Source organism: Hyperolius riggenbachi, chromosome 10 (genome assembly GCF_040937935.1).
Source record: "Hyperolius riggenbachi isolate aHypRig1 chromosome 10, aHypRig1.pri, whole genome shotgun sequence".
NCBI lineage: Eukaryota > Metazoa > Chordata > Amphibia > Anura > Hyperoliidae > Hyperolius > Hyperolius riggenbachi.
Window position 1 is genome coordinate 234,262,078 of NC_090655.1, and position 72,089 is coordinate 234,334,166.

The 72,089-nt window shown below is 47.3% G+C and overlaps 3 protein-coding genes across 6 annotated transcripts; 2 read left to right on the top strand and 1 right to left on the bottom strand.

Moving 5' to 3' along the window:
- The first annotated feature begins 2,461 nt into the window (after positions 1–2,461).
- On the top strand, positions 2,462–2,854 carry LOC137536921 (oocyte zinc finger protein XlCOF6.1-like). Its single transcript, XM_068259095.1, has one exon. It carries the CDS (start codon positions 2,462–2,464, stop codon positions 2,852–2,854), a length of 393 nt encoding a protein of 130 aa, XP_068115196.1.
- A 20,156-nt stretch (positions 2,855–23,010) lies between these two features.
- On the top strand, positions 23,011–53,045 carry LOC137534858 (oocyte zinc finger protein XlCOF6.1-like). Of its 4 annotated transcripts, none has more exons than XM_068256531.1 (5): positions 23,011–23,071; positions 46,587–46,707; positions 46,837–46,934; positions 47,044–47,327; positions 52,094–53,045. In XM_068256531.1, exons 4-5 carry the CDS (start codon positions 47,279–47,281, stop codon positions 52,897–52,899), a joined length of 855 nt encoding a protein of 284 aa, XP_068112632.1. In that variant the 5' UTR covers positions 23,011–23,071; positions 46,587–46,707; positions 46,837–46,934; positions 47,044–47,278; the 3' UTR covers positions 52,900–53,045. The 4 variants fall into 4 exon arrangements, with proteins under 4 accessions (XP_068112632.1, XP_068112631.1, XP_068112633.1 ...); XM_068256532.1 differs by lacking the exon at positions 23,011–23,071 and adding an exon at positions 44,189–44,228; XM_068256533.1 differs by lacking the exon at positions 23,011–23,071 and adding an exon at positions 44,203–44,250.
- Positions 53,046–67,506: 14,461 nt separating this feature from the next.
- LOC137536922 (histone H3) lies at positions 67,507–67,932 on the bottom strand. The gene has a single exon (XM_068259096.1). The coding sequence runs from the start codon at positions 67,930–67,932 to the stop codon at positions 67,522–67,524; it is 411 nt and encodes a 136-aa protein (XP_068115197.1). The 3' UTR covers positions 67,507–67,521.
- Positions 67,933–72,089: the final 4,157 nt, after the last annotated feature.

Sequence of the window (72,089 nt, forward strand, 5' to 3'; positions counted from 1 at the left end):
TACGGCTAACAGCCCTGAGTTCAATCGTGGCGCCTGGAGCGAAAAGCTCGCTGACTGAGGGTAGGCTGCCCGCTGGGGTCGACACTGACGCGGCAGACCTTCTGAGGGTGGCCTTAATGTTGCTCCCTGTCCTCTTGCCCTTGCTGCCCCTCCCCCGGCTGCCGGTGCCAACAAACATAGTACAACTTATACGTGATGATGATGTCACAGATGTGGGGTACTTTTACTTTAATGAATTCGGGGTTGGACTTTAAATCAAATCAGCACGGAGTGACAGACCGCAGAGTAGAGGACAGACAGTGCACACTATCTGTCTAACTGTCACACTGACAATGCTCAGCAAAGCAGCACTGCAGTAATCTGTAGTAAGCTAACACAGTACTACTCTCTCTAACAACTAACTGCACTAACTATATAATACAATACAATACAATAGCACAGTAATCCTATTCCCTAACCTATACCGTCCTGCTGACCTGCACAGCACACACAGACAGGACCTAACTGAGTGAATGCAATAAAACAATTACACTAGCTAGCTAAAAAAACAATAGAACAATAGTGTAGTGAAGGTGTTTAGCACTCAAAGCTTTAGGTTTATCACTGTATACAGGCAGCACTTGCTAAGCCAACAGCACAGGAGCAAGTCTGTCAGTGACCAGCCAGCCAGCCACACAAGCAAGGATGATCTGTCCCATCATGCCAGCCCTCCTTATTACACAGGGGGCTGGCCAGGGTTCCCTTCTGTGATTGGGTGCCAGGGCTTAGGCTGGGAGGCCTTTGATTGGCTTAAGGAGGTCAGGTGGGGCTGGCCAGAGTTCCCCTTTGTGATTTGTTGGCTGGGAACCCTCTGATTGGCTCAATGACATCATCTCCCTTGTTACAGTACCCGAATCCGGATTATGCGGCCAGATATCCGCATAGAGCTATCCGGATCTGGCCCCAGGTATCCGGAATCTGGATCCGACCGGATAGCAGAAAAATGGTCAGGTACCCGGAGCCGGATGAGCATCCCTGCTTTGCACACACAAGCTAAGTCACACAGGGGAGAAGCCTCATTCATGTCCTGAGTGTGGGAAATATTTTCTTTTTAATTCTCGACTTGTTGCACATTTGAGATCTCACACGGGAAAACCGTATTCATGTTCAGAGTGTGGGAAACGTTTTGGATGCATCTCAAATCTTTATGCCCATCAGAGGACTCATACTGGTCACAGCCCTTACGCGTGCTCTGAATGTGGGAAATGTTTTGGACAAAGGTCACAACTTGTCATACATCAGTGATTTCATTTGTACAAGAAAAGAGTCCATCTGGGCATACAATAACTATCCTCAGTCGCCAAATATATAATATAAAATATAATACTTTATTAATAAGGACTTATCACAATATGCTTAAAATCAATTAAAACCATCTAGTGTACAGGTAGATCACTGCGGATCATATACAAAGTACATAATACAAATATCATTGTCATATCTGCATAGAGCTGGTGACTCAAAAACCGCTGGCTAAATCATTTGACATACCTTCTATTTCATCTTAAGTAAACATGCATTAGCCACAATAGTGAGGGTTTTAAGTCTTACCCAGAACTGCAAAGGTTGATCCGCTATCTCCCCGTGTCCCCTTCACGCGTTCCGTGACCCAGTCACTTCTCCAGTACATAATATTTGTATTATGCACTTTGTATTATGTACTTTGTATATGATCCGCAGTGATCTACCTGTGCACTAGATGGTTTTAATTGATTTTAAGCATATTGGGATAAGTCCTTAATAAAGTATTATATTTTATATTATATATTTGGCGACTGAGGATGGTTATTGTATGCCCAGATGGACTCTTTTCTTGTACAAATGAGGTTTAACAGGTCCATGGCAATTGCCCTCTACCTGGGCGTTTTGCTCTCTATTTGTTGTGTTATACATCAGAGATTTCACACAGGGGAAAGGCCGTACTCCTGTTCTGAGTGTGGGAAATGTTTTAAACAACTATCTAGCCTTAAAAAACACTCATATGACAGTAAAGCAGTACTCTTGTCCTAAGTGTGGGAAATAATTCAAGTCAAAAACAGGGCTTTCAATTCATAAGTTGTCTCAAGGTGGTGGGAGACTCTTTTCCTGTGATGAGTGGTAAATCATTTGTGTGTAAATCAGTACTAAAAATACATAAAAAATCTCATACACGAGAGAAATCATATTCCTGTTCAGAGTGTGGGAAGTGTTTTGGAAGTAAAATAAGTTTTCACATACATCAGAAATCTCATACTGATAACCTCTCCGATTCCTGTAATCAGGGTGAGAGCCGGTTCGAAGACAATTCAAGACTTGTTGGACATCAGATATCTCATGTCACGTGGGTGAGAAACCTTACTCTTGCTCTGAGTGTGGGAAATGTTTTGGGCAAAAGTGTAATCTTATCACACACTAAAGATCTCACATAGGTGAAAAGCCATATATGTGTGCTGAGTGTTGTAAATGCTTTGCAAAGAAACAATCCCTTGTCTCACATCAGAAAGCTCTCACGGGTGAAAAGCCCTATGCCTGCACTGAGTGTGGGAAATCTTTTGTGAAGAAACCATTCCTTACCACACATCTGAGGTCTCATACGGGGAAGAAGCCTTTTGTCTGTCCTGAGTGTGGGAAATGTTTCAGGCAGAAACCCCATTTGCAAAGACATCAGAGATGTCACACAGAGGATAAGGCATTTTCGTGCACCATCTGTGGGAAATGCTTTTGCTGCAAATCACAACTCACCTTACATCATAGAATGCATACTGGAGAAAAGCTTTTACCTGTCCTGAGTGTGGGAAATGGTTCAGATACAAACCACATCTTAACAGATATCTGAAACGTATTGATGAGGGACACAGATGTGTGTCCCAGAACAGATGACGTATCTGGATAGCATGCCGAAAGGTGTTCTTGGATAGAGATGTAGCGAACCTTTTGCCGGCGAACGGTTCCAGGCGAACTTTGGGGGTTCGCGTTTGCCTGGACCAAGCGAACTTTTGCGGAAGTTCGATTCGCCCCATAATGTACTATGAGGGTCAACTTTGACCCTCTGCATCACAGTCAGCAGGCACATTGTAGCCATTCAGGCTACACTAAGCCCTGGAGCCCCACCCCCCCTTACATAAGGCAGGTTTGCCGGCCATTACACCCACTCGTGTGCCTGCTAGAGACAGACTAGGGACAGCTGCTGCAGACTTGTTCTCCTAGGGAAAGATTAGTTAGGCTCTTGGCTTGCTCCTGGCTGATTGTTATTGCTAAAATAGCACCCCTCAACAGCTCTTTTGAGAGCTCTAATGTTTTCCTGATGTGTTTTTTTTTTTTTTTGTGTGTGTGTGTGTGTGTGTTGCTCACTGAATTATACAGCCCTATCTGTTGCATCTGGACCTTGGTTACATAGTTACATAGTTCTTTTGGTTGAAAAAAGACATACGTCCATCGAGTTCAACCAGTATAAAGTACAACACCAGCCTGCTCCCTCACATATCCTTGTTGATCCAGAGGAAGGCGAAAACAGGAAAATTGAATACTTACCTTCCAGTAATTTTCCTTTCCTGGAACAGAAGATGGCGGCATACTGATGGGTTAGCCCCGCCCCTGACCCCGATTGGACAGTTCATAATATAAATTAAAAGAGCCCGCCCCCCCTGCCATTCTCATGAAAATCAGTCCTCGAATGGACGAGAGGGTGGGTTCGTATGCCGCCATCTTCTGTTCCAGGAAAGGAAAATTACCGGAAGGTAAGTATTCAATTTTCCTGTTTCCTGGAAAGAAATGGCGGCATACTGATGGGATATACAAAATCAGCCAGAGAGGGAGGGAAAATGCATAAACAAACATTTTATTTTTTAACAGTAGACAAAACTGCTTCACCAAATTTCAATGAGGTTAGTGCTGCTGGATTAACATGATAATGCTTCAAGAAAGTATGCTGTGAGGACCAGCTTGCTGCCTTGCAAATAGTGTCCATAGAGACTTTAGCAAAGCATGCCCAGGAGGCTGCCATGCCCCTTGTAGAGTGAGCACGGATCTCTGAAGGTATCTGTAAAGCTTTCAATTTATAAGAGAGTTGTATTACTTTCACTAGCCAGTTGGCCAAAGTCCTTGATGTAACAGGTTTACCCCTATTAGGGCCCACAATGTTCACGAACAAATGGTCAGATGACCTGAAGGAGCTTGTAGCGTCTAAATAAGCTCTAATACTCCTGCCTACGTCTAAAGGATGATGCTCCTGTTCTGACAAGAATGTTGGCAAAGTTAACTCCTGATTGATATGAAATGCAGATGAGACCTTTGGAATGTGCTGAAGTACTGGCCTAAGCACCACCCTGTCAGGAAAGAATTGCAGGAAATTTTCCGCACAACTTAGAGCCTGCAGATCAGATACCCTTTTTGCAGAAGCAATTGCAATCAAAAAGACAGTCTTCAACGTCCGATTCAAAAGAGAAGCACTTTCTATCGGATGAAAAGGATCCTCTGATAATACCTCCAGAACCACACAGAGATCCCACTGCGGGAAGAATGGCTTTCTAGGTGGCCTTAATTTTTGCACCGCCTGCACAAACTGGATGACCAGAGGATTTTCTGCCCATTTATGATTGGTTAATGCTGATAGGGCTGATACCTGAACTTTTATGGCTGAAAGACTTAACTGCAAGTCTACCCCTGTTTGAAGGAATGCCAGTATATTCTGAACTTTCGGCTGAAGAAATTCAAATTTATTAACTCTCGCAAAGTTCTCAAATTTTCCCCAAATTCTATGATATGTTGAATTTGTAGAAACTTTCCTGGCTTTCAGTAGTGTAGAAGTGACTTTGTCAGAGCATCCCAATGCTAAGAACTTTTGCTTCTCAATTTCCAGGCCGTCAAATTGAGATTGTTGACATTCGGGTATAGCAGAGGACCCTGGCAGAGAAGATCCGGAATTTGAGGAAGATTGATCGGTTGCTCCAGACTCAACTCTAACAAGAGAGTGAACCAAGGTCTCCGAGGCCAGTATGGCACAATAAGGATGATCGTGCATGGTTCCAGCAAGAGCCTCTGTAGTAGCCTCAGGATTAGTGGAAATGGAGGGAACGCATATCCCAGTTGAAAGTCCCATTGTGTCGTCAGACAGTCCGTGCCCTCTGCTGTCGGATGGAAATATCGGGAGAAGAATCTCGGCAATTTCGAATTCCCTGCTGAAGCACATAGGTCTATCTGGGGAATACCCCATCTTTGCATGATCATGCTGAATACCTCGTTGTTCAATGTCCACTCGTGCGGACTGGCAAACTGTCTGCTCAGCTGGTCCGCTAACTGATTCTGAGGACCTGGAAGGTGAATAGCTGAAAGATGATCCAGGTGTATTTGAGCCCATCTCATTATGTGAGAGGATTCTTCGAGGAGAGACTGGCTTCTCGTACCCCCCTGCCTCCTTATGTAGGCGACTGCTGAAACATTGTCTATTTGAAGTAATACCGCCTTCCCCCTTATCAGGTGTTGGAAAGCCTTTAACGCCAGAAAGGCTGCTCTGAGTTCCAATATATTGGAGGGGACTTGTGCACACGGAAGCCTCCATCTCTGCTGTACCTGAGAGCTCTGACAATGGGCTCCCCAACCTGCTTGACTTGCGTCTGTCGTAATCACCACTGGTAGCGGAGGCTGAATCTGATGACAAGATCTTAAGTTCTTCTCCTGCATCCACCACTGTAGTGAAACCTTGACCTTGACAGGGACCCAGAGTTTCTGTGACAGGTTTCTCTTGTTCCAGCGACTGAGGAAGAATATTTGCAGAGTTCGCAAATTCCAGTGCGCCCACCTGACCATTGGGATTGCTGAGGACAAAGTCCCCAGCAAACTCAGACACGTTCTTGCTGATATGTGATTGCTGCATATCACTGCTGCAACTTTTTGCTGTATTGCTATAACTTTCTGGTTGGGAAGACAAACTTTGTTTTGTGTTGTTATAAACCTGGCCCCCAGGAAGACCATGTCCTGTGATGGCACTAACTGACTTTTTGCAAAGTTTATTAGCCATCCTAGTCTTTGCAGTTCCGTCAGCAACAGTCTCTGATGATTCAACAGAACTTCCCGGTCTTGACTGACTAACAGTATATCGTCCAGATAGTGGAAGACCCTTAGGCCCCTCCTCCTTAGAGAGGCAACTACTGGAAGAAGAACCTTCATGAAAGTTCTGGGAGCGGTTGAGAGGCCGAACGGTAGACTCTGAAATTGCCAATGCTTCCCGTCCACTGAAAACCTGAGATATTTCTGGAAGCTTTGTCTGATTGGGATATGCAGATAAGCGTCCGAGAGGTCCAGTGTTGTCATCCAATCGTTTTGTCTGATGACCTTTATTATCGTCTGTAACGACTCCATCCTGAAATGACGGAGCTTTATGTGGCTGTTCAGGAACTTGAGGTCTAAGACCGGTCGCCATCCTCCTGACGACTTCTTGACCAAGAATAAGGGAGAATAAATTCCTGTAAATTCTTTTTGATGAGGTACTGGAATTATGGCATTGCTTTCGGCTAGGGAGTTCACATATTCCAACAGGAACTGCCTTTTCTGTCTGCCCTGGGGTAAGTTTGTCTGAACAAATCTTGTCTTGAGCATAGGCTTGCTGAATTTCCATGAATGCCCTTTGCGAATAGTTCCGTGAACCCAGGAATCTTCGATTGACTCCACCCAGACGGTCCAGAAGGTGCGTAGCCTTGCTCCCACCTGAGCCGTCTGAGTGGACGCACCTTCAGAACTGCTTTGCATTTTGCGGAGGTCCGGAATTCGTTTTGGATTTTCCGGATCTAAGAAAGGACGCCTGAGTACCCTTCCAGTCCTTATTAAACTTCCTGCCGGGCTTATAGGAACGAGCCTGCTGAAATCTGGAAGAGTCTTGCCTTGTATTTGACTGTTGTCGAGACTGCTTTGGCTTTCTATCTTGTGGTAACAGCCCCGATCTTCCTCCTGTAACCTTGGCAATTGCACTATCCATCTCTGGACCAAAGAGATGTTTGCCGTCGAACGGAATCCTGCACCAGTTGTTCCTGGAGGACTGGTCGGCTGACCAAGGTTTAAGCCAAAGAGCTCTCTTTGCCGTCACATTACATAGCATTGCTCTGGAGGCAGATCTTATTGTATCTATCGCCGCCTCTCCCACAAAATCACTTGCCAATTTAAGTTCATCCAGGGCTTTGATGATCTCATTCCTATCAGTCCCTGAACTGAGGGCTGTCTCAATGTTATCTACCCAAACTTTAATGGCCTTAGCAAGAGAAGTGAGGGCTACGGCCGGCCTACATGCTGCCCCTGAGTGTAAAAAAGCTTTCTTGATATCGGTATCTATTTTCCTATCAAGTGGATTACTAAAGGAGACTGCGTCATCCATTGGCAGAGTGACGTGACGGGCCAGTCTCATGATTGAGGCATCTACTATAGGTGCAGAGTCCATAATTTTCGCATCCTCACTCCCCAATGGATACAGTTTTGTAAACCTATTAGATAATGATGTTTTCTGCTCAACCTTACTCCATTCCTTGATGAATATCTCCTTAATAACTTTCATAAGAGGGAAATTAACCACCCTGGCGTTCTATTAAGATCGCCAGGGCGGCTGCGGGAGGGTTTTTTTTAAATAAAAAAAAAACTATTTCATGCAGCCAACTGAAAGTTGGCTGCATGAAAGCCCACTAGATGGCGCTCCGGAGGCGTTCTTCTGATCGCCTCCGGCGGCCAAAAGTAACACGGAAGGCCGCAATGAGCGGCCTTCCGTGTTTTGCTTACTTCGTCGCCATGGCGACGAGCGGAGTGACGTCATGGACGTCAGCCGACGTCCTGACGTCAGCCGCCTCCGATCCAGCCCTTAGCGCTGGCCGGAACTATTTGTTCCGGCTGCGCAGGGCTCAGGCGGCTGGGGGGACCCTCTTTCGCCGCTGCTCGCGGCGGATCGCCGCAGAGCGGCGGCGATCAGGTAGCACACGCGGCTGGCAAAGTGCCGGCTGCGTGTGCTGCTTTTTATTTCGTAAAAATCGGCCCAGCAGGGCCTGAGCGGCAGCCATCGGCGGGGATGGACGAGCTGAGCTCGTCCATACCGCTAAGATGGTTAATGGGCTGATTATCCAGATGCGGATAATGTTTGTCTGGCTCCTGTGGAGTCTCCGAATCTTCCTCCCAGCCTATAGCGGCCTTTATTGCAGATACAAAAGCTGGCACAAGGGCAAAGTCAAAGCCCATAGGAGTCTGACTCTGAGAGGAAGAGGCCTCCTCAGCAGGCATCTGAGAGGCTGAAGGAGGAGGCTGGTTAACCGCCATCTTCTCAAAGGTCTCTTGCACGGCCTGCTGGATGAAGGACATGACTTGTTGATTTTCAGAGTCTTTATCCCTCCCCAGCTCACTAAAGCAGGTTTCACAGACCATTTTGTCCGGCAAGGGAGGCTGACCACAGGACCAACATAGGTTTTTATCCGGTTGGGTGTATCTTTGCTCCCTAGGTTGCGGTCTAGGAGATCTGCTCCTACTATAAGATGCATAGGAACGTCTCTTGTGCCTGTAGCTATGGTAGTCATAGCCTGGAGAACGTCTCCTGTGAGGAGATCTCCCTCTCTCGGACCTGTAACCGTATCGTGGAGAGCGGCTCCTGTAGGATCTGTAATGATCACTGGTGTAGTAGCGATTTGTAGAATGCTTCCTACTTGGAGAACGTCTTTTTGACGATCGCTTAGTAGGGGACTTCCTGTCATCCCTGTGGCTTTTCTCAGACTTGCTCTGAGGGGACTTCCTTCTCGATGAACTTGCATCGTAAGAAGTATTCCTCTTGGATCTCTCTCTTGATCTTGACCGAGATCTTGTTCTCCTTGAGGACTGGTGACTTTTAGACACCTCACGCCTCTTCTCTCCTTTTCTCGGACTGCGGAGACACAAAAAGATATGTTTCCACTAAGAAAAAAGTCCGATTTTAAAAAAGGAGAAACATCACTCTTATTTTTTTCCCAAAATACTCTGTGCTGGTATTTAAAATTAGTAAAACACCACAGTGTTCCAAAACCATTTGAGACATGCAGGGAAACCTCCCTATTACCTGTCCTGAGACCCAGAAGCTATCTCAACGGGATCCTGATCCATCTAAACATATACAATAAACTATCATGAGTCAAGATATATAAAAACAATTAGTTTCCATATTACCTGGTTTGAGCCAAAAAATACCTCTATTCCTCCAAGCTTGACCACCAGTCTGATGATAAGATACAGATGAGAGCGATACCGCAGCTCCAAGCAGTGCTGCACCCGCTCTGAGGTCCAGACCACGACTGCCGCTCTGTTGACTTCCGCGTTGACTCTTATCCAATGAAGTCTCGCTTCACGCGAGACTTCGCTGTGCCGTGCGACCAGAGAGGAAGCCGGAAGCCGGAACAGCCACAATAGCGGCGGCTAGCAAACTCCGCGCCGCCGCCGCCACCAGCACAGAGGCAGCTACCAGAGGGGGAAATCTGGCGCATATCTAAGCCCCATTTAGAGGCCGCAATGCCCGCCGCCGAACGGGTGAGTGAAGACCCGTTCTTACGCCCAGAAAAGGTAACTCTATAAACAAAAAGAAAAAACAGGCGCAATAAAAATTAAAATACATCAAAAGAAAAAAACGAACTGTCCATTCGAGGACAGAAAAAAAGAGAATGGCAGGGGGGGGGCGGGCTCTTTTAATTTATATTATGAACTGTCCAATCGGGGTCAGGGGCGGGGCTAACCCATCAGTATGCCGCCATTTCTTTCCAGGAAAAACCCTTACAAGGCATGGTCCAATTAGCCCCTAAAGGGAAAAATTCCTTCCCGACTCCAGATGGCAATCAGATGAAATCCCTGGATCAACATCATTGGGCATTACCTAGTAATTGTAGCCATGGAAGTCTTTCAACGCAAGGAAAGCATCTAAGCCCCCTTTAAATGCAGGTATAGAGTTTGCCATAACGACTTCCTGTGGCAATGCATTCCACATCTTAATCACTCTAACTGTAAAGAACCCTTTCCTAAATAAATGGCTAAAACGTTTTTCCTCCATGCGCAGATCATGTCCTCTAGTCCTTTGAGAAGGCCTAGGGACAAAAAGCTCATCCGCCAAGCTATTATATTGCCCTTTGATGTATTTATACATGTTAATTAGATCCCCTCTAAGGCGTCTTTTCTCTAGACTAAATAAACCCAGTTTATCTAACCTTTCTTGATAAGTGAGACCTTCCATCCCACGTATCAATTGTGTTGCTCGTCTCTGCACCTGCTCTAAAACTGCAATATCTTTTTTGTAATGTGGTGCCCAGAACTGAATTCCATATTCCAGATATGGCCTTAGTAGAGAGTTAAACAGGGGCAATATTATGCTAGCATCTCGAGTTTTTATTTCCCTTTTAATGCATCCCAAAATTTTGTTAGCTTTAGCTGCAGCTGCTTGGCATTGAGTACGATTATTTAACTTGTTGTCAATGAGTACTCCTAAGTCCTTCTCCAAGTTTGATGTCCCCAACTGTATGCCATTTATTTTGTATGGTGCTAGTCCATTAGTACGTCCAAAATGGTAATTGTTATTACTGTGCCAGCCAGGCCCTTCCTAACTATCTATACTGGGACACCTACCTATGCCTACCTAACTACTGGGGCACCTACTTACCTATACGGGAACACCTACCTACCTACCTATACTAGGGGACCTACCTATGCCTACCTACCTATACTGGGTTTCCTACCTATGCCTAGCTAACTACTGGGTCTCCTACCTATGTCTAGCTAACTACTAAGGCACCTACCTATGCCTACCTACCTATACTGGGACTTCTACCTATGCCTACCTGCCTATACTGGGACTCCTACCTATGCCTAGCTAACTACTGGGACACCTACCTATGCCTAGCTAACTACTGGGACACCTACCTATGCCTACCTACCTATACTGGGACTCCTACCTATGCCTACCTACCTATACTGGGTCTCCTACCTATGCCTAGCTAACTACTGGGACACCTACCTATGCCTACCTACATACAAGAAGATAATAAGGTCGTTGCTTCATTGTGGACAGACCAAATTTGATCAGCTGGACAGTCACTGTTGTTCTATCATTGAGCTACCACAGCCCGGCGACCATATGGGCTTGAAAACCGCCACGGCCTACACTCTCGCCATGGTGCGCACCAGTCCAGCATGGCCGTCACTACACAAACAGCTGTTTGCGGTGCGTTACACAGTGAGTTTGGTGTGTCAGTGTGAAGCAGAGCTCTAATTACACTCCCTGATTGATGTATACACATGCAAGATGTTTTTAAAGGGAAGGTTCAGGGAGGGTGGGTAAAAAATCAAAATCAATTTCCACTTACCTGGGGCTTCCTCCAGCCCGTGGCAGGCAGGAGGTGCCCTCGCCGCCGCTCCGCAGGCTCCCGGTGGTCTCCGATGGCGCGCCCGACCTGGCCAGGCCGGCTGCCAGGTCGGGCTCTTCTGCGCTCCAAGGCCCGGAACTTCTGCGTCCCACGCCGGCGCGCTGACGTCATTGGACGTCCTCGGGGCTCTACTGCGCCTTTTAAACCAAGTACCCCTTATTGCTTCTCCATCTCGGCAATGTACCCCCCGCAAATGTGTGCGCAAGCGTACATGCTTGGGTGAATGAGGGTGCTGGCTGAGGGTGCTGGATGTGGAGAGGTAGATGAGGGTGCTAGGTAGGGAGAACCTGGTGAGGGTGCTGGCTGAGGGTGATGGGTGGTGAGAGACAGGTGAGGGTGCTGTCTGAGGGTGGCAGAGGGTGATATGTGGTGAGGGTGCTGTCTGAGGGTGGCAGAGAGTGATAGGTGGTGAGGGACTGGTAAGGGGGCTAGCTGAGGCTGCCAGAGGGTGAAGGGTGGAGGAGACAGGTGAGGATGCTGGCAGAGGGTGAGGGGCAGGTGAGGGTGTTGGCTGGGTTTGGCAGAGGATGAAGGGTGGGTGGCAGAGGACAGGTGAGGGTGCTGGCAGAGTGTGGTGGGCAGTGACTGACAGGTGAGGATGCTAGCTGAGGCTGGCAGAGGGGGATGGGTGGTGAGGGACAGGCAAGGGTGCTGGCTGAGACTGGCAGAGTGAGCACACACAAAGTCAACACACACAAAGTCAACACACACACACACGCACACACACAGCACACACTCAGCACATACAAGCAGTACACACACAGACAAAGCGCGCACAAACACACCGAGTCAGCACAAAAGAGCAGTACAAACAGTCAGCAAACATTACACAGTCAGCACACATAAGGAGTACACACAGTCAGCACACACAAGCAGTACACACACAGCATACACAAGCAGAACACACACACACACACACACACACACACACACACACACACACACACACACACACACACACACACACACACACACACACACACACACACACACACACACACACACACACACACACACACACACACACACACACACACACACGCAGAAAACACACACGCAAACACAGTCAGCATACACAAGCTGAACACACACACAAGCAATACAGTCCTAAAACATTACACAGTCAGCACACATAAGCAGTACACACACAGCACACACAAGCAGAACACACACACACAGTCAGCACACACAAGCAATACAGTCATAAAACATTACAGTCAGCACACATAATCAGTACACACACAGTCAGCACACACAAAGCACACATAAGCAGCACACACACAGCACACACAAGCAGCACACACACAGCACACACAAGCTAAACACACACACACAGTCAGCACACAAGCAATACAAACAGTCATAAAACATTACACAGTCAGCACACATAAGCAGTACACACACAGTCAGCCCACACAAGCAGTACACACACAAGCAGTACACACACACAGCACACACAAGCAGCACACACACAGCATACACAATCAGAACACACACAAACAGGGATGCTCATCCGGGTACCCGGGTATACCCGGGTATCCGACCATTTTTCCGCAATCCGGGTCGGATCCGGATACCTGGGCCACTATCCGGATAGCACTATCCGGATTCTATCCGGATAGCTAGCTGCATAATCCGGATACCCGTGGGTATCCGTCCAGATATCCGGATCTGGATAGTGTAACTAGTAAGGGGATGATTTCATTCAGGCAATCAAAAGGCTCCCAGCAGAAGCCCTAGCAACCAATCACTCAGGGGAACCCTGGCCAGCCCCGCCTAACCTCATTGAGCCAATCAGAGGCCTCCCAGCCTAAGTCCTGGCACCCAATCACAGAACGGAACCCTGGCCAGCCCCCCTGTATAGTAGAGATGGGAAGTTCGGATCTTTTCAATGATCCTGATGATTCGAATCGGATCATTGAAAAGATCCGGATCTTTGATCCGAATCTCGGATCATTTTAATACCGAAGCATTGGGGGGGGGGGGGAGGGGGGAATGAACAGCAGGACAGGTCTGTGGACAGGAGAAGGGGAGGGGGGTGGACACACAGAGAAGGGGAGAAGATGGACAGAGGGCAGGGAGTGGACAAAGAAGGGACGAGCAGAGAGCAGAAATGTTTGCTTGCACACAATACCCACATGCTGCAATCATATGCTTTACATATAGGGTGACCATGCGTCCTCTTTTCCCCGGACAGGTCCTCTTTTTCAGACCTGTCCGGGGCATCCGGCCGTTTTTTTGAAATGCCCGGGGAAGAGCGCACGCAGAGGCGGTCAGCATATAGGGGAGGCAAGCCCCCCGCTTGGGGCCTTACACTGCGGGGGGGCCTCGCTCTGCTGTTGCTGGCGGCGGGCGGACATCGGGCGGCAGGTGTGCGGGCACCTGGCGGAACAGCGAGAGAGAGATTTTCCCACTTACCTTCCTCGATCCTGCCAGCTACTATCTACTTCCTGTCCCGGCATCTGTCGGTATGGTAACAGCGCCCCCTGTGATGACGTAACCGCCTGTCATCACAGGGGGAGCTCTTACCAATGCGACGCGCGCCGGGAGAGGCTGAAGATAGAAGTTCTCTGCAGGATCCAGGCAGGTAAGTGGAAACTTCTCTCCCCGCCGCTCCGCACACCCTCCTGGCCTAGGCATCTACCTATCTAACCTACACTGAGGGCATATACCTATCTAACCTACACTGAGGGCATATACCTATCTAAGCTACACTGGGGGCATATACCTATCTAAGCTACACTGGGGGCATATACCTATCTAAGCTACACTGGGGGCATATACCTATCTAAGCTACACTGGGGGCATATACCTATCTAAGCTGTACTGGGGGCATATACCTATCTAATCTGTACTGGGGCATATACCTATCTAAGCTACACTGGGGGCATATACCTATCTAACCTACACTGAGGGCATATACCTATCTAACCTACACTGAGGGCATATACCTATCTAACCTACACTGGGGGCATATACCTATCTAAGCTACACTGGGGGCATATACCTATCTAAGCTGTACTGGGGGCATATACCTATCTAATCTGTACTGGGGCATATACCTATCTAAGCTACACTGGGGCATATACCTATCTAAGCTACACTGGGGCATATACCTATCTAAGCTACACTGGGGCATATACCTATCTAAGCTACACTGGGGCATATACCTATCTAAGCTACACTGGGGGCATATACCTATCTAAGCTACACTGGGGGCATATACCTATCTAAGCTACACTGGGGGCATATACCTATCTAAGCTACACTGAGGGCATATACCTATCTAAGCTACATTGGAGGCATATACCTATCTAAGCTACACTGGGGGCATATACCTATCTAAGCTACACTGGCGGCATATACCTATCTAAGCTACAATGGCGGCATATACCTATCTAAGCTACACTGGGGGCATATACCTATCTAAGCTACACTGGGGGCATATACCTATCTAAGCTACACTGGGGGCATATACCTATCTAAGCTACATTGGAGGAATATACCTATCTAAGCTACACTGGGGGCATATACCTATCTAAGCTACATTGGAGGCATATACCTATCTAAGCTACACTGGGGGCATATACCTATCTAAGCTACACTGGCGGCATATACCTATCTAAGCTACACTGGCGGCATATACCTATCTAAGCTACATTGGAGGAATATACCTATCTAAGCTACACTGGGGGCATATACCTATCTAAGCTACATTGGAGGCATATACCTATCTAAGCTACATTGTGGGCATATACCTATCTAAGCTACACTGGGGGCATATACCTATCTAAGCTACACTGGCGGCATATACCTATCTAAGCTACACTGGCGGCATATACCTATCTAAGCTACATTGGAGGAATATACCTATCTAAGCTACACTGGGGGCATATACCTATCTAAGCTGTACTGGGGGCATATACCTATCTAATCTGTACTGGGGCATATACCTATCTAAGCTACACTGGGGGCATATACCTATCTAACCTACACTGAGGGCATATACCTATCTAACCTACACTGAGGGCATATACCTATCTAACCTACACTGGGGGCATATACCTATCTAAGCTACACTGGGGGCATATACCTATCTAAGCTGTACTGGGGGCATATACCTATCTAATCTGTACTGGGGCATATACCTATCTAAGCTACACTGGGGCATATACCTATCTAAGCTACACTGGGGCATGTACCTATCTAAGCTACACTGGGGCATATACCTATCTAAGCTGCACTGGGGGCATATACCTATCTAAGCTACACTGGGGGCATATACCTATCTAAGCTACACTGGGGGCATATACCTATCTAAGCTACACTGAGGGCATATACCTATCTAAGCTGTACTGGGGGCATATACCTATCTAAGCTACACTGGCGGCATATACCTATCTAAGCTACACTGGCGGCATATACCTATCTAAGCTACACTGGGGGCATATACCTATCTAAGCTACATTGGAGGAATATACCTATCTAAGCTACACTGGGGGCATATACCTATCTAAGCTACACTGGGGGCATATACCTATCTAAGCTACACTGGCGGCATATACCTATCTAAGCTACACTGGCGGCATATACCTATCTAAGCTACACTGGCGGCATATACCTATCTAAGCTACACTGGGGGCATATACCTATCTAAGCTACATTGGAGGAATATACCTATCTAAGCTACACTGGGGGCATATACCTATCTAAGCTACATTGGAGGCATATACCTATCTAAGCTACACTGGGGGCATATACCTATCTAACCTACACTGAGGACATATACCTATCTAAGCTATACTGGGGGCATATACCTATCTAATCTGTACTGGGGCATATACCTATCTAAGCTATACTGTGCGCATATACCTATCTAAGCTATACTGTGGGCATATACCTATCTAAGCCTCACTGGGGGCATATACCTATCTAAGCTATACTGGGGGAATATACCTATCTAATATATTCTGGGGGCATATACCTATCTAATGTATACTGGGAGCATATACCTATCTAAGCTATACTGGGGGAATATACCTATCTAATATATTCTAGGGGCATATACCTATCTAAGCTATACTGGGGCCATATTCCTATATAACCTATACTGCGGACATATACCTATCTAAGCTATACTGGGGCCATATTCCTATCTAACCTATACTGCGGACATATACCTTGTCCGCACATTTGTGGGGAAATCTGCTGCCAATCTCATTGCACTTTGTGGAGAAATCTTCTGCGAATCTGATTGCATTTTGTGGTTGGCCGGCCCTCCACCATGTGGTCTGGAAAAAAAAAACGGCCCTCCATGCCCGCGAAGTTGGACAGCACACTGCTAAGGTCTTGTATATTTGGCCCCACCCATGACCACGCCCACATGCTGTTGTGATCGTCCTCTTTTTTTGAAATTCAAAATATGGTCACCCTATTTACATATATTTCACCTATATGCTCATCTGTGTTGCACAGTGAAAGAAAGCATTCCCAGAAGATAAGTGCAGCTGTTTAGTGCCGAGTGCAGGAGGATCATTTTGCCCTGCAATCATAGTGCCTGCAAAGTTACTGAGCTGTGCTGAGCTGAGCCAAAAGCTTCCAATGTGATCACTGTGCACAACTACGGAACAGACAGCCTGTAATGAGCAGCACATTATAGCCAGTATGTGTGCTCTACACATATCTGGCAGTGGCACCCATGTCCCCTCTACCTGTCCCTGCAAGGCTGGCTCCCCTGAGTCCCCTCCAACAGAGCGATCCATCTCTGCTCTGCTTCCAGGACCCCGCTGCCCGCTGAGAGGGGGCGTGTCGCTCCTGGCCCGCCCCTTTTGCGATCCGAATCACTCATTTTAATGATTCGGATGATTTGACTCACAAAATAGATTCGGATCAAAGATCCGAATCGTTCATGATCCGGACAACACTACTGTATAGCAAGAAGGGCTGGCATGATGAGACTAGAGATGGGAAGTTCGGATCTTTTCAATGATCCGGATGATTCGAATCGGATCATTGAAGAGATCCGGATCTTTGATCCGAATCTCGGATCATTTTACTACCGAAGCATTGGAGGGTGAAATGACTAGCAGGACAGGAGAAGGGGAGGGAGGTGGACACACAGAGAAGGGGAGAAGATGGACAGAGGGCAGGGAGTGGACAGAGAAGGGAGGAGGGACGAGCAGAGAGCAGAAATGTTTGTTTGCACACAATACCCACATGCTGCAATCATGCTTTACATGTATTTCACCTATATACTCATCTGTGTACTTTGCATGCAAACGTCGCACAGTGAAAGAAAGCATTCCCAGAAGTAAAGTGCAGCTGTTTAGGAGGATCATATTGCGCTGCAATCACAATGTCTGCAAAGTTACTGAGCTGTGCTGAGCCAAAAGCTTCCAATGTGTTCACTGTGCACAACTACGGAACAGACAGCCTATAATCAGCAGCACGTTATAGCCAGTATGTGTGTTCTACACATATCTGGCAGTGGCGCCCATGTCCCCTCTCTCTCATCTACCTGTCTCCCTGCAAGGCTGCCTCCCATCCAACAGAGCGATCCATCCCAGCTCTGCTTCCAGGACCCCGCTGCCCGCTGAGAGGGGGCGTGTCGCTTCTGGCCCCGCCCCTTTTGCGATCCGAATCACTCATTTTGATGATTCGGATGATTCGACTCACAAAATAGATTCAGATCAAAGATCCGAATCGTTCATGATCCGGACAACACTAGATGAGACAGATCTTCCTTGCTTGTGAGGCTGGTTGGTCACTGACAGACTTGCTCCAGTGCTGGCTTAGCAAGTGCTGTATACAATGATAAACCTAAAGCTTTGAGTGCTAAACACCTTCACTACACTATTGTTCTATTGTGTTTTTAGCTAGCTAGCTTGTAATTGTTTGCTTTCATTCACTCAGTTAGGTCCAGCCTGTGTCTGTGTAAGCCAGCAGGACAGTATAGGGAATAGGAGGATTACTGTGTTATTGTATTGTAGTTAGTACTGCAGTTAGTTGTTATGGCAGCGGCCTGGCGGGTACACGCGGTGCGTTCCTGCACTCGATTTCCTGCTCGATTCCCGTTGACTCGATTATTTCCGACATGTCCGATTTGCGTTTCGATGGATCGTTAGGTCAATTCGCATGTAAAGTATGCCAAATCGACCTAACGATCCATCGAAACGCAAATCGGACATGTCGGAAATAATCGAGTCGACGGGAATCGAGCGGGAAATCGAGTGCAGGAACGCACCGCGTGTACCCGCCAGGCCGCCACCATAACACAGTGTGCACTATCTGTCCTCTACTCTGCGGTTTGTCACTCCGTGCTGATTTGATGTAAAGTCCAACCCCGATTTATTAAAGTAAGAGTACCCCACATCATCTGGTGACATCATTACGTATAAGTTGGACTATGTCTGCTGGCACTGGCAGCCGGGGGAGGGGCAGCAAGGGCAAGAGGACAGGGAGCAACATTACAGCCACCCTCAGGTCTGCCGTGTCAGTGTTGACCCCAGCGGGCAGCCTACCCTCAGTCAGCGAGCTTTTCGCTCCAGGTGCCGCGATTGAACTCAGGGCTGTTAGCCGCAAGGAGTTTGAGGAGGATGTTCTGGGTTTTGAGGAGGGGGGGTATGATGTTGATGATGGGATGAAGGACCGTGACTGTAAGCTCTGACTCTGAGGAGGAGGATGCGTCGGTGGGTTTGGCACGGAGGATCAGCATTGCAGACAGTGGCCGTGGAATACGGGACCCACCACATCCTTCTGCCGCTACCACCAGCCGCACCACTCAACCCCCAACCGCCACAGGGAGAAAAGCCGCAGCATCCCATTCAGGCCGCAGGAGAATCTTCACCTCCCCAATCTGGCCTCCACGGTGCCACAGTCCACTGCTGCTGATACCGCCACCTATATTCAATCCAAAACACAATTGCGGTGTCATTTTTTGGGAGGTGTCTGGGCTGAAAACTGTCATGTCCCAGTTGTGCGATTGGACTTTGGACACAATGTGGGCTGCACGACCGCTGTCTGGAACCTAGTCCCGATGTTAATTGACAGCTTTTTTTTTTTTCTTTCATTTTATGTCCACCAAATAATTAATTAGTATTTCCCTTTAAAAAAAACATGATGCTACACGCATCATTTACCCTAAAAACCATTTGAAAGCTATTTAAAGGGCACTTCCGGGTTTTCTATCCGGATACCCGAATAGGTCGGGTACCCACGGGTAATTTGGTCGGATATCCGGATCGGATCCGGATATCCGCAAGGTCGGATCCGGATACCCGGATCCGGATATCTGGGTACCCGGATCCGAATCCGGGCGGGTAATAAAAAGCACTACCGGAGCATCCCTGCACACAAATAAGCAGCAGCTTCAACTCACACTGCTGTCACTCTGTCTGTCTCCGTTATTGCAGCACGTGGTAATGTGTATCTCTCTCCTCTTCTCTTCTCCTCCTCCACATTCCTGAGGTGGGGTCACTGGTGGACGAGCTCATTCTGCCTGGTAGGGGTGCTGCTATAGTTCCTGTCTCCTCTGATTGAACTTTATGTGATCTAATCACTAAGGTATAGCACTGGACATTGCACAGAGCTGGAGGGGAGCTGTAAAAAGCAGCGCTGAGCAGGAGATAAATAGATTTTTTTGGCATGGGTTACAAGCCACTGTGCGTACCCCCTGCAATGGTCTGGCGTACCCCCAGGGGTACGCGTACCGCATGTTGAGAAGCCCTGTTGTAAAGGACACATGCAAACAAATAACACTTACTTGCCCAGTCTCAAACTATTCTGAAGCAAGTGCTGTTGAGCAAAGCTTATATAGGTAAACAGCTGACAAATGCTAACATCACGAGCGTAAACCTCTACTCGCTCAAATTAATGCGCACTATCACTTTAGCGCGTGTAAATTTTTACGCGAACAATGATGTATGTAATTCATGTAGCACTACAGCACTATTCAATAGCACTGTTTAGTGAATCAACCCCTATATTTGGCTCTTTGTGGCCCTACTCCGTGTTCTGTTTTGCAAGTCTTTTGGGGTTGTTGTTATCCTTCATTGGTGAATAACTGAATGGTCCTCTTGGTTTCGAAATCATGGCTCTGGAACAACAGGCAATACCAGGGCTGTGGAGTCACAGTTGGAGTCGAGGAGTCAGAGTGGGAGCAATTTTGGGTACCTGAAGTTGGAGTCTGTGGTTTCAAAAACTGAGGAGTCGGAGTCGGGAGTCAGAGTTGGATGATTTTTGTGCTAAATCCACAGCCCTGGTAAGTATTAGACTGAGCCATTTTGGGTACCCAGAGTCAGAGTCTGTGGTTTCATAAACTGAGGAGGCGGAGTCAGAGTTGGATTATTTTTGTATCGACTCCACAGCCCTGGGCAATACAGAAATGATGTCCATCATGCTACACATTTAGGTAAATAGTTAAACTTAAAATCCTAAACAGTCATTAGGCCCCGTTCACATCTAAAATCGCAAAACACTAGCGGAAAAATCACTGGAATGCTGCATGTATCGCGTTTGCGATTATCGCCAATCGCAAAATGCCTGCGATCACGGCAGTGAGAATACTGCCATAGCAAACCATGTGCTAAGCGGTTTTAAAAACCGCTAGTGGTTTGCGGTGAGAGGGAATCACGCGATTCCTGCTCAAGTGTGAATGGACCCTTACTGGCCATGCAACCCTCATTCTATAACTTTCCCACACACTTCTACATAGCCCTTCTCGCTCCAACACCCACAATCATACCAACCCCCATATACTGTCATTCTTCTTTATGCATCATGGTTCCTTCAAACTGCCCACCTCAAACAGCTAATACCTAAATCAATAACTATCAGTTTATCTACTATATATTACCTCCTGAATACTATAATTTCACCCTGCTAGACCTGCCTGGGTCACCCATGACCATGAGCCCTCCTCCTATAGACTTTGCCTGCTAGATCTTCCCTGGTTACCTATCATTCCTACCCTGCTAGAATTGCCTTTGTCATGTCACCAATTATTTGTGCCTTACCTGCCCCCGTCATCCATCTTTCTTGCCTTGCTAGACATGCCTCTCCCCAATCAGCCATCATGTTACCTCTGCTAGACCTTCCCTAGTCATCCATCTTTCCTGCCCTGCTAGACATACCTTCCCCGAGTCACCTATCATTCTACCTCTGCTAGACCTGCCCCAGTCATCCATCGTTCCTGCCCTGCTAGACATACCTTCCCGAGTCTCCTATCATTCTACCTCTGCTAGACCTGCCCGGCTCAGCCATCATTCTGGTCCTGCCAAACCTGTCCCCCCCCCACCCGCAGTCACTCATTCCAGCTCTGCTAGCCACGCTCCCCCAGTCACCCATCATACCTGCCCTGCTAGACCTGTCCACCAGTCATATATAATTCTAGACCTGCCCCAAGTCAACCATCATTCCTGCCCTGTTAGACATGCCTTCCTCCAGTCATCCAGCATTCTACCTCTTCTAAACCTGCCCTGGTTATCCATTATTCTGGTTCTGTTAGACATGCCCTGCCAGTCACCCATTATTCCTGCCCCCCAGTCACTTATGATTCCTGCCCCCAGTCACCTATCATTCCTGCCCTGCTAGACCTGTTCCCCAGTCACCTATGATTCCTGCCCCCAGCCTCCCATCATTTCTGCCCTTCCATACATGGCCTGGTTGCTCCCAGTTCCTGCCCTGCTAGCAGTTTGGCAGATAAGCCAGAGTTTTTATCCAATTAAGCTTTTGCAGCTCAAAATCCTGTTTTGAAAATGTAACCATATTTAAGCAGCCAGACTATGTGACTTACCAGGGTTCTCTGTTGGTGAGTCTGTACCACAGCTTGCACAACACAAGGGGGTGGAGCATGGAATGTACTATCTGAGACGGTCACAGCCTGAAGCTCTGGAATTCTGGAAATGACTAACCGGATACTTTGATAGAAAAAAGCTCTGCCTCTGAACAGAACTGGCGCAGTGGCCCCTAGAGAAGCATATGGAGCCAGGGATAGTACAGTAATACCACAGTATTGTACAGTGGAGGATTGTTATGCCCTTGTATGGGGATGGCGTATCTGTATTGCCACTATACCCATCAGCACAGTTCATGCAAATATCTCTGGAGTTTGTGACTTTTATTAGTATTATTATTTATAAAGCATCAACATATTCCGTGGTGCCGTACAAAGTGAGAAACAAACAAGGGGTACATCATAATACAGGCAATGGTGTACACCAATATACAAAACTGGCAACAAAATACAGAATTGGTGATTACAGTGACAAAAGTAACATTATGAGTACAAATAAAATGTATAAAATTGTAACACATAAAAGTGTTATTATTATTATCATTTTAGAATAGGTAACAACATTAATTTTAGTAATTTCATTTATTTTTGTTTTGGACGTCATGGAGGACTCCTCTCTACACCAAATATCCCTGGTGACACAATGTAGATACAGTATGAGCTTCTTTATTGACCAAAATGTCATCCAACGTAACCTGCCGTTCTTATATTCTCCACAACTTGTTATTGTCATTGGAATGCAGACACAGGAAGTGAACGAGGGCTGAGTGAGGAGGGTGGAGCCTACAGACAGGAAGTTGGGGGTCACAGGAGAACTGGGAGAGGAAGTACAGAGGAGACATTGCAGGAACTGGCAGCAAAAGAGGTAATATGATATAACTGAATACAGCTGTAAATCATACATGTATACAATGGGATAATTATAGAGCGATTTACTATACAGATGTGTTCTCATTGCGGGTATAGGGCTTATTAGCTTGGCTGCATAACTGTATCTGGGCACAATAGCTGATGCACTGTAACAAGGGATGCTATAAAGCACTACCATTGGAATACTATAACTGGCAGCCTTAGGAATGGAGTACTATAACTTGAGGTAGTGTAACTGAGGTTCTATAAGCTGTGGCACTAGACTCAATGTACACCATAATTAGAGTACTATACCTGAGGTACAATACCTGAGGCACTGTAACTTGGGACACTCACCCTTGTATCTGGCCATTGTGTCCCACATCATTTCAATGCTTCTGCCTTTGAAGGAAGGAGTAATAGAATATAACAAAGAACGCAACAGCCTGAGGTGAATTTACTCCCCCACCACAGTCCACAGATGTAAAGCTTCTGTCTCTGTGTATCTTTCTCAGCCCAGCTCTTCCAGGTTTCTTCCTTGGGTGACAATTTACGGAACAATACTGTACAGACACATCTCTAGCCTTGAGGTCAGTGTGGATTGTTAAAAGCATTGAGATCGGTCATGCTCGGGCATCGAGGGTTGTTAAATGACTTACGAGCCCAAATAGCGAAAAAAAAGATAAGTACCTTAATCAGTTTTAAATGCACGGAGGACGCCGTCCGCGCCCTCCGTGCAGTTCCGCCAGGTCCCCGCAGTCTGATCGCCCCCCGTGCCGCTCCCGACCCCACGGACGGGGTCGGGTTCCCTTCCTCTCCCAAGATGGCCACCGGAGCCGGCCACGGCTGCGCAGTCCGCATACGCGTTAGTGCGGCTGCACAGCTCTAGGGCCTCCCCCTTCGATCCACGCTACTGTGCGTGGATCGGGGGGGGGGGGAGAGCCCTAGAGCTGCGCAGCCGCACTAACGCATATGCGGACTGCGCAGCCGCGGCCGGCTCCGGCGGCCATCTTAGGAGAGGAAGAGGAGCCCGACCCCGTCCGTGGGGTCGGGAGCGGCACGGGGGGCGATCAGACTGCGGGGACCTGGCGGAACTGCACGGAGGGCGCGGACGGCGTCCTCCGTGCATTTAAAACTGATTAAGGTACTTATCTTTTTTTCGCTATTTGGGCTCGTAAGTCCTTTAAGAATCTGACAGGAAGGATCATTATTCATACCCGAGCAATATCGATCAGCGATGATACAGTCGTTACAGGTAGTTTCAGATGACGTTTTTTGCATGTGTGTACGTAGCTTTATTTTTCTCTCTGTTTTTTACCTCTTTCCTCACTATACTGATTTATTATTATTATTTATTGTATTCATAAAGCGCCAACATATTACGCAGCACTGAACATTAATTTAGGTTACAGACAATATTTAGGGTGACATACAGCAATATGCCAATACAGGAATACAAGAAAACCAGATCACACAGCACAGTATGAGTACAAGGTAAGTCTTAGTCAGTCATTGGATGGAGCATGGAGATTAGGCAAGTGAGATTCACTCAAGTGCATAGCATGGGTGCACAGTAATGGAGGTGCATCGGGTAGGACACAAAAGGAGGAGGACCCTGCCCAAAGGCTTACAATCTAGAAGGAGAGGTAGAGACACGAAAGGTAGGGACCAGAGTTCCGTTGTGGGTTTAGAGCAATTGTGAGGGGTGGTAGGCCAGAGAGAAAAGGTGAGTTTTGAGGGCCTTCTTGAAGATGTTGAAGGAGGGGGCTGCCCTAATGGGTGGAGGTAGAGCGTTCCAAAGTGTTGGAGCAGCTCTTGAGAAGTCCTGGAGGCGTGCATGGGACTGTGTGATGCAGGGGGCGGTCAGGTGAAGTTCATTGGAGGAAAGGAGTGAGCGGCTAGGTGTGTACCTCTGAGTAAGATCAGAAATGTAGGTTGGACAGGTTTTGTGGACAGATTTGTAGGTCAGACACAATAGGCTTGATTCACAAAGCAGTGCTAACAGTTAGCACCCTGGTGAAAAGCCCCTTATCACGCCTAAATTCAGTTTAGGCATGATAAGTTTAGGCATGATAACTATAGCACCAACTGGGTTAGCACTGCAGTGCACAGCTGATCAAAAGTTTTGCGCTAGCAAAGTCAGGTGCGCAAAACGTCGCATAGAGTTTAATGGCGCTGCTTTGCACGTGGGACTTTGCAATCTAAACTTATCACGCCTAAACTTATCACGCCTAAACTGAGTTTAGGCATGATAAAATGGTTATCACGCCTAAAGTCTCTAACTGGATTAGCACTGCTTTGTGAATCGAGCCCAATATCTTGAATCTGATTCTGGACTGGATAGGAAGCCAGTGGAGGGATTCACGGAGGGGAGTCGCTCTGGTGGAGCGATGGGAGGAGTGGATAATTCTGGCTGCCACATTCATGATGGACTGCAGTGGGGCTATTCTGGTCATAGGGAGACCAGACAGAAGGGCATTGCAGTAGTCGAGGTGGGAAATTATGAGGGCGATCTCCTCCTACCTATCCAATCGCTCCTTCACCACTTCCTTCAATGGCTCCTCCTCAACTCCTGCCCCCCTTTCAGTTGGGGTCCCCCAGGGCTCTGTTCTAGGCCCCCTTCTTTTCTCCATATACACTTCCTCAATTGGCAAGCTTATCTCCTCCCTGGGCTTCAATTACCACCTTTATGCAGATGACACTCAGATTTACCTCCATACCCCCGATCTCTCAGCCACCACCATAAACAAGGTCTCCTCGTGTCTCTCAGCAATTTCCTCCTGGATGTCAGCTAGGTTCCTAAAGCTTAACCTAGACAAAACTGAGCTCCTGATCCTTCCACCCCATGCTGCTGCACCCATCCCAGGTCTCCACCTCACAATCGACAACACAACCATTCTCCCTACCTCCCAGGCCCGCTGCCTGGGTGTCACCTTGGACTCTGACCTCTCCTTCATCCCACACATCCAAAACATCACAAGAGCCTGCAATTTCCACCTCCGTAATATCTCCAAGATCCGCCCATTCTTAACCCCGGACACGACCAAACTGCTCATCCATGCCCTCATCATCTCCCGCCTTGATTACTGTAACTCACTCCTTTCTGGCCTCCCCCTGAAACGCACTGCCCCCCTTCAATCAGTGATGAACGCGGCTGCAAGACTCATCCATTCTTCGCACCGCTCTGCATCCACATCTCCCCTTTGTGAATCCCTGCACTGGCTCCCTATCCGTCTCAGGATAAGTTTTAAGATTCTATGCCTGGCGTATAAATCTGTGCACAAAACATGCCCTACCTACATCTCGCAGCTTGTTCACAAGTATACACCAGGTCGCCCCCTCCGTTCCTCCAACGACCTTCGCCTCACCACCCCGCGCATTTCACACTCCCATGCCCGCCTGCAGGATTTCTCAAGAGCTGCCCCCACCCTCTGGAATGCCCTTCCACCACCCATCAGACTTGCTCCCTCTTTCAACACATTCAAGCAAGCCCTCAAAACCCACCTCTTTATGATGGCCTACCCACCTCCTACCACACAGTAACTCTCTAAGGAATATTTAACAGCCCCCCCTAGTGTTTCCACCCCTCCCTTTAGATTGTAAGCCTCTGGCAGGGTCCTCCACTCCCTAGTGTAATCTACAGGATCATGTGCTCCTGTCCTATGACAGCCTGTACTTGTATTACTGGGCCTACCTAACCAGCCCATATTGCATGATCATGTATTTTGTACAATTTGTATGTATAACTTTGTTCTATGTGTATAACCCTATGTATGTCATCATTGTATATATTTATTGTCCAGCGCTGCGTAATATGTTGGCGCTTTATAAATACAATAAATAATAATAATAATAATAATGGATGAGGAGTTTGGTGGTGGCAGAGGTCAGAAAAGGGTGAATTTTACAGATGTTACGAAGGTGGAAGTTGCAGGACTTTGTGAGGTTTTGGATGTGGGCAGTGAAGGAGAGTGCGGAGTCCAGGGTGACAACCAGACAGCGGGCTTGAGTGGTAGGGCGAATGGTTGTGTGGTTAACAGTGACATGCACATCTGGGAGATTCATGGATGGCCCGGGGTGGGAAGATCATAAACTCCGTTTTGTCTAGATTTAGTTTCAGGAACCTAGCGGACATTCAGGAGGAGATGGCTGATAGGCAGGAGGAGACCTTTTCCATGTTAGTGGTCGATATGTCAGGGGTGTGGAGGTAGATTTGGGTGTCATCTGCATACAGATGTTTTGCCTAAGCAAATAGGGTTTTTAAACCCTCTAACTTCGCTCACCATTCAAAGATGGGAATAAACAAAATTGCTGCAAAACATGTATATAAAGCTCAAAGACATAGTTTATTTAGTTCTACAATCCTGTTACAATATTATCTAAGCCTGCAGAATCATAGTTAGTTTGAGTAATTAGAAGTATGCATCAACATGTTACCAAGCTGTTGTAGACATCACCCATGGAGGATCGGGGGACCTCAGCGACCTCGGAAGGGGAAACAACTGGAACATAAACGAACAGCACGTCTGCTGATCATCTGGAAAGATCCCAAAGTCAAAGTGTCTTCCCCCTGCCTTTAACGGACAGAATCGTCATAACCGCGCAAGCGCATAAGCAGCTAATCAGAACATGTTTCTATTCCGCGCAAGCGCAGAAAGAACACATGCTGCTGATGCTGCCTCAGCGCGTGATCACAACATGATCTTATTCCGCGCAAGCGCAGAAAGACCATATGTTGCTATTTTAGAGCGTGATCAGAACATGCTCTCACTGCGCGCAGGCGCAGAAAGACCACATGTTGCCAATCAAGCGACAAAACATGTTTTTCTTCTACCCAAGGGCAAGAAGAACATGTTGCTTTGTGAATGTTGCTTTGTGGATAAAGAATGTGAGCAAATGTAAGAAATGTAACTTATTGCACAGCAATTCATTGTTCTTACTCTGCACAAGGACAGACAAAATACAGCAACGTCTCCAGTTGCTGTGTTAAACCAATTTAACCCATCCAGTACTGGACAGAGTATAATACACATTTAACATATATACGTGAACATTAATCCCATATATCCATACATAAAGACAGGCATGTCACTAACGTATCACAACAGATGATAGTTAAAACCCATGGAGGAGATAACCTTGCCAATGGAGGATGTGTATAGGGAGAAGAGTAGGGAACCAAGGACCAAGCCTTGGGGGACTACCAGAGAGAGGTGGTTGGGGGTGGACGAGGACTCATTGAAGGAGGTTGTGAAGGAGCGGTTGGAGAGGTAGGATGAAAGGCCAAGGAGGAGGAGAATGGAGTATTTACCTTCGGCTTTAGGTAAGGCAAGGTCATTGACCACTTTGGTGAGGGCAGTTTCGGTTGAGTGGGCGGGCCAAAATCCAGATTGCAGTGGGTCTAGCAGTGAGTTGGCATTGAGGTACTGGGACAGGCGTTTGTGAAGTTTTGAGGCAAAGGGGAGGAGGGAGATAGGGTGGTAGTTGGAGGGTAGCGAGGGGTCGAGGGAGGGTTTCTTGAGCAGGGGCAGTACTGTGGCCTGCTTGAAGTCTGAGGGTAGGGTGCCTGTGGATAGGGAGAGGTTAAACAGTGTAGTGAGGACTGGGGCCAAATCCGTGAAGTGAGGCTGAAGTGAGGCTGAAGTAAATCAGAAGGGATGGGGTCAAGGGGGGAGGTAGTGGTATGGGAAGTCTGCAGTAGCTGGTTGACTTCCTCAGTGGGAGTAGGAGTGAAGGAGGTGAGGGGAGGATAGGGTGGAGGAGGAGTTGGTTGGGAGGGGGTGGGTGGTGAGGATTGAAGATTGGATATTTCCTGACGGATGGAGACAATTTTGTTGGTGAAGTGGTTGGCTAAATCTGTGGCAGTGAGGGAGGAAACGGAGGGTGGAGTGGAGGGATGGGATTAAGCAGGGAGCTGAAAGTGGCAAAAAGACGCCGGGGATTGGAAGATTGTGCTTCGATAAGTTTGCTAAAGTATTCCTGCTTTGCATGAGCAAGGGCAGTGTGGAACTGCAGCAGGTTAGTCTTGTACTGTAGGAAATCCTGGTTAAGTCGAGTTTTCCTCCATTTCCGTTAGGTGGCACGTGTTTCCCTCTGGAGGTTGGGAGTATGGGTAGTGCTCCAGGGCTGGGGGTTAGGTGGGGCGGTTGCGGCGTAATATTGGTGGAGCAGCTTTCTCTAGGGCTGATGAGAGAGTTGGTCGATACTGAGCTGCAGCAAGATTAGGACAGGTTAGGGTGGGGAGAGTGGAGGAGAGGGCATGGAGGGGGTCAGCAAGAATGCTAGAGTTGAGCTTGCGTAGGTCACGCTGCCATCGACCAGGTGGGTGGGCGGGTAGGTTGGAGGTGCCTTCCGTGAGGAAGTTAAAGGTGAGAAGGTGATGTTCTGAGGGTGGAAATGGTGCGATGTCGAGGTCTGCAATGGTGGTGGATTTAGTGAATATAAGGTCGAGAATGTGACCTGCAGTGTGGGTTGGGGCGCTGATGTGTTGTACTAAGCCAAGTGAGTTGGCTATGGTGAGTAGCCGGGTTGCGACAGAGTCGCGGGATTCATCGATGGGAATATTGAAATCCCCGAGGATGATAGTGGGGAGGTCATAGGAGAGGATGTGTGGGAGCCAGGAGCCAAAGTTGTCTAGTAATTGTGGTGTGGAGCCCAGAGGGTGGTATAAGACCGCAACAATGCCTGGGAGGGGATTGTAGAGGCGGATAGTGTGGGCCTCAAATGATGTGAATTGTAGGGAGGGAGGTGGAGTGAGGACACAGAAGGTGCAGGATGGGGAGAGGAGCAGACCCACCCCTCCCCCGGTCCTGTTGTCTGGTCAGGGGTGTGACTGAGGTGAAGCCCCCCGTAGGAGAGGGCAGTGGCAGAGTCAGAGGGGGTGAGCCATGTCTCAGTGAGTGCGATGATGATGAAGGATTTGGAGAGGAAGAGGTCATGGACCGCTGTAAGTTTATTGCGGAAGGATCTGGAATTCCAAAGACCACAGGGTAGGGGGAGCGTGTGTTTGTGGGTGGGATGGATGGAAATAAGGTTGGGGCGAGGATGGATGTTGAGGTTATTTGTAGATAGAGGGCTGTAAAGTGTGTGAAGCAGGTCAGCAGGGGATGCTTGTTTGGCAGCAGGCTGTGACCCGAGGTTAGGCGAAATATCACCAGCTGCAAGTAAGAGCAGGAGGGAGAGAGTAAGAAAATGTGAATGGGATTTAAATGTTTGTGAGGTTTTTAAGCTGCTGGGGGGAGAGAGATTTCAGGAGAGCTAACCGTTCATGAGAAGCTGAATAGGGTGAGGAAAGCAGAGCAGGTGAAATCGTTATGGAGTGTGAAACACTGGGAGAATGTATGCAGCAATGCAACTTGTAGATGTTTGCAGACAGGCAGAACGTAAGAAAAGTGCAGTAATCATGGTAAGTATCTTTGATAATCACCAGGAAATTTCCAACCACTAAACAGTTTATATGGGTATGCACTGAAAACCAATTCTCTACATATCTCACATGTGTCCAATCAGGCACACTTTCTGAAATAGATTGAAAAACATAGACATGAATGGAGATATTTTTATGAGTGCAATTTGTTAGTTTAGGTTCTGCACGTTAAGCTAACGTATAAAAGGAAGACATCACAAGTAAGGAATGATCTTCAGCTTATGGAGAAAGGAGACATAATGAGGACAATTAAAAAAGAAGAAGAAGACGAGACATACGCGAGGAGTGATCAGCAGTCTATGGAGAAGGGTGACTTAATTAAGAATATTAAAGTTGAAGAAGAAGAAGCATACGTGAGGGGTGATGATCAGCAGTGTGTGGTGGAGGATGAGATGATGAGGACAATTAAAGAGGAAGATTGCTCTCTGGAAATTAGTCAAGGTAACCACTAGGCAAAGAAGAAATTTTATGTTTTCAGCAAACCTAATTTTGGGGGGTATAATGCTTTTTCTAGTTATTTAATGATCTGATCTGAGCAAAATAAGTATACATACAAAAGGTCCATCTACATTCCTCAGTGTAACATTATATTACCAACAAATGAGGAGGAGATACTGCACACCATATGAAAGGCCCATCTCCATTCCTCAGTATAACATCATAGTACCAACACATGGGGAGGAGATACTGTACACTATATGAAAGGCCCATCTCCATTCCCCAGTATAACATCATATTACCAACAAATGAGGAGGAGATACTGTACACCATATGAAAGGCCCATCTCCATTCCTCAGTATAACATCATAGAACCAACACATGGGGAGGAGATACTGTACACCATATGGAAGGCCCATCTCCATTCCCCAGTATAACATCATAGTACCAACAAATGAGGAGGCGATACTGTACACCATATGGAAGGTCCATCTCCATTCCTCAGTATAACATCATAGAACCAACACATGGGGAGGAGATACTGTACACCATATGAAAGGTCCATCTCCATTCCTCAGTATAACATCATAGAACCAACACATGGGGAGGAGATACTGTACACCATATGAAAGGTCCATCTCCATTCCTCAGCATAACATCATAGGTCCAACAAATGAGGGGGAGATACTGTACACCATATGAATGGCCCATCTCCATTCCTCAGTATAACATCATAGGTCCAACAAATGAGGGGGAGATAGTGTACACCATATGAATGGCCCATCTCTATTCCTCAGTATGACATCATAGTACCAACAAATGAGGAGGATATACTGTACGCCATATGAAAGGTCCATCTCCATTCCTCAGTATAACATCATAGAACCAACACATGGGGAGGAGATACTGTACACCATATGAAAGGTCCATCTCCATTCCTCAGTATAACATCATAGAACCAATACATGGGGAGGAGATACTGTACACCATACGAAAGGTCCATCTCCATTCCTCGGCATAACACCATAGATCCAACAAATGAGGGGGAGATACTGTACACCATATGAATGGCCCATCTCTATTCCTCAGTATAACATCATAGTACCAACAAATGAGGAGGAGATACTGTACACCATATGAAAGGCCCATGTCCATTCCTCAGTATAACATCATAGTACCAACAAATGAGGGGGAGATACTGTACACCATATGAAAGGCCCATCTCCATTCCCCAGTATAACATCATAGTACCAACAAATGAAGTGGAGATACTGTACACCATTTGAAAGATCCATCTCCATTCCTCAGCATAACATCATAGAACCAACACATGGGGAGGAGATACTGTACACCATACGAAAGGTCCATCTCCATTCCTCAGTATAACATCATAGAACCAACACATGGGGAGGAGATACTGTACACCATATGAAAGGTCCATCTCCATTCCTCAGTATAACATCATAGAACCAACACATGGGGAGGAGATACTGTACACCATACGAAAGGTCCATCTCCATTCCTCGGCATAACACCATAGATCCAACAAATGAGGGGGAGATACTGTACACCATATGAATGGCCCATTTCTATTCCTCTGTATAACATCATAGTACCAACAAATGAGGAGGAGATACTGTACACCATATGAATGGCCCATCACTTTTCCTCAGTATAATATCATAGTAGCAAAAAATGAGGAATAGAATACTGTACACCATATGAAAGGTCCCTTTCCATTCCTCAGTATAACATCATAGTACCAACAAATGAGGGGGAGATACTGTACACCATATGAAAGGTCCATCTCCATTCCCCAGTATAACATCATAGCACCAACAAATGAGGAGGATATACTGTACACCATATGAAAGGTCCATCCCTATTCCTCAGTATAACATCATAGTACCAACAAATGAGGAGGAGATACTGTACACCATATGAAAGGTCCATCCCTATTCCTCAGTATAACATCATAGTACCAACAAATGAGGAGGAGATACTGTACACCATATGAAAGGCCTATTTCCATTCCTCAGTATAACATCATAGTACCAACAGATGAGGAGGAGATACTGTACACCATATGAGAGGCCCATCCCCATTCATCAGTTTAACATCATAATACCAGAAAATGAGGATAAGATACTGTACACCATATGAAAGGCCCATCTCCATTCCTCAGTATAACATCATAGTACCAACAAATGAGGAGGAGATACTGTACACCATATGAAAGGTCCATTCCTCAGTATAACATCATAGTACCAACAAATGAGGAGGGGATACTGTACACCATATGAAAGGCCCGTCTCCATTCCTCAGTATAACATCATAGCACCAACAAATGAGGAGATACTGTACAGTGTGTACACCATATGAAAGGCCCATCTCCATTCCTCAGTATAACATCATAGTACCAACAAATAAGGAGGAGATACTGGCCCATCTTTATTACTAAGTATAGCATCATAGTACCAAATGACTGGCCTATCTACAGTCTTCATCCTATATAATAATATGCAAGTGTCCCTGCATCCTGCTTTGTCCCTGTGTCAGTGCTTTTTTGCACTGCGCATGTGCAGGGGGAGATGCAGAGACACTGAAGGCTTGCAGGGGAGGACGGAGCCAGAAGCGGCGGGTGCGAGCGTGATGGGCGTGTGCGGGCATGCGCGCTAATATGAGCAATGACAGACCTAGCCCATTTTTAAACGGGCTAAGGTCACTAGTTGTAATATAATAGACCCAACAAATGAGGTTAAATTACTATGCACCGTATGATAGCTCTATCTACAGTCACCATTGTCCAATAAATGAAGCATTGATACTTTTTTTTTCTAATTCTCACCACTACATTTTGTAAAAATAAAAATATCTGACTGTAAGCATTAACATTTGTTTCAGCCTTAAAGATGTATTCTCCAGCAGGAGTACAAGATGCTGGGATTAAGTCGGAGGGATATTATATTTTGCCTCCAGATAAGAAGACAAGAGGAGATAAGAGCTTTGCACAATTTTCTTCAGGCGTGAACCACCCTATGCAAAATGTTCAGCTCCTAATGTGCAATGGAAATAGATCAGCAGATGCACCTGATCTGGAGCAATCTTCTAGTACTAAAATATATTTTTTTCCTAATAGACTTAACATGAATATGCCTTGTTTTTTTGCACTTCCCAATAATCGAAATTTTGTGGAACCGCCAGTTCTATGTTTTGAGTGTGGAAAATTTTTCAAGAATAATGATCATCTCATGAGACACCAGAAGGACCACGCTAGTGAGAGTCCCGTCTTCTGCTGTCGGTGTGAGATATCCTTCAGGTCATTTGAAGAGCTCATCCTACACCAAAGAGATCACTTACTAACAAAGTCATTTCCATGTCCAGAGTGCCCTAAATCCTTCAGATCAAACTATTGCTTGAGAGTACACCTGAGAATTCACACCGGGGAAAAGCCGTTTCCATGTTCCGAGTGTGAAAAGACCTTCAGAAGAAAAGGGGAACTCATCCTGCACCAAAGAATCCACACTGGAGAGAAGCCCTATGTTTGCATGGAGTGTGGGAATTCTTTTATGGAAAAAAGGATCCTTGATATGCATTTTAAGGTCCACACTGGTGATATACCCTTCTCATGTGTAGAGTGTGGGATGGGATTTAGTCGGAGAGTAAACCTTCTTAAACACCAGAAGAGCCACCACTCAGTGTGAGGGAGTGAGGGGCCTTTTGCCGTTCTAGAGAGTAGGAAATGTTGTAACTGAAGATGAAACCTTCAGCACCAAAAGAACCACACAGGGGGAGGGACCTCTTAACTGCCTTGCTTTCTGCTGTTGGTGGGAGGGAAGGGGGGGGGGGGTGATGCTTTCATTACTGTTTCACTTTTAAATTACTATTTTGTGTATCAATCATTGTGAGAAAAAAACGTAAAACATTAAAAACACTGTAGATTGTATTCTAGTGTCTGTTTAATTTTTAGTTACAGTTTACCTGTAAAGGTGCTCAGATCTCCTATTCCTTTTGTTTGTAATAGTGCTACATTATACAACTGTTAGGGAGAGGCCACATTTGTGTCCAGGTAAAATGCTGGTGGTTTTACGTGGAATTTTTCCATATTTTGTGTGCATTTTTGTGCATGCGTCTGCCACCACACACTACCGGCGTCTGCTAGCAGTTTATGGGAATTGTACACGCCCTGCAATTTTATGCGACAGGGAATCCATTTTTTTAAAATGCACACAAATTGTGGCCAAAAGTTGCGACTGAACGCGCATGTTTCCATTGAAAAGCATTGTGTGTGTGTGATTTCACATTGCACAAAATTGAACATGCTTTTTAACAAGTGTGGCCCCAGCCTTAGGGTCCTTTCACATTTGTTCAGCTGCCTTGCAGAATAATCCCGAACTCACTGTCCATATAATTCTATGGGCCTGTTCACAGATCTGCATTGTAACGGATTGCATTTTTCTAACTCGTTGCATGCAGGCTTTGAATGAAGGAGCATGGTATAATGTGTGCAGTGTGCAGTTCACACACATTATTACACCTGCATCATGCAAAGCACAACGGGGTTGATTAACCACCCTGGCGTTCTATTAAGATCGCCAGGGCGGCTGCGGGAGGGTTTTTTTTAAATTTAAAAAAAACTATTTCATGCAGCCAACTGAAAGTTGGCTGCATGAAAGCCCACTAGAGGGCGCTCCGGAGGCGTTCTTCCGATCGCCTCCGGCGCCCAGAATAAACAAGGAAGGCCGCAATGAGCGGCCTTCCTTGTTTTGTTTAGATCGTCGCCATAGCGACGAGCGGAGTGACGTCATGGACGTCAGCCGACGTCCTGACGTCAGCCGCCTCCGATCCAGCCCTTAGCGCTGGCCGGAACTTTTTGTTCCGGCTACGCTGGGCTCAGGCGGCTGGGGGGACCCTCTTTCGCCGCTGCTCGCGGCGAATCGCCGCAGAGCGGCGGCGATCGGGCAGCACACGCGGCTGGCAAAGTGCCGGCTGCGTGTGCTGCTCTTTATTTGAACAAAATCGGCCCAGCAGGGCCTGAGCGGCAGCCATCGGCGGTGATGGACGAGCTGAGCTCGTCCATACCGCTAAGATGGTTAATTATAACAAATAGTGTGCCTTATCAGAGTAAGGCATCTCTCGGTGTTACAAAACCCTACAGCATAGAGCCAAATTAATCCATGCCATGCACTGATGAGGATCAAACAATCCGAAACAGTCTGTATGCATGTTGGATTATTATGGCTCTGTACAAATTAACAACCTGACACATCATTGCATTCCAGCGGTTCTGGAGGTGTGTTTAGCTTCTAAGGGTACAATGGTTAATTTGCATATATTCAGCAGTGTTGCTCTGGGAGACATCTCAAGCTCACTCCAACCTGAATTATCGCAAATTCTTTTTGTTTTAAGAAAGCAAACTTTAGTTTTTTCTTATCAGAGTAACACATGCCTTATCAGAGTTACCATGCTTTATCAGAGTAGCATAGCGAGCACTACAAACGTATGGCTGCTAATTGCCAATGATGAGAGCTCCACTCGTCCTGCCCTGAGCCCCTGCAAGTCCAATCACTTTAAAGGATTGATTGGCCCAATAGGCTGCCTGTCAAGTTTCCTGTCAAGTGACAGGCAGCCTATTGGGCCAATCTTAGTGCGGGATAATGTCCTTAAAAGTGATTGGACCTGCAGGAGCTCAGGGCAGGACGAGTTGCCAATTACCAGGCATAAGTTCGTAGCGCTCGCTATGCTACTCTTTCTTTTGCCATATTGCCTGTCTCTTTCTAATGTCATAAGGAGCTTGTTGAATACGTCAGCAAGAAGCTTTTACGGCTGGAAGAGGTGAGGGGGCTAAAGGGGGTGACTCACAAAGCTTTTCTGTTGAATTATATCTCTTTACTTATTAACTCTCACTTTCTCTCCTTAAATAACTTAAGTCATGATTTATCTCTCCAGAAGCTTGATTCATGAAAGTTTACCACGTTAAACCAGTGAGCTATAATATGGTAGAGGCCGCGCTGCATACCATTACGTGGCACTTCAAAGGCGTATGTGGAGCTTAAGCGCTCTCTACGCTGACCGTAGAATGCGCTCACTGGTTTAACCCACGCTACTTAGCATGGTAATCGTTCATGAATCAAGCTCCTTATCTTAAAGGGAGGGTTCACGGGAAACAAAAAATACTAATCCACTTACCTGGGGCTTCCTCCAGCCCGTGGCAGGCAGGCAGGACTTGCCCTCGATGCCGCTCCACAGGCTCCATGTCGTCTCCGGTGGCGCACCCGTCATCGGGCATCCTCCAAGCTGTACTGCGCAAGCGCAGAACTACTGCGCTTGCGCAGTACAGCCTGGAGGACGTCCGATGATGGCGTGAGACGCACGTTGGAGCGCAGAAGAGCCCGACCTGGAAGCCGGCCTGGCCAGGTCGGCTGCACCACCGGAGATGCCCGGGAGCCTGCAGAGCGGCGTCGAGGGCACGTCCTGCCTGCCACGGGCTGGAGGAAGCCCCAGGTAAGTGGATTAGTTTTTTTTTTTTTAATGTACCGTGGATCTTCCCTTTAAACACTTCAGGACAAGAGCAATTTTCACATATCAGCATTGCTCCCATTCATTCGCTAATAACTTTATTTCTACTTATCACACCTAAATGATTTATACATAGTTTTTTTTTCCCCGGGACAAACTAGGCTTTTAGTGTGTGAAAATCTTTTTAGTAATTACCTTATTTTCTATGCATTTTAAAGGGAAAATAAAAAAAAATAGAAAAAAACATGCTATTTCTCCATTTACATCCATTATAACTTAACAATAAACAGTGCTAACTAGTAAACCTTTTGATGGCCGCTGGACGCGGTGGCAGTCCCAGGACCGCCTAAAAACAGTCAGCATGCAGTCCTGGGGGCGTGTTTTGCAGGAGATCACGCGCGCCGATGCGTGCACATCTCTGCTTAAATGACAGAGCTATGCTCCCAGCGGCAATCAGGAGACTTAGACAGCGAAACTGCCGTCTATTTACTGTATACAGCACTGCGATCAGCAGCAGCGCTGTACTGGGGACAGCCGTGTGACATGGCTGTTCCCCTGGGTGGCAAGACAGCGATCCGACGGTGTAGGCTGAAGCCTATCAAAGCCGATCATGCTGATTGGCTGTTGGGGGGAGGGAGGGTAAAAAAAAAATAGCAAAATTAATTCAAAAAATAAAGACATAAATATTTATATAAAAATAAATAAACATTGAGAGTGCAATCAAAGCCCACCAAAAGAGAGCTCTGTTGGTGGGCATGTGTGTTGAGTTGTACGGCCCTGCAGCGAGGCCTTAACCACTTGAGGACCACAGTCTTTTCGCCCCTTAAGGACCAGAGCCTTTTTCTCCATTCAGACCACTGCAGCTTTCACGGTTTATTGCTCGGTCATACAACCTACCACCTAAAGGAATTTTACCTCCTTTTCTTGTCACTAATACAGCTTTCTTTTGCTGCTATTTGATTGCTGCTGCAAGTTTTAGTTTTTATTATATTCATCAAAAAAGACATGAATTTTGGCAAAAAAATGACTTTTTTAACTTGCTGTGCTGACATTTTTCAAATAAAGTAAAATTTCCTATACATTTGAGCGCGAAAGTTATTCTGCTACATGTCTTTGATTAAAAAAAAAAAACATTCAGTGTATATTTATTGGATTGGGTAAAATTTATAGCGTTTACAAACTATGGTGCCAAAAGTGAATTTTCCCATTTTCAAGCATCTCTGACTTTTCTGCGCACCTGTCAGGTTTCATGAGGGGCTAAAATTCCAGGATAGTACAAATACCCCCCAAATGACCCCATTTTGGAAAGAAGACATCCCAAAGTATTCAGTGAGAGGCATGGTGAGTTCATAGAAGATTTAATTTTTTGTCACAAGTTAGCGGAAAATGACACTTTCTGACAAAAAAAAGAAAAAAAAAAAGTTTCCATTTCTTCTAACTTGCGACAAAAAAAAAATAAAATCTGCCACGGACTCACTATGCTCCTCTCTGAATACCTTGAAGTGTCTACTTTCCAAAATGGGGTCATTTGTGGGGTGTGTTCACTGTCCTGGCATTTTGGGGGGTGCCTAATTGTAAGCACCCCTGTAAAGCCTAAAGATGCTCATTGGACTTTGGGCCCCTTAGCGCAGTTAGGGTGCAAAAAAGTGCCACACATGTGGTATTGCCGTACTCAGGAGAAGTAGTATAATGTGTTTTGGGGTGTATTTTTACACATACCCATGCTGGGTGGGAGAAATATCTCCGTAAATGACAATTGTTTTATTTTTTTTACACACAATTGTCTATTTATAGATATATTTCTCCCACTCAGCATGGGTATGTGGAAAAATACACCCCAAAACACATTATACTACTTCTCCTGAGTACGGCGATACCACATGTGTGGCACTTTTTTGCACCCTAACTGCGCTAAGGGGCCCAAAGTTCAATGAGTACCTTTAGGATTTCACAGGTCATTTTGAGAAATTTCGTTTCAAGACTACTCCTCACGGTTTAGGGCCCCATTTTAGAAAGAAGACACCCCAAGGTATTCCGTTAGGAGGATGGTGAGTTCATAGAAGATTTTTTTTTTTTGTCACAAGTTAGCGGAAATTGATTTTAATTGTTTTTTTTTTACAAAGTGTCATTTTCCGCTAACTTGTGACAAAAAATAAAATCTTCTATGAACTCACCATACTCCGTACGGAATACCTTGGGGTGTCTTCTTTCTAAAATGGGGTCATTTGTGGGGTTCCTATACTGCCCTGGCATTTTAGGGGCCCTAAACCGTGAGGAGTAGTCTTGAAACCAAATGTCGCAAAATGACCTGTGAAATCCTAAAGGTACTCATTGGACTTTGGGCCTCTTAGCGCACTTAGGGTGCAAAAAAGTGCCACACATGTGGTACCGCCGTACTCAGGAGAAGTAGTATAATGTGTTTTGGGGTGTATTTTTACACATAACCATGCTGGGTGGGAGAAATATCTCTGTAAATGACAATTGTTTGATTTTTTTTTTTACACACAATTGTCCATTTACAGAGATATTTCTCCCACCCAGCATGGGTATGTGTAAAAATACACCCCAAAACACAATATACTACTTCTTCTGAGTACGGCGATACCACATGTGTGACACTTTTTTGCAACCTAGGTGCGCTAAGGAGCCTAACGTCCTATTCACAGGTCATTTTGAGGCATTTGGATTCTAGACTACTGCTCACGGTTTAGGGCCCCTAAAATGCCAGAGCAGTATAGGAACCCCACAAGTGACCCCATTTTAGAAAGAAGACACCCCAAGGTATTCTGTTAGGAGTATGGTGAGTTCATAGAAGATTTTTTTTTTGTCACAAGTTAGCGGAAAATGACACTTTGTGAAAAAAAAAAACAATACATATCAATTTCCGCTAACTTGTGACAAAAAATAAAATCTTCTATGAACTCATCATACACCTAACAGAATACCTTGGGGTGTCTTCTTTCTAAAATGGGGTCACTTGTGGGGTTCCTATACTGCCCTGGCATTTTAGGAGCCCTAAACCGTGAGGAGTAGACTTGAACCTAAATTTCTCAAAATGACCTGTGAAATCCTAAAGGTACTCATTGGACTTTGGGCCCCTTAGCACAGTTAGGCTGCAAAAAAGTGTCACACATGTGGTATCGCCGTACTCAGAAGAAGTAGTATAATGTGTTTTGTGGTGTATTTTTACATATAACCATGCTGGGTGGGAGAAATATCTCTGTAAATGACACATTTTTGATTTTTTTTACACACAATTGTCCATTTACAGAGAGATTTCTCCCACCCAGCATGGGTATGTGTAAAAATACACCACAAAACACATTATACTACTTCTCCTGAGTATGGCGATACCACATGTGTGACACTTTTTTGCAGCCTAGGTGCGCTAAGGGGCCCAACGTCCTATTCACAGGTCATTTTGAGGCATTTGTTTTCTAGACTACTCCTCACGGTTTAGGGCCCCTAAAATGCCAGGGCAGTATAGGAACCCCACAAGTGACCCCATTTTAGAAAGAAGACACCCCAAGGTATTCCGTTAGGGGTATGGTGAGTTCATAGAAGATTTTATTTTTTGTCACAAGTTAGTGAAAAATGACACTTTGTGAAAAAAACAATAAAAATCCAATTTCCGCTAACTTTTGACAAAAAAATAAAATCTTCTATGAACTCATCATACACCTAACAGAATACCTTGGGGTGTCTTCTTTCTAAAATGGGGTCACTTGTGGGGTTCCTATACTGCCCTGGCATTTTACGGGCCCAAAACTGTGAGTAGTCTGGAAACCAAATTTCTCAAAATGACTGATCAGGGGTATAAGCATCTGCAAATTTTGATGACAGGTGGTCTATGAGGGGGCAAATTTTGTGGAACCGGTCATAAGCAGGGTGGCCTCTTAGATGACAGGATGTTTTGGGCCTGATCTGATGGATAGGAGTGCTAGGGGGGTGACAGGAGGTGATTGATGGGTGTCTCAGGGGGCAGTTAGAGGGGAAAATAGATGCAATCAATGCACTGGGGAGGTGATCGGAAGGGGGTCTGAGGGGGATCTGAGGGTTTGGCCGAGTGATCAGGAGCCCACACGGGGCAAATTAGGGCCTGATCTGATGGGTAGGTGTGCTAGGGGGTGACAGGAGGTGATTGATGGGTGTCTCAAGGTGTGATTAGAGGGGGGAAATAGATGCAAGCAATGCACTAGCGAGGTGATCAGGGCTGGGGTCTGAGGACGTTCTGAGGTGTGGGCGGGTGATTGGGTGCCCGCAAGGGGCAGATTAGGGTCTAATCTGATGGGTAACCGTGACAGGTGGTGATAGGGGGTGATTGATGGGTAATTAGTGGGTGTTTAGAGGAGAGAAGAGATGTAAACACTGCACTTGGGAGGTGATCTGATGTCGGATCTGCGGGCGATCTATTGGTGTGGGTGGGTGATCAGATTGCCCGCAAGGGGCAGGTTAGGGGCTGATTGATGGGTGGCAGTGACGGGGTGATTGATGGGTGGCAGTGACAGGGGGTGATTGATAGGTGATTGACAGGTGATCAGTGGGTTATTACAGGGAATAACAGATGTAAATATTGCACTGGCGAATTGATAAAGGGGGGTCTGAGGGCAATCTAAGTGTGTGGGCGGGTGATTGGGTGCCCGCAAGGGGCAGATTAGGGTCTAATCTGATGGGTAACAGTGACAGGTGATGATAGGGGGTGATTGATGGGTAATTAGTGGGTGTTTAGAGGAGAGAAGAGATGTAAACACTGCACTTGGGAGGTGATCTGATGTCGGATCTGCGGGCGATCTATTGGTGTGGGTGGGTGATCAGATTGCCCGCAAGGGGCAGGTTAGGGGCTGATTGATGGGTGGCAGTGACAGGGGGTGATTGATAGGTGATTGACAGGTGATCAGTGGGTTATTACAGGGAATAACAGATGTAAATATTGCACTGGCGAATTGATAAGGGGGGGTCTGAGGGCAATCTGAGTGTGTGGGCGGGTGATTGGGTGCCCGCAAGGGGCAGATTAGGGTCTAATCTGTTGGGTAACAGTGACAGGTGGTGATAGGGGGTGATTGATGGGTAATTAGTGGGTGTTTAGAGGAGAGAAGAGATGTAAACACTGCACTTGGGAGGTGATCTGATGTCGGATCTGCGGGCGATCTATTGGTGTGGGTGGGTGATCAGATTGCCCGCAAGGGGCAGGTTAGGGGCTGATTGATGGGTGGCAGTGACAGGGGGTGATTGATGGGTGGCAGTGACAGGGGGTGATTGATAGGTGATTGACAGGTGATCAGTGGGTTATTACAGGGAATAACAGATGTAAATATTGCACTGGCAAATTGATAAGGGGGGGTCTGAGGGCAATCTGAGCGTGTGGGCGGGTGATTGGGTGCCCGCAAGGGGTAGATTAGGGTCTAATCTGATGGGTAACAGTGACAGGTGGTGATAGGGGGTGATTGATGGGTGATTGATGGGTAATTAGTGGGTGTTTAGAGGAGAGAAGAGATGTAAACACTGCACTTGGGAGGTGATCTGATGTCGGATCTGCGGGCGATCTATTGGTGTGGGTGGGTGATCAGATTGCCCGCAAGGGGCAGGTTAGGGGCTGATTGATGGGTAGCAGTGACAGGGGGTGATTGACGGTGATTGACAGGTGATTGACAGGTGATCAGGGGGGATAGATGCATACAGTACACGGGGGGGGGGGGGGGGTCTGGGGAGAATCTGAGGGGTGGGGGGGTGATAAGGAGGGGGCAGTGGGCAGGGGGGGGGGATAAAAAAAAATAGCGTTGACAGATAGTGACAGGGAGTGATTGATGGGTGATTAGGGGGGTGACTGGGTGCAAACAGTGGTCTGGGGGGTGGGCAGGGGGGGGGTCTGAGGGGTGCTGTGGGCGATCAGGGGGCAGGGGGGGGGGAAATCAGTGTGCTTGGGTGCAGACTAGGGTGGCTGCAGCCTGCCCTGGTGGTCCCTCGGACACTGGGACCACCAGGGCAGGAGGCAGCCAGTATAATAGGCTTTGTATACATTACAAAGCCTATTATACATATGTGCAGCGGCGATCCGGGTGCTAGTAACCTGCCGGCGCTTCCGAACGGCCGGCGGGTTACTACGAGCGGTGGGCGGAGCGAGTCCCCGGCGGCTGATCGCGTCACGAATGACGCGATCGCCGCATAGCCACTCCCGCAGCCGCCCCCGCCGATGGGCGTATTGCGGTCGTTTGGGCCCAGTCTTTGCCGCCGCCCATCGGCTGGGGGCGGTCGGCAAGTGGTTAAAGCTGCATTGGCCTATTTAGTAAAAAATGGCCTGGTGACTGGGGGAGGGGGGGGGGGGGGGTGTTAAGCCCGTGGTCCTTAAGTGGTTAAACTCACAAATTGTATTTTCTTATCCGTCCTGGTTATTACAACATTTAGATTATGTTCCTAGTACAATGGTGTAGTGTAGTGTAGGTATGGTGACAATATTGTTTTCGGAAATAAAGGTGTCTTTTTTTCTGGTTTTTGATTTTTGCTTTCTCATTGTACACTATTGAGGATTACAAGATTGTATTTGTAAAAATAATAGTAATATACCCTCATGGCATATTTGTTTAAAAATCCATGTTCTTATTGTAGCAATTGATAGACCTGAACTGGAACTCCTAAGACCAGTGAAAAAAAAAAAGAAATAAAAGGGTGCAGTTTCCTTATTTTCCACAAGATGGCGATCTCCAATTACCAGCGTGGAACGCATGGACAGGAACTAATGGAACATATAAGACAGGATAGGTGAGGTAGGAGGAAGTTGAAGGGAGACATTATTGTGAGTGGCGAGAGGGTAACTAGTAAGATAACAATATTATGTTATATATTATATTTATTATATTATTTATTTATGAATGCAGTTTATCTATGCGGCAAGCTAGGCAATGGGTGGTATGTCATAGAGCATGATGCATGTTGGGTTATGTTTGCTGGCTATAGAAGGACATCAGTGGAGGGAGATAGTTTAGGTCGGAGATACGTTTGAAAGACATAAAAATGTAGAAAGGTAAGGAGGATTCTGGGTGGTCACATAACTTCACTCTGATGGCTGGTATATGTATTTCCTTTTAAACAAAACTGGTTGCCTGGAAGTCCTACAGATGCTCTGCCTCTAACTTAGCCCTAGACCCTGAACAAGAATGCATCACATTTCTCTCTGAAGACCGACTTCATTTGCGAGCTGCATGATTTTTTCAGGTGTGTGATCCAGATACTGCTGCAGCCAAAGAGATCAGCAGGGCTGCCGGGCAACTGGAATGGTTTATTAGGCAATAAATATGGCTCCATATCCTTCTCAGTTCAGGTGTCCTTTAATAAAACACACACCTGACCAGACAAGTGAGTAGGATTCTAGGTCAGACACCTGTCACCCAAACATTTGTCAAGGTACAAGCTTAGGCAGAAAAAAAAGTGCCTTAAAGTAAACCTGTAAGGAAACCATTCTTTTCTAGGGGGTACTCACCTTGGCAGGGGGAAGCCTTGGCATCCAAGAGGCTTCACCCGTCGTCCTTCGTAAACCCCTTCCATTGCTAGGACCCCCAGATAAAGGTAAACAAAAACCAAAAAACAATCCCTGTCAGCACTCCCCTCAGGCTCCAGCACAAATAGCCGAGCCCGATCAGGTCTACTCTGCTGCGAAGTTGCGAGGTGTCTGCACTTGCACAGTAGAGCGGACCCGATTGGGCTTGGCTATTTCCGCCAGAGCACATCAGAAAGCCACTACTGCGCCTATGCGCACCTCTGACAAGCCCTTGTTAGCAGATCTTCAGGGCTGCCAGCACTGGATCCCCTCTGGTGAGGAGGATGGGAGAAGCCTCCTTAGGATCCAGAGGCTTCTCCTCCTGGGGTAAAAACCCCATAGGGGCAGTTTTTTTTCTCTTCAGGTACACTTTAACATCAGTTGCTAGTGTGTAGGGATGGTCAGAAATGCCAATTTCCTATCCCACTGAATTGTCGATTACCGAAAATCCACATTTCTGATACCGATTACCAATTTCCACAGAAAAGGGTTTTTTTATGTCATTTTTGTTAATAAAGTTATGGAATTTAGAAAAAATGTTTTGCAGAATCCGTTTTATGTTGTGGATGTTCGCTGTTATGTGGACATCCTTCATACACTACAGAACTCTCTGATTGGCCAAATACTTCAGTGTCAGAAGCATTGGATCAAGCCAAAGCTGCAGAATTTTTCTGTGGAAATTTGAATACCACATAGATTTTAGACCAATCACTAGATTTGGTAAAACTCTGATTTCCGAGGTTAACCACTGCATTCTCCGATTTGTTTAATACTATTGAGTATTTCAGAGTCCTCTGACTGGCCTAAAATTGTCGATTTTTAGGCCAATTGCAACACTCGAAATTCAGAAAAACTCAGTAGTGTTGGACCAATCAGAGATTGTGGTAGTTTACTGCGGAAATTGGAATAACACGCAAATTTTAGACCAATCACAAGACTCATATACTACCACGTTTTACGAGTCTTGCAATTGGTCTAAAATTTCTGCAGTATTCCAATTACCACAGAAGAATTCTGCAGCCTCTGGTTGGTCCAAATCTGTGGACCAGGCTAAAATTAGGTTAGGCTAAAATTTCTGTGGTTAAATTTCACACACACAGAGGCTGGGTGTGCATATAATGCCCACCCATGTTGCTATACTGTCTCCCCCCTGCGCTCTGCTGTCCCCCATAAATCACACATCGCTAGCCGGCTGTTTACCTCTTGATGTGTCAGTCTCCCCGCTCCCCCGCCTCCTCTATGTCGCTGCTCCCTGCCTGCGTCCCTTCCCTCCCCGCTGATTGGAGGGAAGGGACGCAGGCGGGGAGTGGAGATATAGAGGAGGCGGGGGAGCGGCGAGACTGACACATCAAGAGGTAAACAGCCGGCTAGAGATGTCGCTAGCACGGCTTTGATTTATGGGGGCACAGCAGAATGAAGGGGGGGGGGGGCATTATATGCACACACAGCCTCTGTGTGCTAATAGGATTCTTCAAACCCACCTCGGGTTCTCTTTAAAAAAAATCTCTACCCAGAGAGGTTAGATGGACTGTTTTATTGTCTTATCTTTTTTATTATTTTACATTATAAAGTTTTGAAAATGTGCCTGGATAGTGACTGTACCATTATGTGTGTCAGGTCCCTATAAGGTGTCGGGATGTCCTTGTTTATTTCTCTATGGAGGGGCATTATATAGAAGGACACAATGACCTCCACAAGGACACTATGATGGAGAATCCGCAGATCCTCACATCACCCGGTAAGAGGAGACTTTCATTTCTTGTAAAGGAGAGAGCAGTGTGGAGGGTTCACCTAGATCCCTCATCATTTAATAAACACATATAGAGAATGCATTCAGTCAGTGTGTGTGTGTGTGTGTTTCCTACAGATGGATGTAGTAACAGAAACCCAACAGAGAGATGTACAGGACCTCTTTATTTCCAGGGTTGTCCACCGAAAGATCCCACCATCCCCCACCATTATCAGGTTGGTGGAATTGAGGGTCACAAATTTGACTCTAAACCAAAACAGTTGTATTATTCTGTGTTTTTATTAGCTTAAATATATATTTTTTGCTTCCATGCTGTGGATTTAGGATGCAGAACAAAAAGTTAAAGTTAAACAGGAAGAAGAAGAGACATATGTGAGGGGTAATCAGCAGTCTATCCATGAAGGTGATATTATGAAGACCATTAAAGAGGAGATGTTTGTGAAAGCTGACCTGCTGTCTATGGAGGAGGGTGACACAATTAGGACAACTAAAAAGGAGGAAGAAGAAATGTATGTGAGGAGTGATCAGCAATCTATGGAGAAGGGTGGAGGGTGACACGATGGGGAAAATCAAAGAGGAAGAATTTTGTCAAAGGATCATCAGCACAAGTGAGAAATTCTAATACTGAACTGTTAATAGATAGACGTTACTGTGTGTCCTTCTTGGACTGTAATTCTTCTTAAAGTGAATGGGAACCGCATTTAAAAAAAAAAATGAAGCAAATACTTACCTAAGGAAAGGAGAGGGAAGGCTCTGGGTTGTATAGAGCCTTCCGTCTCCTCTCTCGGTGCTCCCTATCCTGTGCTGGCTCCCCCCCATTTTAATCCCCCACCAAAAGGGTATTTGAAAATCTTCGGGAGCCGTGTCCTCCCTAAGACGTGAGCGTGCAAGGTAGCGTGCTTGTGCAGGCGCAGTACAGGGCTGCCCTTCTTCAGAAGCACTCAGGCTCCCTGAAGACTTCTGAAGCCTCCTTCGGCCGGTTAAAGCAGTATTTGACTAAATTAGTCATACTGCTACCGGGCGAGCCTGCACTGGAACGAGGGGACCAGGAGAGGAGCTGGAAGGCTCTATAGGACTCAGAGCCTTCCCTCTCCTAGGGTAAGTATCTGTCTCATTTTTTTAAATGCGGTTCCCATTCACTTTAAAGGGAACCTTAAGTGAGAAGGATATGGAGGCTGGCATATTCATTTCCCTTTAAAGAGAACCCGAGGTGTGTTTAAAGAATGTTATCTGCATACAGAGGCTGGATCTGCCTATACAGCCCAGCCTCTGTTGCTATCCCAAACCCCCCTAAGGTCCCCCTGCACTCTGCAATCCCCCATAAATCACAGCCGTGCAGTGAGGCTGTGTTTAGATCTGTAGTGTCAGTCTCGGCTGCTCCCCCGCCTCCTGCATAGCTCCGGTCCCTGCCCCCATCCCTTCCCTCCAATCAGCAGGGAGGGAAGGGATGCAGGCGGGGACTGGAGTTCTGCAGGAGGCGGGGAGAGCAGCAGACTGACACTACAGAGATAAACACAGCCAGCTCTGACAAGCTGTTTGTCAGCAGCGTGGCTGTGATTTATGAGGGATTGCAGAGTGCAGGGGGACCTTAGGGGGGTTTGGAATAGCAACAGAGGCTGGGCTGTATAAGCAGATCCAGCCTCTGTATGCAGATAACATTCTTCAAACCCACCTCGGGTTCTCTTTAAATAATACCAGTATCTGGCAGTTCTACTGATGCTCTGACTCGAACTCTTTTAGCCATAGACCCTGAACGAGCATCCAGATCAGATGTGTGTGCCAAGATTAGCCATATGCTAATGGTGTGTGATTCAGACACTACTGATGCCAAAATTATCACGAGGACTGCCAGACAACTGGTATTGTTTAAAAGCAAATACCGTATTTTTTGGCATATAAGGTGTTCCAATATATAAGTCACACCTAGGTTTAGAGGGCACAACAAGCAAGGGGAAAAAACTATACTAAATCTGGAGCATCCATGGTCCAGGACCATCTTCTACATGTTCTCCCCCAATTATTATTTCTCGTGCTGTCCCCAGTATGACCCCTTCTGCCCCCCTTGTGTCCTGTTCTGTTCCGATGTTCTCCCTTCTGTCCCCAGTGTGTCCGCCTCTGTTCCCCGTGTATACCTAGGAGAAGCGGCAGCTTGGCTAACCTAATCAATGGCTCCAGCGGCGATCACAGAACACATCAGCAGAAACCAGCACAAGGGTAGCTGTTCAGGAGAGGAGAGGTCTGTATTGGCCGCTGGAACCGTTGATTAGGTGAGCCAAGCTGCCACATCTCCTAGTTATGCGCAGGGGAAAATGAGGACTCACAGGAAAAAAAATATGGTAGCCTCCATATACCTCTCACTACAGTTGTCCTTTAAAGGGAAAATCCGCGCAAAAAAAAAAAAAAAACTCCACCTACCTGGGGCTTCTTCCAGCCCCTGTCAGTCGATCTGTGCCCTCGCCCCAGCTCCTCTCACTCCCGGCGTCCTACGCTGAAGAAGCCGACCTCGCTATGTCGGCTTCCAGGACGGCTTCATGTGCGCTCCACGGCGCGGTTCACGTGGTGTACGTGGCGTCTCTACTAAGCAGACGTCATTAGGTCTCTACTAGTAGTACACCACGTGGAGCGCACATGAAGCCGACCTGGCAAGGTCGGCTTCTTCAGCGCAGGACGCCGGGAGTGAGAGGAGCTGCGACAAGGGCACAGACCGACTGACAGGGGCTGGAAGTGGAGTTTTTTTTTTTGTTTTCCCCCGGATCTTCCCTTTAAAGGAGCGGGCCTTGCTACATAAGCAACATGCGTAACTATGGAAGGCATGCTACGCTGCACGACTGTGTAGCATGCCTCCCTGTATTCAGCTTGCGGTGCTGTCATGTTGCTTGGGTTGCTGCATCAGCACAACACAGAAGGAGGAATAGATATGCTTAGTAGGGTGAACGATGTTTTTAGCAGCAGCTATTTCTTTATATTCTCAGCAAATGCGAAGAATCAGATTCAGCTCAGCGGTATCCTATGTTAAGCAACCTGTCCGAGTTATTCGCTACAAAGAACAAATGAAGCACAGTCATGCTGGGATGTTTGACTACATGTAGTAATAGAATGGTTGGATTATGTTGTATATGAGTGTTATTACATTTTAATATGCAGAAGTCCTTTTTACTTCCTTTTTGTATTTTTCTCCTTTAAAATAAATGCAGTCTTTGGAAGGCAAGAAAGACATTTCAAGTGAAACAGTAAAGGCCTATACGCACGTTTAATTACAGAAAACCTGTAATAACAAAAAGTTCCCCTGGGGGGTACTCACCTCAGTAGGGGGGAAGCTTCCGGATCCTATTGAGGCTTCCCTGTCCTCCTGTGTCCCATGGCGGTCTCGCTGTGCTCCCCGAACAGCGGGGATGTAAATATTTACCTTTCCGGCTCCAGCGTAGGCGCAGTATCAGCTCTCCGCTCGGAGATGGGCAGAAATAGCCGATCAGTGTCGGGTCGCTCTACTGCACAGGCGCAAGCCTCCTGCCCCTGCGTAGTAGAGCGGACCCGACAGAGATCAGCCATTTCCACCGATCTCCGTGCTGAGAGCCGCAACAGCTCCCCCGCTGGAGCCAGGGAAGGTAAATAAATATAGCTTGCCGGGCTTGCCGAGCCAGGATTGCTGGAGACTTTGAGGGAGCCAGCGCTGGATTGCCTGCAGCTACAGCGGAGGGGGAAGCCTCATTGGAACCCTGAGGCTTCCCCCACCGAGGTGAGTACCCCCCAGGGGAACTTTTTTTTTGTTACAGGTTCCCTTTAAAGGACCACTATTGCGGAAATTGTCAAATTTAAAATACATGTAAACATACAAATAAGAAGTATATATGTTCCAGGGTAAAATGAGCCATACATTACTTTTCTCTTATCTTGCTGTCACTTTCAGTAGGTAGTAGAAATCTGACAGAACAGACAGGTTTTGGACTAGGCCCTCTCCTCCTGGGGGATTCTCGGGGTTTTCTTTATTTTCAAAAGCACTTGAATAGCAATGGTAAAAGGATGAAAGGAAGATTGGCATCAAATGTAACAACAGGCAGCCTTCTGGGGGGTCCTCAACACTTGCTCCCTGTGCCTCCGGTTAAAAGACAGCAATTGTGATGTGGTAAAGGATAAAGGATACCGGGCACCAGCTGCTTTGCAAGGCTAATTTATTTCATCCCACCAAGACAGACACCAAAATTCAGGCAGTAGGTCTAACAGCCGTTTCGCAAACTGGCAATGCTTGCTTCCTCAGAGACCCTTGCGAAACGGCTGTTAGACCTACTGCCTGAATTTTGGTGTCTGTCTTGGTGGGATGAAATAAATTAGCCTTGCAAAGCAGCTGGTGCCCGGTATCCTTTATCCTTTACCACATCGCACTTGAATAGCAGTTGCTTCTCAGCTAAAAAAGTGTGCAGCGAGCATGGAGACTAGTCAGCATCTTTATATAAATCTTTTTTAAGGAGTATCGTTATAAAAAATAAAGACCATGCTGAGAATCCCCCATGAAGAGGTGGACTAGACCAGTGATCTGCAAACTTGGCTCTCCAGCTGTTAAGGAACTACAAGTCCCACAATTCATTGCGGGAGTCTAACAGCCACAGTCATGATTCATAAAGGCAAATGCATTGTGGGACTTGTAGTTCCTTAAGAGCTGGAGAGCCAAGTTTGCAGATCACTGGACTAGACCAAAACCTGTTGGCTCTGTCAGATTTTTACTACCTACTGTGACAGCAAGAGAAAAGTAATTTATGGCTTACTTTAATGTGGAAGAAACATACTTCTTATTTGTATATGTTTACATGTATTTTACATTTTACAATTTTTCGCAGTAGTGGTCCTTTAATGGGGCACACAGAGGGGCGGAGCCACGCAGGTGTGACATTGCAGGAAGGAAGGGGAGGAGTGGGAGAAAACAATGCTATCGCCCTTCACGTGGCTGAAGTGATTCACCAGGACAGAGCGCTGGCCAAGCGGTCAGGGGGCATCGGGAGCTGCCAAGCACGGCAGAGGCGGTCATTGTCGGTCACCTGGATTGAGTTTCATCTGGCGTGTTTATGGAGCTTAAGTTTCTTCATAGCCCAAAGTTTTGGACAATGTTGAATGGTGCTAGAACCCTATTTGTTGTTTACAACTGCCCCTGTTAGTGAAATTTGCCCCACTTCCTGTCCATGGGATGAAATTGGGACCTCCTATCACCTCTCTCATTCTAATGATCCCTCTGGTCCTGAGGACACGAAACGAGAGATAGCAATAGACATTGAACAGGTTTTGTTTTTCCCAAAAGCGGTTTCATTTTATTATCATATCCATTATTTTTTGTGTTTGGATAATTTTACACTTTTCAAATTAATTCCAACTTTTTCTCCTACAGGGGGACAAGATATTGGGGGCACGTCAGATGGACACCTTGTGTCACCCTCAGATGATACAGAGGATTCCTTTCAATCACAGACTGCTATACATACGCATAATGAGGGGTTTCCATGTCCTAAATGTGGTAAATGTTTTGCTTCAAAGATCTATCTTGGCAAGCACCAGAAGAGACACTCCCTGTGCGCCACAATTTCATGCCCAGAGTGCCCAAGACTCTTTAAGACAAAAATAGATCTGATAAGGCACCGGAGAGTCCACACTGGTGAGAAGCCCTTTTGCTGCCCCAAGTGCGGAAAGTTATTTGCACAGCTACCAGGACTCAATGCCCATTTGAAAAGCCATATGGGCGAGAAGCCCTTCCAATGCACAGAGTGTGGGAAATGCTTCCCAGAGAAACAATACCTAGTCATCCACCAGCGCACGCACACCGGTGAGTGTCCTTTTCCCTGCCTGGAGTGCGGGAAATACTTCGCCCAGAAGTCCCATCTCCGCACACACCAGAGAATTCATACAGGCAGACGACCCTTTTCCTGTTCAGAGTGTGGGAAATCCTTCTTTGAGAAAGCACACCTTCAAAAGCACCGGAGGACTCACACTGGGGAGCGTCCTTTTTTCTGTTCAGAGTGTGGGAAATGCTTTATCCTGAAAGGGGACCTCCTAAAGCATCAGAGGCGACACACCCTGGAACGTCCTTTTTCATGCTCGGGGTGCGAGAAACGTTTTAGCGTGAAAGTGGACCTGCTGGTGCACCAGAAAGTTCACAAAGCCCGGGAAAGCTCAACTGTGCAAAGCACCACTGATTGATAACAGTGTAGTGCAGAAAAACAGATGCCTGTATGCTGTTTATATTTGTTGTTCTGCAGTATAGGAAAGATTATTGTGCTTTTTCTGGGGCACAATATACTCTATAGGGACCATATAAGGAATTAATGCAAATATTGCAAAAGACATCTGCATAGAAGCCTTCAGTAATACCAGTTGCCTAGCTGCCCTGCTGATTCTCTGCCTCTAATACTATTAGCCATAGACCCTGAACAAGCATGCAGCAGATCAGGTGTTTCTGGCATTATTGTCAGATCTGAAAGATTAGCTGCATGCTTGTTTCTGGTGAGATTCAGACACTACTGCAGCCAAATAGACCAGCAGGGCTTGCAGGCAACTGGCATTGTTTAAAAGGAAATTAATATTGTAGCCTCCATATCCATCTCATAACAGTTGTCCTTTAAAGAAAGGGTGTTTCTGCTGCAGATTTGTGGTTCCTTTAGCTGCCCATGCACTGATCAATTTACCCTGGCAGATTTGATCACTGTAATCGAATTTGCAGTCTGATGCCTCAGTATGGTCACCCTGTTGTAATTTTGGTTGATTTTTCAGCCAAATTTGCTCAAAATTATTGATCGACCAGGATGGAATTATCGATCGACCAGGATGGAAGATCTAGCTCAAAAGGGGGTAGGGGAGCATCAGACAGCCCCCCCAGTCTCCTCTTAAGATAATATTGCTCCGCGTACCCCTGTGTAGTACTCCCGGCATCAGAGTAAGCTCACCTGTCCAGCCTAAGCACTCCCTCCAGTCTATGTCCTTCCATCTTCATCCTTGCCGGCGCCCATTTTCCGGGTCCTGGTGGCAAGTTACATGACAGCGTACATGCTGCCGGGTTACAGAGAGCAGGTGCCAGGGAAATGAAGACACAGACTGGAGGGAGCACATCGGCCAGAAAGGAACGGGTAAGTGTGCTCTGATGACGCGAGTACCCTGATGGGGCACCAGGGGAGCAATATTAGCTTGAGGGGAGACTGTCTCTGGGGCCTGGAGAGACAATATAATGCAGGGGAACAAAGAGGCCACCTAGTGGTTCCATAGATTTTTACAGATTCTATGCCGAAATCCATTCAAAATCTATGTGTAGTGTGTGGCAATAATAGACACCTCTCTGATCAGATTCAGATCTAAGAGATATCTATTTTCTGGCCACATCTGGTGCGCATCTATAAGAAGATGGGCACCTTTTATCATTTTTTGCTGCAGATGTGTAACTCCTTTATCTCGTTCTCTGGTGTGGGAACCCCATACATTACGAGAAAATGCTATTAAAAGATACCCGGCTCTGTGGTACAGTTGGAATACATAGTTACTCAGCGGTTCATGCACGATATGTGCATGATATGCATTACCATAGTAACGGTCATGTTAATCATGTACTACGGTCCAAGCTAATTGCATTACATGCAGTACACTGCTGGAGGTAGCAGCGGTAATATTGCCATGCATTACCTGTGGGCAGCAATATTACTGGCAGATATTGCATCAACCCCATAGTTGGGTTGAAAAAAATACATTCTATCGAGTTATTAGCAATAACCTATTTGATAAGAAAACCCTGGACTTTCCTATTTGACTGTTCAGCAGATAATTAACATTATGATGTATTTATACAGCACTTGTTGCACTGCTTGTTATGATTAAATCATATTTTACTCTGAGCATCTTCTTATGAGTAGAACAAATGGGGGATTCAATGGCCTCAGTGAAATAACAAGTCTTTATTCACTGGTGCTCTCTTAAGGTGGCCATACATCTACAGATTATGCGGCCGATAGACCATCTCATTAGATAATTATTATCGAATTGGATGAAAATCGGTACTGCAACAAGCATGCCCAATTGTCGATTCGACTGATCTCGGGCCAAAATCAGTTAAATGTGTAGATCAAGCAAGCTGGAAAATCTCAGGCCAACATGGTCGATCGGGTGCGTGGCGGTAACAGTGTGCGATATTGGGACAAGCAACAAAGTTGACGGTCTTCGCCAAATGCTAATGTGCCAACCCCTCTCCCTTGAGCCCCCCGCCCTCCCCGATCGTGCATTAAAATCATTCACCTGGCCAGTCGCTGCAAGTCCAGCTGCTACTTCCTCATTTGCGTCCCACAGGGCTGCTGCACTGGTGTGTGTGACATCACACACATGCTATGCATTGGATGCCAATAAGGAAGAAGAAGCAGCTACAACCGGCAGGTGAGAGATTTTAATGCACATGCGTAAGGGGGAGGGGCACATTAACATTTGGGGGGATAGCGACAGAGGTGGGGAGATCACAAGACCAATTCCTGATAGATTACATGCTGACTTCGGTTGGGAATCGGCCTGCGGTGTATGGTCAGCCAACAGATCTTTCCTGGATCAGATAAGATCAGAGAAACATCTGTCTCTTTGTCGAGCTGCCTTTACATCTGACAACAAGGGTGCTTCACAAAGCTGATGCATGAGATAAATAATGTGTGATAATTCATGAGATAAACAGAAAGGGGTTTGATGCACTACTTCAGGTCTGTCCAAATGGCCGCATTCGGCCCTCGAGAACTCTTGCTGTGGCCAGTCTCCTTGCTTTGTCACTCTGCTTCTGCCACGCCCACCTCCTTCTCTCCCCCCCCCCCCCCAAACCCAGGATGTTTCTGCTCCACCACCTCCAGACCAAGACTCCCGTGATCAAGTCCACAGAGATGGACAGCACTGCATTACATGATTTATCTCTCCATGGGCCTGATGCACCACACTGCAGTAAAGATGCTGTGGACAGGGAGCACACGGCACTTCAGTTGCCCTTTAAAGAACAAGCGACACCCATTCTAACCTAGAAATAAAAAAACACATATATAAGTAAATAAATGCTACTTCTACTTACATAACAGATGTATTGTGCTATCCACGTACTGATTCCTGTGAATTTTATAAAGGAAAAGTAGAAAATCCTATTTTAGGCAGTGGCCATCTTGCCAAGCTAATGCTGACATCATATCCTCCCTGACTCTTGTTTCCCCCCCTCCCTTCTCTTGCTCATTGTGTATTCATTAGCTGCCCTCCTCCAAGTCCCAGAGTCTTCAGACACTCCCATTGAGGTGTATACTGCACTGTCTTTTTTTTATTTACACATCAAATCACTGAGTCACCTCAGCCTTGCTTGTAAACACAAGTAATCAGAGGATGTTTCTGATAAGCAGTTAGGCAGGGAAATAAATGGAAGAGGAGGAATATATTATACAGTAGATAAAAAAAAAACTAAAAACTCCCAGCATTCAACCCTTTAGGAGCACTGGCCCTAGTGCCAAACAGTGCCAACGTATGTGATAATTACAAACCATAACAGCAGAAAAAGTTTATCAAGTTTTTAATGCAGAATTAGCATCTTTATCACTTAATACACTCAGACCAGTTGCTGTTGAAATTTCATTTTTATGGTGACAATACCGCTTTAAGGAGACATAAATCATGAGCTCTTTAGCCCCTGTATGCAGCCCTGATTGCCCTTACTATCCATGATGAGATAGTCCCTGTTGCTGCCGGGACATATTAGGCTTCAGAGTCACTCGGTCAGGGTAGAACTGCTTATGATCCGGATCACACGTAAGCGCTTGTAGCTCAGAAACTCGCCGTGCTGAGGCAATTGCCACTAAGAATGTCACCTTTAATGTGAGATTGATGAGGTTACAGTCCTTCAGCGGCTCAAAAGGTGATTTGGCTAAACCCTGAAGTACTAACGGCAGGTCCCATTGTGGATAGTAATTGCGTCTAGGTGGCCTTAGCTTTGTTACTGCCCTTACAAATTGTACTATCAAGGGGTGTACTGCTCATTTCCTGTCCGTTAGAGCAGATATAGCGGAGATCTGACTTTTTATGGTTCTTAGTCCGAGACCCATCTCCAGGCCTTTTGGAGGAACTCAACATATATGATACTGGTGGATCCATAGGATCGATTTTATTGTGTGACATAAAAGTGGTATATTTATCCCAGACCTTGTGATACGTTCTATTCGTAGAGATCTTCCTTGCCCTTAGCATAGTCTCAGTTACAGCAGTTGAGCATCCTATCTGTGATAGTTTTTCCCTCTCAATTTGCATGCCGTCAAACAGAGTATCTTGGGGTCTAGATCATTCCTGACTGACAGAACACAGAGAGTATTCCTAGGCCCTATAATGTCCAAACCTGCACCTCTACAATTCGGATTGCCACAAGGATCAATCCTATCCCCTCTGCTGTTTGCAATCTACATGTTGCCACTCGGTACACTTATCCAACGACATGGCCTGACGTACCACTGCTACGCCGATGACACACAGCTATACCTGTCCTTCAAACCTGGTGGAACAGACCCTACTCCAAATATAAACTCTTGCTTAGCTGAGCTACAGGCATGGATGAATGATAACTGGTTGAAACTGAATGCTGACAAAACTGAGGTCCTCTTTGTCCAAAGCCAGTGCTCGCCATCAAAACCGCTCTATCCTAAAGCAACACCAATCAGGATTGGGAATTCGGACATAAACAGCTCCAACCTTGTGCGCAGCCTTGGCGTACTAATCGATGGGGATTTAAGTTTCAGAAACGAAATTTCATCTGTAGTTAAATCTTCCTACTTTCATCTGAAGAACATTGCAAAGATTAAACATCTGATTCCCCCAGAGGATCTTCCAACCCTAGTTCACGCCTTCATCACATCACGGCTGGATTACTGCAATGCCCTTTATGCTGGCCTCCCCAAAAAGGACCTGCGTCGCCTGCAATTAGTGCAGAATGCTGCTGTCAGATTGCTAACAAACCAGCCTCGCCACTGTCACATTACACCGATCCTTCGCTCACTGCACTGGCTACCAGTAGAATGGAGAATACGCTTCAAGATTGGACTGCTGACATTCAAATCCCTGCACAATCTGGGCCCTGGATACATGAAGGACTTGCTGAAGCTGCACCACACCTCTCACAACCTCAGATCAGCTAGTTCTATAAACTTGGTCACTCCCAGAGTGCACCTCAAAAAATCTGGAGATAGAGCCTTCTGTCATGCTGCCCCTACTCTTTGGAACTCCCTGCCACACCCAGTAAAGACAGCACCATCCCTGGAGCTATTCAAATCCAGACTGAAAAGCCACCTGTTTAGCCTGGCATTTCCGGACTTATAAAATTCTTCCTCTGTACCACAATGGTCTGAGCCATGCTTATGCGCTTTGAGTACTATGGGAGAAAAGTGCTCTACATTCTATAAATGTTATTTGTTGTTGTTGTTGTTGGGTGTAGAATCTGTCCCTGTGTCAACAGGTTCCTGGGACACGGTAACCTGAATGGAGGTCAGGGGAGGACTGGCCAGGGGGGAAGGGGGGAGATTTCCCCCCAGGCTGCCTCTCATTTAATGATTTAGGGCTGGCTGATCCACCAACCGCTTCATAATTATTATCCAATTGGATGAAAATCTGTGCCACCACAAGCATGCCCATATAACAATTTATTTTGGGTGGAAAGTAGTTGAATGTATCGATGTGCCGATGTGGTCATGAAGTGTGATAATTAATTATGAATGCGATGGAAACCCCAGCCGTTGTCCCTCAAAATGTATTATGTGCCCCACGGTGCCTGTGCATTTATACTTTACCTGTCATGCTGTCCCTTGAGTATCCTTGTTGCATTGGCGACCCACATGACTACCGGTATATAGCACTTGGGGCGCGTGTGACGTCATTTGGGCTGGGATTGCTGTGAAACCGGGCCTCTAGTTTGTGTTTTCCCTCCAGGCCAAAAGGTCCCAGTCCTCCCCTGATGGAGGTTCCACCAGAAGTTCCTGAAGGAGTGGAAACCATGGCCTGCGAGGCCACCAAGGGATCACTATTATCACTGCTGAGTTCTCTCGTTGGATGCGTCTGAGTAGGTGAGCGATGAGAGGCGTTGGGGGGAAACACGTACGCTAATCTGCATTCCCACGGTGCAGTTAGTGCATCCCACTGCTGTGCCTGCTCGCAGCGGAATGTGGTTATAAATCTCGGACATTTTGAGTTCTGTGAGGTCGCCATTAAGTCGATCTGTGGCTGTCCCCACCTGCGACAGATCTGTTTGAAGATATCTGGGTTGAGCGCCCACTCGTTGGGGTCTATCCATCCTCGGCTCAGTGTATCCGCTATTACGTTCTGGGTCCCAGGTATGTGTATGGCTGATAATAACGTGAGGTTGTTTTGAGCCCATTTCATGATCGGTGCCACCTCTCTTAGAATTGTTGCACTGCGGGTGCCCCCCTGATTCCGTACGTACAGGCGACGGCTGTTGTATTGTCCATTCTCAGGATAACCGAGCCTCCTTTGCATATGTCCTCGTAATGTATCAGCGGCCTCCATGCTGCACGAATCTCCAGAATGTTGGCGGGTATTCCCTGTACAGGTGTCTCCTATTTTCCTTGGACATAATTGTGGTTCAGATGAGCACCCCACCCCCACATACTTGCATCGGTCGTAATGCATATTGGTTCTTGTTCCTGCAACTTGTGGTGCTTTTGTAGGTTGTGAACATTCTGCCACCATTTGAGCTCCTGCTTCATGCAGGGGAAGATTCTTATGGTCTGATCGTAGCTCTTCCCTTTCCATTGGTTTAGGAACACTCTTTGGGATATTCTCATGTTCCATCTGGCCCACTTGACCATGGGGATAGCTGCTACCATCACACCAATCACTCTCATGCATTGCCTCGCGGACATCCATGTCGTACGTTCCGCGTCTGACATCCTGTGAATTGTTGAATGGACTTTTTCCTCTGGTAATCTGATTGCATTGTCTGTTGTGCTGATTTCCACCCCTAGATAAATCAGAGTCTGAGTAGGGATTAACTTGCTTTTCTTCATATTTATCAACCACCCAAAAGACTGCAGGGTGTCTAGCAGAACCTTCCTGTGCTGGAGTAACTTGTCTTTCGATGGTGCGATCAACAAAACGTCGTCTAGATAGTGGTGTGTCCGAAGACCTTGCTCCCTAAGTAATGCAATAACGTTCACCAGAACCTTCGTAAACGTTCTCGGGGCCGTGCATATGCCAAACGGCAACACTCTGAATTGGAAATGGAGGTCTCCTACAGCGAATCGCAGGAATCGTTGGAAGCGACTGTGAACGGGTATATGCACGTATGCGTCTTTTAAATCGACAGCTAATAGCCATTCTTCTAGGTGAATTGACGGAATGATGGTCTGAAGTGACTCCATTTTGAATCTGCTTTGTACTATGTGACTGTTCAACGTTCTGAGATCTAGGACTGGGCGAAGTTCGCCCGTCTTTTTTGTGACAAAGAATAATGGGGAATACATCCGCCTGAACCTCTCGTCTTGGGGAACCTGAATTATGGCCCTCTTCTCTAACAACTCCTCTACATACGTCTGGAGAATTTGTAGTTTGTCTAGGGATGCTGGTATGTTTGTCACAATAAATTAATCGTCTGGAGGTTGGCCTTTGAAAGTCCAAGAATGTCCTTCTCGTATAGTGTCTGTCACCCACTGGTTGTTGAATTTCTCCACCCACAGTTGAACAAACTTCGCCAACCTGCCCCCTACTGTCTCTCTGTGGGTGGGCAATATCTCAGAAGGACTTTTGATCCTGATTGTTGGGTGTGATACGTTGCTTGTTATGTTTGGCCAGAGTTGACTGTGTTCCTTGCCACCTGCGGCGAAAATTCTGAGATGTCTTGTTAGATCTAAAGTCTCTCTGCCTGGACTGAAAAGGTCTCTTGTCCCCGGGCCTTTGTCTCTTTAGTCGCCTATCCTGAGGGAGCAGTCCCAACTTTCCGCCCGTGACTCTAGTTATAGCTGTATCTAACTTGCTTCCGAACAGATTCTGGCCGTCAAAACCAATCTTACACCACTTGAGCCGCAAATTCGGGTCCGCCGACCAGGGTTTCAACCACATCGCGCGCTTCGCCGTTACCGAGTGAAGCATAGCGCGACTGGAGCATCTTAGCACGTCAAACGCAGCTTCGCCAATAAAGTCGGAAGCAAGTCTAAACTCCCCTAGAGCCGAGAGGATAGTCTTGGTATCAACTCCCGCCTGGACTGCCCCCTCTAGGTTTTCCACCCAAGTTCTGATGGCCTTGGCAACAGAAGTAAGCGCTATAGCTGGTCTACAAGCGTTACCCATAGCAATATAGGCTCGTTTCAAATCTTGATCCATTCTTCTATCTAAGGGGTCCCTGAAGGCTACCGAATCCTCAGATGGTAGCGTGACATGTCGTGCCAGTCTACTAACCGATGCATCTACAACGGGTGCTGTGTCCAGCTTCCTAGTAATATCTCCCTCTAACAGATACAATTTTCCAAGCCTATTAGATAATGGTGGTTTCTTCTCTACTTTAGACCATTCCTCCTCAAAAATACCATTAACCTCGTCCATTACCGGAAAAGATAATATTTTCTTTTTTAGATGTGGATAATATGTCTTAGATTTAGAGGGGGGCTCCTCCGGTTCCTCCTACCTCACTTCCTGTTGGACCGGAAGTAGATGCCTGGAGCGCACGGAAGCCTTCTTCCTCTGCCTGGTAGGCTGGGTAGGTGACATGCACTGCACAGAGGGCATCTAATCCGATCCCTGTGTATTCGCGCGCCATTTTACAGCGCTATACCACATGCGCCCCCTAAAAAGATCAGCCAGAAAACGGGGGCGACTTCCCCCGACCTGTCAGCACATTTAGTAGCTATGGCCGGGGCATCGCAGCGGTGGGGAGTACCCGCGCGGAGGGCTGCATAAAAACAGCAGGCAGGCAGAGAAAAAAAAAAAAAAACGAGAAAAAAGGAGAAAAAAAGTATCAATAAAAGAAAACTCGACTAGTCCCGGCGTAGGACGGGAAAAAAAAGCACTGGCTGAGGGGTAGAGTCAAAATTTATAAGGACTGGTCCAGGCAGGGTTAGGGGCGGAGCTAACCCCCGCAGTATGCTGCCATGGATTCTAAAAGAAATTTCTTTCTCTTACAGATCCTCTTTAACCACCTTTGACATGGAGACCAGGGTTTGAATCCTGACTGGAGACAGAACCCCCCCAATGCTCCTGGGTGGCCTGCTGTGTGCCACTTTAGTTTCACACACATACGTGTAATATATAATACCCTTTTAAAACTCTTTCCAATCTGTAGAGATGAAGGATGACTGCTTATAAAGGGCGTAAGTAGGGCGAAGCAACCCCTGTGACTGCAGGGGTCCATAAGGTGTGTGGGGGCCCAACTACTTAAAGAAAATCTGTAATGAAAAAACCTCCCCTGGGGGGTACTCTCCTCGGGTGGGGTAAGCCTCCGGATCCTATCGAGGCTTCCCCCATCCTCCTCGGCCCCACGGTGGCGGAGAAAATCCTCCCAGAGCGGCGGCGATGTAAATATTTACCTCCTTGGCTCCAGTGCAGGCGCAGTATCCACTCTCTGCATGGAGATGGGCGAAAATAGCCGTCCTCCGTCAAGCCGCTCTACTGCAAGTCGCCTGTGCAGTAGAGCGGACCCGACGGAGATCGGCTATTTTTGCCTATCTCCGTCAGAAAAGCCGCAACAGCGCCCCCGCTGGAGCCAGGAAAGGTAAATCTTGCACCGCCGACAATTGTCGCCTGTGTGTTCCGTGGGGTGCTGCGAGACCGCCGTGGGACACAGGAGGACGGGGGAAGCTTCGATAGGGGCTTCCCCCTACCAAGGTAAGTACCCCCAGGGGAACTTTTTTTTTTTTTTCAGTACAGGTTTTCTTTAACCTTTACTTTCTTGCGTGCATGAAAAAAGGGCGCCAGGAAAAAAAGGCCCGGCTGGATAACAAATTGGCGCTAGTGGATAAACGATTTTGTTAACGATGTTTAACGTTATTGAGAATTCGTTAAGTATAAATACCATATTAAAACAGATGGGCGATAACGAAAAGATATTAACGTTAAAAATCATTACGTAATCCAAAAATAAAGTTTAACCCAACCGTACTCTCACATAGAACCCCCCCCCCCCTGGTGGTGCCTCACCCTAACCCCCCCCCCCCCCCCCCCGCCCCACCAGTGGTGCCTAACCCTAACCACCCCCCTGGTGATGGCTAACCCTGACCACTCCCCCTGCAGAAACATCCTTAGGCCCGGTTCACATTTGCGTTTTTTACCAAAATGGACCAGATGTCCGGATCCGGTCCGGATGCATCAGGTTGCAATCCGGATCCGGTCAGGATCCGATCCGTTTGCACCCAGATTTTCATCCGTTACGGATCCGGTTGCTATCCGGATCTGTTTTTTAAAGAGATAAAGACTATATAATTTAGTGGGGTCTGGGAGGTCTGCAGAAGCCCTGGAGTCATTGTTGGAGACAGCCTGACGTGTGGAGACCATCCTTGGATAGAGACTGCAGTTTAGACCATGGATCCAGTGTATTTTTACTCATTTTACCTGGGAATAGAGATGGGCCGAACCTCCGATTTTAGGTTCGCGAACCGGGTTCGCGAACCGGGTTCGCGAACTTTCACGTAACATTCGGTTCGCGTTAAAGTTCGCGAACCGCAATAGACTTCAATGGGGATGCGAACTTTGAAAAAAAAAATAATTATGCTGGCCACAAAACTGATGGAAAAGATGTTTCAAGGGGACTAACACCTGGAGGGGGGCATGGCGGAGTGGGATACATGCCAAAAGTCCCGGGGAAAAATCTGGATTTGACGCAAAGCAGCGTTTTAAGGGCAGAAATCACATTGAATGCTAAATGACAGGCCTAAAGTGCTTTAAAACATCTTGCATGTGTATACATCAATCAGGTAGTGTAATTAAGTTACTGCTTCACACTGACACACCAAACTCACCGTGTAACGCACCGCAAACAGCTGTTTGTGTAGTGATGGCCGTGCTGGACTGGTGCGCACCATGGCGAGAGTGCAGGTTTTGGTGGCTTTACAGCCCATATGGTCGCCTGGCTGATGTAGCTGAATGACAGAACAGTGACTGTCCAGCTGACAGTACAGGTATACAGTGGCGGGTTCACTGAACAGTACAGGTATACAGTGGCGGGTTCACTGAACACAACAGGTATGCAGTGGCGGGTTCACTGAACAGGTATACAGTGGCGGGTTCACTGAACAGAACAGGTATACAGTGGCGGGTTCACAGAACAGGTATGCAGTGGCAGGTTCACTGAACACAACAGGTATGCAGTGGTGGGTTCACTGAACAGGTATACAGTGGCGGGTCCACTGAACAGAACAGGTATGCAGTGGCGGGTTCACTGAACACAACAGGTATGCAGTGGTGGGTTCACTGAACAGGTATGCAGTGGTGGGTTCACTGAACACAACAGGTATGCAGTGGCGGGTTCACTGAACAGTACAGGTATACAGTGGCAGGTTCACTGAACAGAACAGGTATGCAGTGGCGGGTTCACTGAACAGTACAGGTATACAGTGGCAGGTTCACTGAACACAACAGGTATGCAGTGGCGGATTCACTGAACACAACAGATATGCAGTGGCGGGTTCACTGAACACAACAGGTATGCAGTGGCGGGTTCACTGAACAGGTATGCAGTGGCGGGTTCACTGAACAGTACAGGTATACAGTGGCGGGTTCACTGAACACAACAGGTATGCAGTGGCGGGTTCACTGAACAGAACAGGTATACAGTGGCGGGTTCACAGAACAGGTATGCAGTGGCAGGTTCACTGAACACAACAGGTATGCAGTGGCGGGTTCACTGAACACAACAGGTATGCAGTGGCGGGTTCACTGAACACAACAGGTATGCAGTGGTGGGTTCACTGAACAGGTATGCAGTGGCGGGTTCACTGAACAGTACAGGTATACAGTGGCGGGTTCACTGAACACAACAGGTATGCAGTGGCGGGTTCACTGAACAGGTATACAGTGGCGGGTTCACTGAACAGAACAGGTATACAGTGGTGGGTTCACAGAACAGGTATGCAGTGGCAGGTTCACTGAACACAACAGGTATGCAGTGGCGGGTTCACTAAACAGGTATACAGTGGCGGGTCCACTGAACAGAACAGGTATGCAGTGGCGGGTTCACTGAACACAACAGGTATGCAGTGGTGGGTTCACTGAACATGTATGCAGTGGTGGGTTCATAGAACAGGTATGCAGTGGTGGGTTCACAGAACAGGTATGCAGTGGTGGGTTCACAGCACAGGTATGCAGTGGTGGGTTCACAGAACAGGTATGCAGTGGTGGGTTCACAGCACAGGTATGCAGTGGCAGGTTCACTGAACAGGTATGCAGTGATGGGTTCACAGCACAGGTATGCAGTGGCAGGTTCACTGAACAGGTATGCAGTGATGGGTTCACATCACAGGTATGCAGTGGTGGGTTCACAGAACAGGTATGCAGTGGTGGGTTCACAGCACAGGTATGCAGTGGCGGGTTCACTGAACAGGTATGCAGTGATGGGTTCACAGAACAGGTATGCAGTGGCAGGTTCACTGAACAGGTATGCAGTGGTGGGTTCACAGAACAGGTATGCAGCCAGCCAGGAACAAGTTAAGCCTAACTAATCTTTCCCTGAGAGACAGTCTGCAGCAGCTCGCCCTACTCTCACTAACGCAGGGCAGGCAGCACACGAGTGACCGTAATGGCCGCCGCTGCCTGCCTTATATAAGGGGGGGTGGGGCTCCAGGGGCTAGTGTAGCCTAATTGGCTACACTGGGCCTGCTGACTGTGATGTAGAGGGTCAAAGTTGACCCTCAAGGTGCATTATGGGGCGAACCGAACTTCCGCAAAGGTTCGCCAGCGGGACGCGAACGCGAACCACCGAAGTTCGCGTGGAACCGTTCGCCGGCGAACCGTTCGGCCTATCTCTATCTGGGAATTGTCTCCTTTTTAATTTTTACCTACTACTATGTAGAAAGGAAGCGTGCTCGCAGGAGATGGTAGGGGCACCCTCTACTCATGAGAAGGCAAAGGAAGGGAGAGTTCCAGACCCTCTACCAGTACCTTAGACGACACCCAGAGAAGTTCTACAGCTATACCTGGATGTTCATACCCCTGTCAGTATCCAGACCTAAACACCCCACCCTCACCCCCACAACACCTCACCCCTGTATACCTAGCTAAACACTCCACCCCCACCCTCCACAAAACACCCAGACCCCTCTAAACACACCTCCCCCATCCTCCAATGCTGGGCCCATGTGTCACCATCCAAAATGGCCACTATCACCATAGAAAACGCTACGGAAGTGGGGTAGATAGGCTGGATTTTATAGCCAGTGTGTTGTGTCATTTCAGTTTCTCATTGGTTTCTGCTGTGCGGATGGTGTAGTCAGGATCCGGTCCGGGTGCGGCGGCCGGATGAAACGTACGGCAAAAATAGCGCAGGTTGGAAAAATCCGGACCGTGGCCCAGGAACGGACTAGTGTGTACGGATCCATAGAGTTACATTGGATCGTTGAACGTCCGTTCCGTTTGTACAGTATACGGTCCGGATCCGGTCCGGAAAATCCTGATGGCGAACGCCAATGTGAACCAGGCCTTACACACATAGAAATGATAATAATTTGATAATGTAAAATCTGTACATACAAATAAAATATGACAAATCATAAAGTTGCAAGCTTCTAGAATAACATTTCAAAGACTAATGTTGTCAATGTTTATCAGGCACCCTTTTAACCTCCCTGGCGGTAAGCCCGTGCTGAGCACGGGCTATGCCGCCGGAAGGCACCGCTCAGGCCCCGCTGAGCCGATTTGCATAATTTTTTTTTTTGCTACACGCAGCTAGCACTTTGCTAGCTGCGTGTGCAATGCGATCGCTGCCGCTACCCGCCGATCCGCCGCTATTCGTCTCGTCGCGGCCGCCACCCCCCCCCCCCAGACCCCGTGCGCTGCCTGGCCAATCAGTGCCAGGCAGCGCTGTGGGGTGGATCGGAGTCCCCTATGACGTCAGGACATCGGTGACGTCATCCCACTCGGTCGCCATGGCGACGGGGTAAGCCCTCCAGGAGATCCCGTTCTTTGAATGGGATCTCCTGATCTCTGAAGGCGATCGGAGGGGCTGGGAGGATGCCGCTGAGCAGCAGCTATCATGTAGCGAGACCTTGTCGGTCGCTACATGAAAAAGAAAAAAAAAAACCCGATTTGCTGCCCCCTGGCGGATTTTTAGCTAACCGCCAGGAGGGTTAATGATAAAGGCATCTATGGCGGTGCCCTTTTCATCCACTAGCCGCCGGCGTCCTTTTGAGCTGGGGGACTCAACCAGTCACTGTGCACCTCTTTGCTTGCGCTCCTTCTTATTGCTTGGAGCATTCTAGGCATGCACATTGCGCAGTAGCAATTTTTGCTTGTGCAATATACTCCTGGCAGAGGAAGCAGAATAGAGAAGGCACAGGGCATGCCATAGGAAGGAGGGGGAGTAAGGGACCAGGTAGACTTCAGGGGGGGGGGGGGGGTGTCAATAGAAAAAAAAAAATATATATATATATATATATATATGCCTATTCACTTCTAGCTACAGCCCTGCAGAAGTATTAATCCTGTACATTTGCTCGGTATCCTACAGGCAGAATATTGTTACTGTACTCTACAGAACAGCTGCTCTGGTGGTGACAGCAGCACAACAGCTCTGTATGGAGAATGTTGGGGTGGCTCTGAAAAGAGCCTTTGTGTTGTGGGTGAGAATGTGTGACGTGCTTATGCCCTCTCGCCGCGGATCCTGCGGGCCAGCTGGATGTCTTTGGGCATGATGGTGACCCTCTTGGCGTGGATGGCGCACAGGTTGGTGTCCTCGAAGAGCCCCACCAGATAAGCCTCGCTGGCCTCCTGCAGAGCCATGACGGCCGAGCTCTGGAAGCGCAGGTCGGTCTTGAAGTCCTGGGCGATCTCCCGCACCAGGCGCTGGAAGGGCAGCTTGCGGATCAGCAGCTCGGTGGATTTCTGGTAGCGGCGGATCTCTCGGAGAGCCACTGTACCGGGCCGGTAGCGGTGAGGCTTCTTCACTCCTCCGGTGGCCGGGGCGCTCTTTCGGGCGGCTTTGGTGGCCAGCTGCTTGCGGGGAGCTTTCCCTCCGGTGGACTTGCGGGCGGTCTGCTTGGTTCTGGCCATCGCTCAATCGGCTGATTCCACTTATAGGCGAGAATAGACTAAAGAAAATGGCCGGGTAGAGCCTTTTTATACATCAATAGGCTGAATCCCACACCACACCCTCTGCACACGGTGCGCAGAGAACCAATTGTCTATTACCTTATAGAACTTGTACTACGTCTAACGTCTTACTACATGAGTTCCAATCACTGATTGGCTGCACATAATAACCACGCCCAGAGCAGCCAATGACTGAACGGGACATGCTATACATTATCCCCTAAGGCCAACACCACGCCCCCTGCATGCCGATATGCCTATTATACAACATTATGTCTTCTGATTTATTCAGGGAAACACTGCGCCAAAGTTCATACACTGATTACCAATTTATACAGTCAACAATCAAAGATGGGTTCGCTGCAGAAAGTCCAGTTCTTGGATAACAAATTTCAGTTAAACTGCCGCGCTCTCCATTCCTGTAATCACAAAAGACAGACTCCGCATAGGGTAATATTGTTTGGTCCTGCTTTTCACACTATTCCACCAACTACAAGTCACTCGTGCTCTGTGCTCCCCAGGTGGTGAATCATCTGTCTCCCTCACCCCCTGTTCATAAATTCTCACCAGATTCTCTCCACCTCAGTTATCAGGTGGGTCTCACGCATATCACAAACACTTGCTCCCGATCCTCTCTACCTCAGCTGCCGAGCGGGTTTTATGGATATCACAAGACCTTATTCCTGCAGGGGAAAGATCTCAGATGTATCCCACCTCTTTATTGGGTGGAAACAGCGCTTTTTGTTATTCCAATCAACACGATCCTCAGTGATTTGTAAAACCTCTTATGGGGACTTTGATTTATTTTCTCCGTTAAAATCAATTAATACACTGCAGGGATGGCATCCAGCCAGTTGATGTGCATGTCCTAGTTGAATCCTCTGGTGTGTCTACAATTACATATCCTTTGTTGCATTCCAGTGTAACAGTTTCTTGAAAGCTGTAGTAGTCCTTGGATCCTAATATTCTTCCATTTCTAACAGTTGGTTTCTGACAAGTGATTTATGGAACAACGAGGTTGCACTCACTCCTAGGAACTTTATGTCACACACAGGCTGTCTCCTCACTCTGCACAGCAGCATCAGGGATTCCCTGAGGAAGCGGGCAACTTTTATCCCGCGAAACGGATGTTAGGCCTTTGTTACCCCCATACTTTGAATGTCTGTATGATCCTGGAATAAACTAGCAAGCATTAGTTTTGGTGCCCAGCGCTGTTTTCTTTCTACTGCATGCGAGTTGAAGGAGGCCCTTGTGCGCAGACTACTGGAAGCATTCCCCCAGCCTTCCACCCCCACTGTAACTGCTCTGCCAAGCCAGCAAGAGGTGCCTGCCATTGCCACTAGCAGCACAACAACAACCACCAGCAGCAGCAGCAGCAACTGGCGCCCCGGAGACCTGAAGAGCCTAAGCAAGAGCCTGTATGCAGTGCAGCAGCCCAGAACAGAGGTGCCCGCCACAGCATCCACCACCAACCAGCACAAGCAACGACTGACCACCATGGTGTCTGACTATATGGGGTCATCCAGCGGGCTCAATGACACCGACAGCCCCGTGGACCCCTTGGAGTACTGGGTCAAGAGACTGGACATCTGGAGCGAGCTTTCCCAGTACGCCCTGGAACTCCTACCCTGCCCTCCTTCCAGTGTCCTCTCAGAGAGATGCTTTAGTGCGGCCGGTGGCGTGGTCACAGAGAAGCGCTCTCGGCTCTCCCACGCCTCTGTGGACAAACTCACCTTCCTGAAAATCAACCAGGCTTGGGTGGAAGGTGAGTTCCTGGCCCCTATTGTCGGACACAGGGGGACATGAAGTGGCTGCTGCATGTGCTGTTGTTAACTATGCCTGCCTTTATAAAGACATTTACTACCTGCCTAGTGCCTACCTTGGTTAATTTTTTGGTGTTATGGTACTACTACCAGTAAGTTGCCATGGTCCTCCTTCTGAGCTGCTGAACTGACCGCCCGCTTTGTCCTCCTGACTCAGTCGCTACTACACTCTGCGTTCACACTGCCCGGGTCGCCGGGTGCATTTAATTTTTTGGCCAGCACTATGACGCTGTGCTACTACTACTGTGCTGCTGCTGCTGAACTGACCGCCCGCTTTGTCCTCCTGACTCAGTCGCTACTAGTGTTGGGCGAACAGTGTTCGCCACTGTTCGGGTTCTGCAGAACATCACCCTGTTCGGGTGATGTTCGAGTTCGGCCGAACACCTGACGGTGCTCGGCCAAACCGTTCGGCCACATGGCCGAACTAAGAGCGCATGGCCGAACGTTCCCCGAACGTTCGGCTAGCGCTGTGATTGGCCGAACGGGTCACGTGGTTCGGGCCCGAACGCGCTCTGATTGGCCGAACGGTCACGTGGTTCGGGTAAATAAATACCCGAACCACGTCATATCTCCGCCATTTGTCTCTGGGTTTAGCTTTGGGTAGGCAGGCAGGGTAGTTCGCTCTCCAGCCACGCTAGCCAGGGTCCCCCCCAGTCATTGTGTGTCGCTGCTGGGAACAGTAGTACACCGCTCGCTCAGCCACACTATATATAGCATTGTTTACTGCCACTGTGTACCTCGCTCAGCCACGCTATATATATAGCATTGTGTTTTCTGACACTCTGTGTACACGGCTTAGCCTGACTAATATAGCATTGTGTGTACTGCCACTGTGCACCTCGCTCAGCCACGCTATATATAGCATTGTGTGTACTGCCACTGTGCACCTCGCTCAGCCACGCTATATATATAGCATTGTGTTTTCTGACACTCTGTGTACACGGCTTAGCCTGACTAATATAGCATTGTGTGTACTGCCACTGTGCACCTCGCTCAGCCACGCTATATATAGCATTGTGTGTACTGCCACTGTGCACCTCGCTCAGCCACGCTATATATAGCATTGTGTGTACTGCCACTGTGCACCTCGCTCAGCCACGCTATATATAGCATTGTGTTTTCTGACACTCTGTGTACACGGCTTAGCCTGACTAATATAGCATTGTGTGTACTGCCACTGTGCACCTCGCTCAGCCACGCTATATATAGCATTGTGTTTTCTGACACTCTGTGTACACGGCTTAGCCTGGCTATATAGCATTGTGTGTACTGCCACTGTGCACCTCGCTCAGCCACGCTATATATAGCATTGTGTTTACTGCCACTCTGTGTACACCGCTCAGCCAGACTATATACCGTTGTTTACTGACACTCTGTGTACACCGCTCAGCCAGACTATATACCATTGTTTACTGACACTCTGTGTACACGGCTCAGCCTGACTATAAAGCATTGTGTGTACTGCCACTGTGCACCTCGCTCAGCCACGCTATATATAGCATTGTGTTTTCTGACACTCTGTGTACACGGCTTAGCCTGGCTATATAGCATTGTGTGTACTGCCACTGTGCACCTCGCTCAGCCACGCTATATATAGCATTGTGTTTACTGCCACTCTGTGTACACCGCTCAGCCAGACTATATACCGTTGTTTACTGACACTCTGTGTACACCGCTCAGCCAGACTATATACCATTGTTTACTGACACTCTGTGTACACGGCTCAGCCTGACTATAAAGCATTGTGTGTACTGCCACTGTGCACCTCGCTCAGCCACGCTATATATAGCATTGTGTTTTCTGACACTCTGTGTACACGGCTTAGCCTGACTATATAGCATTGTGTGTACTGCCACTGTGCACCTCGCTCAGCCACGCTATATATAGCATTGTGTTTTCTGACACTCTGTGTACACGGCTTAGCCTGACTATATCGCATTGTGTGTACTGCCACTGTTCACCTCGCTCAGCCACGCTATATATAGCATTGTGTGTACTGCCACTGTGCACCTCGCTCAGCCACGCTATATATAGCATTGTGTGTACTGCCACTGTGCACCTCGCTCAGCCACGCTATATATATAGCATTGTGTTTTCTGACACTCTGTGTACACGGCTTAGCCTGACTAATATAGCATTGTGTGTACTGCCACTGTGCACCTCGCTCAGCCACGCTATATATAGCATTGTGTGTACTGCCACTGTGCACCTCGCTCAGCCACGCTATATATAGCATTGTGTGTACTGCCACTGTGCACCTCGCTCAGCCACGCTATATATAGCATTGTGTTTTCT

Bases quoted from the DNA above. Each gene is read 5' to 3' on its own strand.
- LOC137536921 (XM_068259095.1), top strand. From the start codon at position 2,462: ATGTGTGCTGAGTGTTGTAAATGCTTTGCAAAGAAACAATCCCTTGTC.
- LOC137534858 (XM_068256530.1), top strand. From the start codon at position 30,703: ATGGAGAAAGGAGACATAATGAGGACAATTAAAAAAGAAGAAGAAGAC. The intron at 30,923-33,823 runs GTAACCACTAGG...CATTTGTTTCAG, and splicing joins CTCTCTGGAAATTAGTCAAG to CCTTAAAGATGTATTCTCCA.
- LOC137536922 (XM_068259096.1), bottom strand. From the start codon at position 67,932: ATGGCCAGAACCAAGCAGACCGCCCGCAAGTCCACCGGAGGGAAAGCT.